General features: G+C 32.5%; 4 protein-coding genes across 9 annotated transcripts; 1 reads left to right on the top strand and 3 right to left on the bottom strand.

The window, feature by feature from the left end:
* The first annotated feature begins 32,403 nt into the window (after nt 1-32,403).
* LOC120073328 (MLO-like protein 10) lies at nt 32,404-37,884 on the top strand. Its single transcript, XM_039026106.2, has 15 exons — nt 32,404-33,251; nt 33,559-33,616; nt 33,738-33,970; nt 34,084-34,200; nt 34,552-34,612; nt 34,760-34,848; nt 35,228-35,302; nt 35,380-35,468; nt 35,593-35,642; nt 35,735-35,775; nt 35,858-36,031; nt 36,359-36,394; nt 36,793-36,860; nt 37,094-37,154; nt 37,299-37,884. Exons 1-15 carry the CDS (start codon nt 33,069-33,071, stop codon nt 37,686-37,688), a joined length of 1,725 nt encoding a protein of 574 aa, XP_038882034.1. The 5' UTR covers nt 32,404-33,068; the 3' UTR covers nt 37,689-37,884.
* Nucleotides 37,831-41,195, bottom strand: LOC120073326 (monosaccharide-sensing protein 2-like). 2 transcript variants are annotated; one of them, XM_039026098.2, is made up of 6 exons: nt 40,959-41,195; nt 40,739-40,849; nt 39,679-40,596; nt 38,781-39,334; nt 38,489-38,676; nt 37,831-38,396 (listed from the first exon to the last, which is right to left on the bottom strand). In XM_039026098.2, exons 2-6 carry the CDS (start codon nt 40,815-40,817, stop codon nt 37,955-37,957), a joined length of 2,181 nt encoding a protein of 726 aa, XP_038882026.1. In that variant the 5' UTR covers nt 40,818-40,849; nt 40,959-41,195; the 3' UTR covers nt 37,831-37,954. The 2 variants fall into 2 exon arrangements, with proteins under 2 accessions (XP_038882026.1, XP_038882027.1); XM_039026099.2 differs by having other exon boundaries at nt 40,739-40,846; nt 40,959-41,180.
* Nucleotides 41,196-43,820: 2,625 nt separating this feature from the next.
* On the bottom strand, nt 43,821-47,074 carry LOC120073327 (plant intracellular Ras-group-related LRR protein 4-like). Of its 5 annotated transcripts, none has more exons than XM_039026104.2 (5): nt 46,930-47,074; nt 45,653-46,340; nt 44,648-45,558; nt 44,346-44,547; nt 43,821-44,177 (listed from the first exon to the last, which is right to left on the bottom strand). In XM_039026104.2, the coding sequence occupies exons 2-4, from the start codon at nt 46,314-46,316 to the stop codon at nt 44,392-44,394; spliced, it is 1,731 nt and encodes a 576-aa protein (XP_038882032.1). In that variant the 5' UTR covers nt 46,317-46,340; nt 46,930-47,074; the 3' UTR covers nt 43,821-44,177; nt 44,346-44,391. The 5 variants fall into 5 exon arrangements, with proteins under 5 accessions (XP_038882032.1, XP_038882031.1, XP_038882033.1 ...); XM_039026103.2 differs by having other exon boundaries at nt 45,653-46,434; nt 46,930-47,061; XM_039026105.2 differs by having other exon boundaries at nt 46,657-46,962.
* Nucleotides 47,075-57,299: 10,225 nt separating this feature from the next.
* On the bottom strand, nt 57,300-71,710 carry LOC120073116 (trafficking protein particle complex subunit-like protein). Its single transcript, XM_039025740.2, has 9 exons — nt 71,161-71,710; nt 71,019-71,080; nt 70,777-70,891; nt 70,575-70,698; nt 70,009-70,089; nt 62,549-62,890; nt 60,946-61,112; nt 60,025-60,863; nt 57,300-59,439 (listed from the first exon to the last, which is right to left on the bottom strand). Exons 1-9 carry the CDS (start codon nt 71,508-71,510, stop codon nt 57,941-57,943), a joined length of 3,579 nt encoding a protein of 1,192 aa, XP_038881668.1. The 5' UTR covers nt 71,511-71,710; the 3' UTR covers nt 57,300-57,940.
* Between the last annotated feature and the right edge of the window lie 379 nt (nt 71,711-72,089).

Below are 72,089 nucleotides of genomic sequence, written 5' to 3'. Positions count from 1 at the left end.
GAGAACTAGAAATTATATGCTCATGTATGGGGCTAAGGATTCAATCCTTATAGGATACACTAACTCTAATTTTCAAACTGATAAGGATTTGAGGAAATCCACATCAGGATCAGTTTTCACTCTGAATGGAAGGGCTATAGTATGGCGCAGCTAAGGATTCAATCCTTATAGGATACACTAACTCTAATTTTCAAACTGATGAGGATTCAAGGAAATCCACACCAAGATCAGTTTTCACTCTGAATGGAAGGGCTATAGTATGGCGCAACATTAAGCAAGATTGTATTTTGGATTCCACCATAGAGGCTGAGTATGTAGTTTTCTGCATAGCTGCTAAAGAAGCCGTCTAGCTCAGAAAATTTCTCAATTTGGAAGTTGTTTCAAATATGTCCTTGCCCATCACACTTTATTGTGATAATAATGGTGTTGTGGCAAACTCTAAAAAGCCTCATAGCCACAAACGTGGAAAGCATATAAAGCAAAAGTATCATCTAATTAGAGAGATTGTGCAATGGGGAGATGTGATCGTCACAAAGATTGCCTCGGAGAACAAGCTGATCCATTTACAAAGGCTCTCACATCTAAAATATTTTAGGGACAGCTTGAGAGTCTGGGTCTATGAGATATGAGTCACCTAAGTTAAGGCAAGTGGAAAATTTTATTAGGTATATTGTATGTCCTAGTTTATTGTATTGTATATTGATATTTTACTTTATATTGTATATTGATACTTTAGTTTCCCACTCGTCCTTTATTGTTTGATATATTCCACTAGCTTTGAGCAAGTGGAAGATTGTTGGAATTGATTTTCTAAATCTAGTGTATCTCATGGTTTGCAGTTTTGTTAATACGAATTATTTATCTAACAACATCAGAGGTATTTCATTTGACATTTAGACAACGTTAATTCAATCCAATAAACCAAGATCCAAGGCTATATGATGTCACTTGAACAGTATGTAATTGACATACAGGTAGTTCATGTTCAAGTAATAACCTAAAAGGTCTACAGTAAATGGATGAAGGTTGAGTGCCTTATCATAGTAACACTGCGTATACAACCCACTTTGTAATTCTTACATGAGATGTAAGTGTTACAAATAATATGAACCATATTGTTCATATAGGGACATATGAGGGGGGTATCCTGTATAAAGGAGTTTATACATAGATCGGACCGCCAAATAATTAGTTTCTCTTTATAACACTATTACTTGAAAAAACTAATATTTCACTAGGAGACCATAGGAGACTTGACCTTAATCTTGAATGAGTTATGAATTCCTATTTATGACGGCAATCTTTTGATCTGTATGGGTGAGAGTGGCCATGATAGCCAACTCAAAAGGCCTACCATTTTTTTAGATTTGTTTGATTAGGGAGCTGGGAACACAGCTACACAAGATAGAATTCACTCCTTCCCATTCCTTGAAAAGGTAGATAAATTGCTCCCTTAACAGCTAATTCTGGGTCTTGAACAATGAGGCCTCAACCTCTTACTGGCCCTTAGAGGTGTTAGTTTATAGTTTGACTATAAACTATTTGTTCATTAAGGAATCGGTGGTACTTGAGGAGTTAGATATAACTACAGGGGTAAAACGGTAATTTGACCCAGCTGTAGTTATGAGCGATTTGTGAAGATTCGGCTCACTGTTGATTAGTTATATCCATGGACACATAAATATATCTACAATGTGAAGAGTGCAGCTATTGGTCTATAGCGGAGTGATCAGTAGTTAATGAAGATTGATTAATTAGATTAAGGGAGTTTAATCAATTAATCTCATATCATTGGAGCTTCTAATATGTAGGTCCATAAGGTCCCCTTGTTAGCTCACTTAAGGATAGTAATAAAGAATGATTTAAATTATTCAAATTGAATGACGGAATCTTATATTAATGAGATTAATATATAATAGTTAATTATAGATGTGATCTATAATCCAAATTATGTAAGAAAGATATATACGAATATGATTTAAATATTAGATACATATGAATTAGATTCACGAAGAGATGTACACATATAAATATATTTATATGTTGATTAACTCCATGTTAAATATGATTTAATATAATTAATTAATGGTTAATTAATTTATTAAGAAATAATGGAGATTGAAGGTTAACATAAATATATGATGTTTTTATGATTAATTAAATGTATATTAAATAGGATTTAATATATGGTTATTTAATTAACGTGCCAATTAATTAGATAATGGTTATTTAATTAATTAGCACTAAGGGCATAAAAGAAAATTCTTGGAGAAGACACCCTTCTCCATATAAATACATCCTTATAGCCATTTTAGGTAAGTTTTTTTATATCACACAAAAACCTAACCTCTACCTTCTCTCTAGAATTCTCTACCATTTTCCTCCTCAAAGTTCTTGGAGACCACACTTCTAAATTCTTTGAATCTTAGAGAATAGTAAGGTAATCTCGTGGTGGTGTCCTTCTACGTTGGAGAAGTTCAAGATTATTGACAACGGTGAAAGAAAAAAACTAGAGGAATCAACAAAGGTAAGTTGTGATTTCTCCTATTCCTTAAGTATGCCTATGTTTTCTTTGAATGTCTATCTGACAAATGCATGATTTATTTTCTGTTTTTTATTTCTTTATAAAACAATTATCTAAATGCAAGGCGTTCACATGCTTCCGCTTGGGATTCAATCCCTTCAAACAAGATGCTTGTCAGATATTTGATGAATTTTAAGAAGGGCTTATTTGTTAGAGTAAGAAAACATGCAGTGAAAGTATCAATGATCCATAAGCATTCAAATTCACTAATTTTGGCAGGAACTAAAGCATGTTCATCTAAATAAGAGGGTTTTAGATCATACCTTTGAAGAACTCTTGAAGAACTTGATCAATCAGCAACAATCTTCACCAAATATCACCCTGAACTACCTCAAGATCTTTCCCACTATTCTCTTGGAGCTTTAGACCAAGTTGTGGGACTCAAGAACAGCTTGAAGCGATGAAGAACAGAGAAATACTCACAACAGCTCACTTCGAAGAACCCTTTCTTCCCACTGAAATTTTCTCTCAAAATTTTTGTGTTATACATCCTTTCAATTCATTCAAAACTTCTTTATTTATTGCAGATGAACATGCAAAGAAGAGATATGCATGGCTTGCAGCTCATGCTTGGAGTATTAATGAAGAAGAAGAAGTAGACTTTGAGTGAGCATGAAGAAGATGATATTGGAAAATCAAAATTTTCCATTTTAGTGCATGCAAACTAATTTTCCAATTTTTCTTTAAAACCAAAATTTGATTTCAAAAACCATTTTGATTTTTAAAACTGAAAAATAATTTTCTAATTTTTGCACAATAATTATCTTCATATATATAAATCATATTTAAATATATATTCTCATATTTCATTTAATTTAAACGTTTCAAATTAATTTCTCCAGCTACTCTAAAGCTCAACCATTTACGAGCTAGTAGGGGACCTCGTGAACCTACAGATCATGGGCTCCAACGATTCAAGATTAATCAGCTAAACTCATTAGTTCGATCTAACCCCCATTCATTAACTAATAGAACACTCCACTACATAGTTGAACTCCCCTCACTGTAGATATATTATGACCACATTATAACCATAATCAGTAAGTCGATCCTTCACAGGTTGTTCGTAATCACAAGTAGGTCAAAATTATCGTTTTACCCATGTGAATACATCTTGTTCCTTAAGTTCCTACTGACCCTCTAATGAACAATTCTAATTCATAATCTCTATAAATCAAATCCTTTCTCTATCATGAGAATGTGGGACCCTAATTGTTCAAGACCTGAAATCAGTACTTAAGAGAACAACCTATTTGCTAACCCTAAATAGGGTAGAAGGGAATTCTATCTTACATGGCTATGTCCCCAGCTATTCATCTGGTCTTATCCCCAAAATGGGAAGCTTATTGAGCAGTGTTGTTGGACCACTCTCACCATTTGCAGATCAAAGGATAATCCCGAACAAACAGGAGTTCATAGCTAGCTCAAGATTAAGATCGAGTTAACCTAGGTTATTTGATAAATGAAATAGTCAGTTTTAATAGTAAACGGTCGTTATAAAGAAAAGTGACTATTTTCGTGGTCCTGTCTATATGCAAACTCATTGCATAGAATGCCCTCACTCACATGTCTCAACATGAACAATTTGTGGATCACATCATTTGTAACACTTTACAACTTCTTGTAACAACTACAAAGTGGGCCGCATCCAATAGTGTTACCAGGATGAGATACCCAATTTCATCCATATACTTATTAGACCATTTAGGCTATATACTGTCAACTTGATCCTGTTTATGTCACTACATAAAGTTACAGTATTCAGACTATAGCCAAAGATATGTTTATTGGATCTTCATAATAAGATGCAAAATCAACAAGTCATTATTATTGATAAATAAAATATTTAACATGAACTATGAGTTTAGAACATTCTCAACAATCTCCTACTTGGACTAAAACTCTAGTGAGAACAAATATATACAATATAATATTGAAAAACATAATGGAAAAAATACAATAAATTAGGGCATCTCTAATACCATAGACATTCTCCCACTTGCCCTAGATTACACTACTCGGAGTCCTAGTCTAACTAGGTGGCCCTCGAATACTTTAGCCGAGAAGGCCTTTGTGAATAGATCAGCAAGGTTGTCTTCAGAGGCAATATTTGTGACAATCACATCTCTTCTGTGTACTATCTCCCTGATGAGATGGTACTTTCTTTCAATGTGTTTTCCACATTTGTAACTCCCGAGTTCTTTTGAGTTGGCAACTGCACCATTATTGTCACAATATAGTGTGATTGGCAGGTATATATCTGCAATGACTTCCAAATCAGCCAAGAATTTGCATAGTCATACTGCTTCTTTAGAAGCTTCGCATGTAGTTACATATTTTGTTTCCATTGTGGAGTCAGCGATACAACTTTGATTGATGCTTCTTCAAACTATAGCTCCCCTGTTAAGAGTGAAAACTGATCCTGAAGTAGATTTCCTAGAATCTACGTCAGTCTGAAAATCAGAATCAGCGTATCCTGTAAGGATCAAATCCTTAGGTCCATACACAAGCATATAGTCCCTCGTTCTCCCTAGATACTTGAGGATATTTTTTACAGCGGTCCAATAACCGTGTCCTAGATTGGATTGGAAACTGCTGACGATTCTGACTGCAAAACATATGTCATGGTGTGTACACAACATAGCGTACATCAAACTCCCAACTGCAGATGCATATGAAATTTTGTTTATCTCCTCAACTTCTTGAGGTGTCTTAGGACATTGTTCCTTTGACAAAGGAATTCCATGCCTGAAAGGTAATAAACCTTTCTTGGAATTTTGCATACTATACCTTGACAACATCTTGTCAATATAAGATACCTGAGATAGTGTCAATGTTCTATTCTTTCGGTTCCAAAATATCTATATTCCTAAAACATACTAAGCATCACCCAAATATTTCATTTGGGACTATGTTGCTAACCATCTCTTTACATCAGCAAGAAAACTTGTCTCATTCCCAATGAGCAAGATATCATCATGTAGAACTAAGAATGCTACAGTTTTGTTGACTATCTTCTCATATATTAAGGTTCATCAACGTTCTGTTCAAAGCCATAATATTTGATCGTAGTGTTAAATCTTATATTTCAGGATCTGGACGCTTGTTTCAACCCATAAATGGATCGATTAATCTTACAGACTTTTTGTTCCTGTCCTTTTTCAATGAACCTTTCTGGTTGAGACATAACATTACTTTCATCAAGATAGCCATTCAGAAAAGTTGTCTTGACATCCATTTGCCATATCTCATTGTCACAATATGTGGCAATGGAAAGAAGTATTCTTATTGATTTGATCATGGCAACAGGAGAAAAAGTTTCTTCATAATCAACTCATTCTCTTTGGGTAAAACCCTTTGCCACGAGTCTGGCTTTATAGATCTATACCTTGTCAATTTGGTCTCGTTTTCTCTTGTAGATCCATTTACAACCTATTGGTATTACCCCATGTGGTTGATCTACAAGTTCTCAAACAAAGTTGAAGTACATAGACTCCATTTCATCGTCCATGGCTTTTATGCATTGTTCCCTGTCGACATCTTCCACTGCCTTTTTTAAAGGTTAATGGATCCTTTAAACCATCATCTTTTATGATGTTTTGATTTTTGTTAAACCCATGTAGTGTTCAAGTTGTTGAATAACTCTCCCACTACAACGAGGCATCCCCAACTCTTGGGATGGACGTGACGGGACAACAACCGTTGTTGATGGACCAGCTTGATCAACAACTCTTGTTGATCTTTCTATAGTATCTTTAGTCAGTTCTTGCAATATTATTTCACTGTGAGGTAGATGATTTTTAATATGATCCCTTCCAAGAATGTGGCATTTGTCGATACAAATACTCAATCTTCTTGGGGATCATAAAATAATCCTCCTTTTGTTTGTTTAGGGTATCCTACAAATAGGCATAATTTTGAACGTGTTTTCAATTTCTTAAGATTCTATACCAACACGTGTGATGGACAACCCCAGATACGGAAATGACGTAAACTCGTTTTGCGTCCTTTCCATAATTCATATGGTGTTTCTGAAACACTTTTGGATGGAATAATGTTTAGAATAAATACTACAGTCTGTACTGCATACCCCCAAAAGGATTAAGGTAACTGAGCATAACTCATCATAGACCGAACCATGTCTAACAGGTTCGATTTCTCCTTTCTGCAACACCGTTTTGTTGTGGTGTTCCAGGTGCTGTGAGTTGGGATTGGATTTCATGATCTACTAGATGGTTCTGGAATTGCAAATCCATATACTCACCACCTCGATCAGATCGAAGTGTTTTAATTATTTTACTTAAAAAAATTTCAGTCTCAGCCTTAAATTCTTTGAACTTTTCAAGAGTTTTAGACTTGTGGCTGATTAAGTAAATGTAGCCATATCGAGAGTAATCATCAATAAAACTGACGAAGTATTGATATCCTCCTCGAGCTTTAACATTCATCGGACCACATAGGTCTGAATGTATAAGTTTGAGAGGTTCTTTGGCACGAATACCTTTGTCAGAAAAAGATCTTTTTGTCATTTTTCCCTCAAGACATGATTCACATAGAGGTAGGGAACTGTCTTCTAACTGATTTAGATGACCGTTTTTTATCAATCTCTCAATCCTGTTGAGATTAATGTGACCAAGTCTGAGGTGCCAAAGATAGGTATTAGGAGAAATTTTTCGCTTTTTGTTATGAGTCTCAACCATTTTAAACATCTCTATATTTAAAATAGCTTTTTCTTCGGTTCGTTTTAATATGTATAAGTTTCTATCAAGTCTTGTAGAATAAATATGTACACCGTTTGAATAAACAAACACTTCATTACATTCAAAAGATATATTGTACATATTTTCTAACAGGCAGGAAATGGAGATTATCTTTCTTTTCATCTTTGGTACATAGAACACATTCTTAAGCAAGATAAAAGAATCTCCAAAAAAAAACAACTTCACATCTCTCACTACTTCAGCTGAAATGACTTCACCTATTCCCACCTTGAAAGTCATCTTATATTCAGAAAGTCTTCTCCAAGAACTAGTATCCTGTAGAAAAGTACAAACATGATTAGTGGCGCTTGAATCCAATATCCAGGTTAGGTGAGAATTTTCCACTATACATGTTTCAACAACTAGTAAATCAGATTTACTTTGTTTACCTTTTCTGCTTTCTTTTCAACCAGATATTTTAGGCAATTTCATTTCCAATGCCCAACTTCTCCACAATGGAAACAATTTCCTTTGAGAGTTTTGATTTTGTTTTTCCCTTTTCCTTTCTTCTTCATTTGTACGATTTTATTCTTAGAAGAAGAAGGACCAACTTTCTTATCATCAATGGGTTTCGTACCTGACGTGGACCCCTTATAAAAAAATTTCGGTTTTGAAATAATATTTATTTCTTTTTCCTTCAGTTTCATCATTAATTGATAAGTTTGCAACTCATTCAACAGTGTCGTTAAGTTATAAGTGATTTTGTTCATGACAACGTTTGTCCTGAACGGCAGATAACTCTCAAGAAGAGATTCCAGTACCATGCTTACTTGACTTCTCTCGTCTATCATTGCCCCATGAGCCTCCACAATATTTAAATGGACCATCATGTCGAGAACGTGTTCTCTTACATTGGTTCAATCTTTCATGCAAGTCACATAAACATATTTTATGGTTTCAGGTATAACAGAAGATGATGGTTGCCTGAACATCTCCTGTAATGATGCCATAATCTCACAGGTCGTGGACATGACCTCGTACTTCTTGTTGAGTACATCAAATATACTCGCCAAGATATAGGCCCAGGCTTTCTCGTTCGCCTTCACTCACCTATCACAGACGTCCTGAACATTTCGGGTGGATGTTGAATTGGGAACTGGAGGACGACTCCGTCAACATAAACCTCAGATCGTCTACAACTAATATCGGATTGATGTTTGACTTCCAGTTCGAATAACCCTCTCCATTAAATTTATCAGAAGCAAGCAATTATATGATTGAGTTCGACATTGCTGAAACATTTTAAACAAACTCTATTAAATATGCATCTAAATCCATTTTTAGCAAAACTTTCATAAAGTATCCAATAAATATTTATTTATTTTCAACGATACTTAAGTGATTTAGAACAATTGCTACCGAGGGACAGTCAAGAATTCCTTCACAGAAGCAAGACAGTTCTTGACCAAATATTATTATCCAGAATAACTCATATTCCAATAGTTCTTTTGGTTATCGTTTTTTATCAAGATCTTTACTAACAATTAGTAATTCTTGTAAGTGTGACCCGCCATTTTCAGATCTTATAGGACAGTATGAATATGCCTCTGAGATAGAAGACAATATCCAAGACGGAACTATAAGACCCTATTCCTTTTACTGAAGCCTGGGTTGTTCCGAATCCTATGTTACAACCCTCCGAAGGGATCACCGCGGTTAATGACTAGCTAGTGCCACCTAAAAATGACAGCAAACGCAACATAGGAATCTCACGGTTCAAACTAATGGAAGATACCATAGGACAATGTTGACACATTTTCTTCACCCACTTACTATGAACTACCTTCCTCATTCACCTTGTTATTGACTCATGCAAACACTTTTCGAATGGAGCAATCGAGGTAAAATCGACACGAAGCCAAGCATGGATCTCACAGTGTGAACTCTTGAGGACGTGAGAGCTAATAACTATATATCAAATATATTGTTAATCTCCCACTAAAGTGTTCTAAATGTTTGGGTATTTTACTTAGGCATGACGGCTAAATTCATACAACCTAAGTCTAAGTGATTTATCTAAGTATAACTCTTATAATTGGATTTAACCTACAATGTTTAGGTGATAAACCATTTTCTTACCTCACATTGCTCACGTAAGCTCATAAAATCAATTAACAACTCTCAATCGTTTGGTCATAATCCCCAGGTAGGAGATGTTCCGTAAACCGTCAACTTAAGAACCCCCAGCCTTAGATAGGTTTATGAACCGATATGAGTTTATAACCGTATTTTATAAGGTAACAATCTATTTTAACGTTTAAAATCAGTTGTTAACCTAAGTGTGCATGCAGTTGCTCTTCATTATGGATTTTAAATGTCTAACCAATTTTATAATAACTTACAAAATTTTAGACATGCTTAACATCCACAACATTCAGCAAAGACATATAATATAACCATTATATTAAACATAACCCTAACATGCATACTATATACTATAAAAATTATAACATACTTTCAATGCATGTAACATGCTTCCTATGGTGGGGTTTTAAATCTACATGGAATAATGTATGCATATACATGGATTATTTAGTTATTACATACATCTCATGCATAAACAATTAAATACTAACTGATATGGTTTTCGTTTTGTTATAAACAAGCAAACAGGTGCCTAACTATTACAAACAGCTTCAAAACCATCTTTGAACCGCTCGAACCGCTCCAAACCGAACACAAGCATCTTGAACTGGACTGTATGAGTCTGAACAAGACCAACAAAGTCTGAACCAGACCAGCCAAAAACCCTTTAGGGCTGAACCGGATTGAACCTTAAGAAAATCGGTCGAACCGGCTACTCTCGATCCAACCTCAAAGTCTTGCTAAGGCCGATCGTGTAGCACTGAAGGCAATCATCTAACACCATCGCCTTGTGCTGAGAAGAAGTACACGATCGTTTAGTGTCTGTCGCAGCTAAACGATCGTTTAGCTCTATTGTATAAACTTACACGATCGCTTAACACTATCGCCTAGCTCTATCGTATAGAACTACACGATCGCTTAACACCATCACCTAGCACTTCATGTCATCGTTTAATATTTGTCGCAGCTAAACGATCGCTTAGCTCTATCATATAGAACTTCATCACATCACTTAGTACTTCGTCTACATGATCGCTTAGCACCGCATCTAAACGATCGCTCAGCACTATCGCGTAGCATTTCCTCGCATCGTTTAGCGTGCGTCGCAGCTACACGATCATGTAGTGGCATCATTTAGCAAATCCAACGTATCATTTAGTTCCCACGCCAAAAGCTAAATGATCGCTTAGTGCTATCATATCGCATTTGAACGCATCGGTTAGCTCCTACAGGTACACAATCGCTTAGCATTCAACATCACAACGACCAGCACCCATTGCTATACGATCATCTAGCTTTTCTTCACATCATGTAACGCCTGGGACTAGACGATCACTTAGCAATTGAACCTCAACAACGATTTTCAGCAGAAGCTGAAAAAACTGGAACAGTAGCTCGGCCTCCTTCTCTTGTTTCTTCAATTACATCTTAATTTCAACTCTAATGGCTCCAAATAAATTACAAACTCTTGCTAACACATAAAAGCTCATCAAGCAAGAGCCAATTACAAATTTAAATTATAAATTAAAGAGAATTAAAATGACAAATCTCATAAAACCATATCAGTGCATCAGTTTCATATATCTCATGAAAAATACCCACCACACCAAAATTAAACCAAATTGAATGCTTATATGATGCTCTGATACCAATTGTTAGAGTAAGAAAACATGAAGCGGAAGTATCAAGGATCCATAAGCATTCAAATTCACTAATTTTGGCAGGAAATAAAGCATGCTCATCGAAATAAGAGGGTTTTAGATCATACCTTTGAAGAACTCTTCAAGAATTTGATCAATCAGCAGCAGTCTTCACCAAAGATCACTGTGAACTACCTCAAGATCTCCCCTATTATCCTTTTGGAGCTTTAGACCGAGTTGTGTTACTCAAGAACAGCTTGAAGCGATGAAGAACAGAGAAATACTCACAACAGCTCACTTCGAAAAACCATTTCTTCCCACTGAAATTTTTTCTCAAAATTTCTGTGTTATACATCCCTTCAATTCACTCTAAATTTCTTTATCTATTGCAGATGTAATGCAAAGAAGAGATATGCATGGCTTGCATCTCATGCTTGGAGTATTAATGAAGATGAAGAAGTGGACTTTGTGTGAGCATGAAGAAGATGATATTGGAAAATCAAAATTTTCCATTTTAGTGCATGCAAACTAATTTTCCACTTTTTCTTTCAAACCAAAATTTGATTTCAAAAACCATTTTGATTTTTAAAACTGAAAAATAATTTTCTAAAATTAATTTAATATCAAATATCAAATATTAAATTAATTTTTGCACAATAATCATCTTCATATATTAAAATCATATTTAAATATATATATTCTCCTATTTTGTTTAATTTAAATGTTTCAAATTAATTTCTCAAGCTACTCTAAAGCTCAACCATTTATGAGCTAGTAGGGGGACCTCGCGGACCTACAGATCATAGGCTCCAACGATTCGAGATTAATCGGCTAAACTCATTAGTTCGATCTAACCCCCATTCGTTAACTAATGGGACACGCCACTATAGCTCATAGTTGAACTCCCCTTACTGTAGATATATTATGACCACATTATAACCATAATCAGTAAGTCGATCCTTCACAGGTTATTCGTAATCACAAGTAGGTCAAAATTATCGTTTTACCCCTGTGAATACATCTTGTTCCTTAAGCTCCTACTAACTCTCTAATGAACAATTCTAATTCATAATCTCTATGTATCAAATCCTTTCTCTATCATGAGAAGGCGGGACCCTGATTGTTCAAGACCTGGAATCAATACTTAAGAGAACAACCTATCTGCTAACCCTAAATAGGGTAGAAGTGAATTCCATCTTGCATGGCTATGTCCCTAGCTATTCATCCCCAAAATGGGAAGCTTATTGAGCAGTGTTGTTGGACCACTCTCACAGTTTGCAGATTAAAGGATAATCCCAAACAAACAGGAGTTCATAGCTAGCTCAAGATTAAGATCGAGTTAACCTAGGTTATTTGATAAATGAAATAGTCAGTTTTAACGGTAAACGGTTGTTATAAAGAAAAGTGACTATTTTCGTGGTCCTGTCTATATGCAAACTCATTGCAAAAGATGAAGATGCCCTCACTCACATGTCTCAACATGAATAATTGGATCACATCGTTTGTAGCACTTTACAACTTCTTGTAACAACTATAGAGCGGGTCGCATCCAATAGTGTTATCAGAATGAGATACTCAATTTCATCCACATACTTATTAGACCATTTAGGCTATATACTGTCAACTTGATCCTGTTTATGTCACTACATAAAGTTACAGTATTCAGACTGTAGCCAAAGATATGTTTATTGGGTTTTTATAATAAGATGCAAAATCAACAAGTAATTATTATTGATAAATAGAATGTTTAACACGAACTGCGAGTTCTAGGACATTCCCAACATTATTATCTTTTAGGGATGAAATTGTTTTGTCCAAGGAACAGTATCCTAAGACTCCTCAAGAGGTTGAGGAAATGAGACAAGTTCTCATGCATCGGCTGTTGGTAGCCTTATGTATGCAATGTCATGTACCAGACCTAACATTTGTTATGCAATAGGAATTGTCAGTAGATATCAATCCAATCTAAGATTAGCTCATTGGACAATGGCCAAAACAATCCTTAAGTATCTTCAAAGAACAAAAGACCATATGCTTGTGCATGGACCTAAGGATTTGATCCTTACAAGATACACAGACTCTAATTTTCATACTGATCAGGACTTTAGAAAATCCACATCAAGATCAGTATTTACTTTGAACGGAGGAGCTATAGTCTGGCGAAGCAATCAAGCAAGAATGCATCACAGACTCCACTATGAAAGTTGAATAAGTAGTTGCTTGTGAAGCTGCTAAAGAGGTTGTTTGGCTAAAAAAACTTCTTACTAATTTGGTAGTTGTTCTAAATATATCTTTGCCCATCACACTTTATTGCGATAAAGTGGTGTTGTGACAAATTTTAAGGAACCTAGAAGTCATAAAAAAGACAAAAACATTGAGCGAAAATATCACTTGATTCAAGAGATTGTGCAACGAGGTGACATAATAGTCATGAAGATTACTTTGGAGCACAACGTTGCTGATCCGTTTACAAAAGGCTCTCACGGCTAAAGTGTTCGAGGGTCATCTAGAAATTCTAGGTCGACAGAATGTGTGGCATATTGTCTAAGGCAAGTGGAAGATATAATCAGAGTATAGTGTGCGCCCTAGTTTATTGTATTTTTGCACTTTATATGTATTGAACATTTAACTCCCTTATCTTTAGGACAAGTAGGAGATTGTTGAGAGTGGTGTCCTAAATCTCTCTTGTATTCTCGTAGTTTGTAATTCTACAAATAAATTGTTATCAATAAAATAATTGTTATTTTATGTGCATGTACTCAATCCAATAAACTAAGATCCTAAGTTATTTTATATAATTTAAACATGTATGTAGAGACATACAGGTAGATCATGTATAAATGATAACCTAAACGGTCTGTAGTAGATGGATAATGTTGAGTACCTTATCCTGGTGACATTACGGATACGACCTGTTTTGTAGTTGTTACAAGTGTTGTAAAGTGCTACAAATGATTTGATCCTGATCATTCATGTAGCGACATGTGAGTAGAATATCCTATACAAAGAGTTTGTATAAGATCATACCACAAAATGAATAGTCTCTCTTTATAACACCGTTGCTAAAAGAGACTTATACTCCATCAGGATGACCATAGTTGACTTGACCTGAATCTTGAGTGAGTTGTGAACTCGTGTCTATGAAGACGGTCCTTTGATTTGCATGGGTGAGAGTGGCCCGTTTCGCCGACTAAATATGTCTACCATTTTGGGGATTCGTCTGATCAGGGAGTTGGGAACACAACTACACAATAACAAATTCACTTCTTCCCTATTATTAGAGTAAGTAGAGAAATTGCTTCCTTTAAGGGATGACTTCGGAGCTTGAACAATGAAGTACCTCACCCTCTCCTAATCAAAGAGGGATGCAGTTATAGTTGGACTATAACTTATTGTTCATTAGGGGGATCAGTGGTACTTAAGGAGTTAGATATAATTATAGAGAAAAAATGGTAATTTTAACCTAGTTGTACTTACGAGCAATTTATGAAGAGTCAACATACTGTTGATTGGCTATATCCAATGGACACAAAAATATATCTATTGTGCGAAGAGTGCAGTTGTCAATCTTTAGTGGAGTGACCAGTAGTAATAGAGGTTGATTAATTTAATTATATTGTCTAATTAATTAATCAAGTACCATTGGAGTTTCAATCTATAGATCCATAAGGTCCCCTCATTAGCTTAACTATGATTAATGAGAATCAAATTAATTCTGGATTAATTTGAATTGTTCAAATTAATTAAAGTGAATTAATTATATGAGATATAATTAACATAATGATATGATACATTATATGATAAAGTTTTAATGAGAGAAATAAATATTTGAATATGATTCAAATATTAATTATATGAATATGATTCATATAAAACTATGGCTTAAAATTAATGTGATTTGATTCATATTAATTCTATAGGTTATGTGAGAGATTTATAAACTATAGGCTATATTATATATGATATGATATAAGTTATAAGTTATATGTTAAATATGATATAACATATAGTTTTGTTAATAAAATTGGTTTTTATTAACATACAATTATTTTTTTTTATTTAATTTAGGTATTAAATAAAAAAAAATGTATTAGATAAAAATGTATAAGGTGTTAATAACTTTCTCTCCCTCTCTCCATCTCTCGTCATCTTCTCATTTTACGAGATGGAAAGTTCACGTTTGACAGAGTGAGGGAGAAAAGATCGTCTTCTTTCTATGTTTCTCTATAGAACAACAACCCTCCCTGTGAACATTGATGTGCGAATTCTCTAAAAAAATCTTCCCTTCCCTTCTCCCAAAATTAATCTTTGTGAGCCCACAACTCCGCATCGATTCTCATCCTTGAGAATAACGGGGAAGCCTTGTGGTGGTGCCCAAAAACCATTGTTGTGTTTTCTTGGTGAGACCAGGAAAAAACGTTTGTTCATGATCTTGTGGATCGGGAGAGGATTCATGAAGATTGGGTATTCTTCAAGAGGTAGTCCCAATTCCTTTTTTTTTTCCTCTCAAGACATGCTGTGAATTTTATTGTTTATGTTTATCCTATGAATTTTGTCCATGTATATCTCTGTATTTTTTGTATTAATCAACTGAAAATTAAAACGTACGATGTTTACACGCTTTCTGTTGGAATTCATTTCTTCACTTACAATACCGCAAAACAAACGTGATAATCTAAGTGTCCATCCCATGAAAATCTAGGATGCCCACAAAAGAAACGGCCTGTTAATGAAAATGGATAGCATGACATGATATGACAAAACGTTCACAAAGAATTTTGAGCCTAATGTGAAATCTAAAAAAACAATTCTTAAATGCATTTTTTTAAAGACAAAAATGCTTAGTCAATGAGAAATAACAAGGGGCCTTTTTGAATATAAAAGAATATCTAAAAATATTTATAACTTATAGTAAAAAGTTCCATTTTTTAGATTTTTCTATTTCTAAGAATATCCTAAATAATAACCAAGGAGCAACTAAAAAAAAAGTTGGGTAATAAAGTTGGTGATTGACAAATCCTACATGAGTCGAGGCTTGGGCCCGCAACCGCAAAATTCAACATTGGGCCGGCTTATTAATGAATCATCCACCCCATAATTCTCGAAAAAATGGACCTCGAGGAAAAAGTTGGCCTCGACTGTTTGAGAGTAAATCTAAAATCGTTAAAATTAATTTTGTTGTTTTTAAAATTGCTCTTAAACATATTTTTAGTAATTCAAAATCAATTTTAATGATGCAAACATTCATTTAAAAGGGTTAAATAAAATATTAAATTAATTTTGAGTAATTAAAAATATGTTTCAGATTTCGAACTTAATAAAAGTAATTTTAATATCTTTAAAACGACATTCAAACATGCACTTAATATTCACTTGTTCATGTGAGACTTAAACTATTGTTAGTTTATTCTTTGTTAATTTTTTACAAATTACAAAGTATTTATGAACTTTAGAATATCTATTGATTATGTCTCTATATTTTGAAAAACTTCATTTTTACCTTTTAACTTTGAAATATGCTAAACAAAAATACATTTTTCTTAATGGCCCAAAATATCTTTAAACTTTTTCTTTAAAAAAACTGTGTTGAAATAAATGATAATAATTGATGTGGTTACGCCAAGTTAAAAACATATCTATCTAATTTGAATTATTAATCATTAAATTAAAAATTAAAAAATTTGAAAAATTCTTATATATAGAAATTTTTTTAAAAAAAATAAATTTTCTAGCAAAAAAAAAAAAAATCAAAAGTACTTTATACTTTTGAAATTTTTTACTGTAAATTGTAAATATTTTAAAATATTTTTTTATATTTAAAAAGACCCCTTAAATTCTAAGTTAAAAACATATCTATCTAATTATGACTAGTAATTATTTATCTATTTTAGAATCAATTGTTTTGAAAGCTATTTTAGAATCAATAATTAAAAATAAAAAACATTCCAAAAAAGAAAAAGACAAAAAAAAAAAAAAAAAAAAAAAAAGATTAAGACGTCAAGTAGCCTACGTCACTGTTTGAGTTATGTATGTATGTATATATATAGATTAAAAAATAAATAAAAATTACCCTACTTAAAGACACTATACAAGAGGAAAAAGTCATTTTCATTAGAATAAACTAAATTAAAAGTCATTGTCAATATTTTCTAAAATTAAATTTTCTATACCCTATAATCCGTTCTTAACATAAATAAATATTTTTATTTTTTAATGAGCAACAATAAAATTGCTATTCCAATCCCCTCAATTGATTTTTCTTTCTTTTTTTTTTTTTTTTTGGTTGTTGATGAGCTTAATTGCTTTTATTGTCAAATAAACAATGTTAAAGTAAAGTTTTGAAGGGAATAAAATGTTAGGTAAAGGTGAAATGTGACAATATGCTTTTTTTTATTTATGATAGTATAAGACAAAAATCAAGGTTTTTTTTTTTCATTAATATTATTTTCTTTTTTGAAAAGGAGACCAAGTTGGTTTTTTTAAAAAAAAAAATTAGTTTATTTATTCAATTTGTACACAATAATTCATTCATGCTTGGCTGTGCCACTCCTATCCATATCCATATGTTTAAGTAATATTATTTTATTTTTTGAAAAGCTAATATTATTTTTTTGCTCTCTTTCTGGGAAAATCCAATTGGTTGATAAATTAACTTTTGACGCACTCGCAACCTGCAGCCGGCGGCGCAATCTTACCTTTATAATTCTCTCTCTTTTTTCACGACGGAATAATTTGAATCACAATCCAAATAAATTTTAGGTCTATACCAAATTCGGGATATTATTTTATTTTAGTCTTTGAATTTTTAGAAGTTTGTTTGCTTTAATTTTTGTTATTGAGATCATATTAATTTTTAAATATGATGATGAGATGATTTGTATTTTTAGATAATTAGACTAGCAAATAAGTTCATCATGATAAAAAATTCGGGATTTCAATTTTGAATTAGGTGGTAAATCGATTTTCTATAAGAAATTTTAAAAGTTATTTTGCATCCAAGATTTTGGTCATATTTTGTCACGTTTGTTGATTTTTTACTTCACTGTCATTTTGCTCTAACTATAGTAGATGCAATTTCATCCTTAAATAAATTTCATCTTTGGATAGTTAACATAATCTTAACGGTAGGAACTAAAATAAACACTTTTTTAAAATTGATGGACTAAAATAGACGTTTTTTAGAATTTAAGGACCAAAAGAGAATAATACTCAAAGTTTACAGAGTAAAATAAGATTTAAACCTAATTTTTGTCATTTATATTTTTCGTTGATTTATTTAATAAACTTTTTGGTTAAATTTTCATTTAGTCAAATTTTCTATTTTAATCTATGTACATTTATCGTTAGTTTCGAGTTGTCCATTCTAATCAAACTTTATAAAAATAAAAATAAAAATGATTAAGCATAAGGTAGATGACGTGAATATGTTTTAAATTTTATAAAACGAAGACTAACACATTTTTTCCCCGAAATTTTCAAACTTTACAAAAACTAAACTAACAATATGAACTCATCTTTATATTGGCTTGAAGTGTTGGGATTAAATTTCGACATTACTTTAAGATATATTAACTAAATTAAAACAATATCCAAATATATGAATTAAAATGATAATTTTAACTTTTAATTTCTATATTAAATAATATTGAGGTTTCTACATAGAAAGTCTAAAGAAAACTTTATATTTCATAAATATCTTAAAATTTGAATTTTTTCAAATATGGCTTTTAGAGTTAATTTTGACAATTATATTATTTTTCAGTTATTTATATCTAATTTTCATATATTTTTTCTATTTTCGAAGCTACTCTAATGATGGACAGAAAAAATACATTTATTGTATAGAGAGAAAATACATTTAACATATTTTTTTCCTGTTTATCAATTAGAGAGAGAAAATACATTTATTGTATTTTTTCCATTTTTCAATTTGGAAAAAAATACATTAAATGAAATTGTATTTTCTATTTACGTTAGTTTTCACGTATCAACTTATTGGCTTTTTTGATAGATTAATGATTATTTTAAATATACCTTAAAATATTTTGACGAATTCAAGATTATTTTAAATATACCTTCGAACATTTTGTTAGGTATTTGAAAATATTTTAACTAATTATGAAATATACTACAATTTATAAATTAGATACCAACTCAATGTTTGACATAAATCATAACATAATATGAAATATATAACAGTATATAAATCTTCATAATTTCATTTACACCACAGTATATATATAGATCATAATACATGAAATTTAAATAAATAAATAAATAAACACTCTCATTTATATCAAATAAACGAATACATATATCGCGGTATATATCAGATTGCCTACAAAAGCTAAAAAAAATATACACATATATCACAATATATATAAAAAATAGGAAAAAATAAAACTAAAAGTTGAATCGGGTTCGTCGTTCGTTTGCTTTAAGCCCACCTCGTCATTCATTTACTCTGAGTATGCCATCGTCGTTCATTTGCTCCGAATCCGTCATTGTTGTTCATCCGCTTCGAGCTTGCCATCGTCGTTCTTGTCATTCCGTACTCGCCTCATCATCGGATAACCCCACGCCATCCATCTCTCGCCTGTAACTCAGGCTACCGAAAGGAGAAAAGAGAGGGAGGGAGAAGGAGAAAAGAAAGGAAAGAGGAAGAAATAATCTGAAGCATGGGCTAAATTGTAAATAGCCATTGATATTAATAAAAATAGAGAGATCAATAGGTCTTTTTTTATAAAAAAAAAAATTGAAATGTTCAAGATATTAATATAATATAGGCCTATTTTTAAGACTTTAGTGGGTGCAATTTAATTTAGCCAATATAATTTAAGCTTAGTTCCAATTTGGTCTTTATAATATTGTTCAAACTTATAAATTATCTTTGGACTATTTTTTATCCAAAAAGGTATATATAATTTCTTTCATTCGTTCGTTTAACACTAGTTTTTAATACAATAAAACATTTAAAAAAGATATAACACAATAAAACTAATAATATAGGTAGTCAAAATAAAGATTAAATCAAAACTAAACTCAAATAATGATCTTTTTTCATGTTATTAGTTAGTTTTTCTTCTTTTTGTTTGCATCATGTTTGCTTTAGAAAAACAACAATCAATAAAGAAAAATAAATATTTAAAAATAAGAGAAATATTATAATTATTAGAATTGGTAAAAATTCTTATGGGATCAGGTTCTTGTGAGTACCCACCTCGATTGAAGAGAGAATTCCAGATTTTGATCGGAGATGCGATAAAATCGGGGACACAAAAGGTCGGGGATGGAGAGGGTATCTCCGTCCCTTTTTTCTTTTTTTTATTTATTTTTTTAAATTTCTTTTCATAATATAAGTAAATTTAACTTTATATTAAATTTAATATATATAATATTTTTAATTATTAATTTAAATACATAAAATAATAATAATACTAATTTATTGTCTAAAATATTTAAAATTTGAATATAAATATCTATTTTAATAAATTTTAAATGAATAAATATAAAAATATAAACAGAAATTTTTTTTTCTCACGGAACTTGATCTTCGAATGGAGATTCTCCAACCTCGATCTCGATTTCGAGATCAACTTCCCAAAATAGAGAATAGGATAAGGATAGAAATTACAAATTTCTACGATAACGAAAATGGGAATACATCCCAACTTTAATAAGTATAAGTTTATAAATAAAATGAAAATATTTCTAATTTAGTCGATGGTAGATTTTTCCAATGGGAAAAAAGATGTCAGAAACCTTGTGCCGTTGTGCGCTTGCCCAACCTTGGACTTTATTATTCCGACACGTGTCCGTTGCCAATTTCTTCTCCATCGAAATATCAGCAGGGGCTAATTAAATTCCTTTCTTATAAATAAATTTCCCACGTGTGTAAAATAACAATATAATGGAATAAAAAATGTAAGCTATAATTATATCCATTTATTCCCTAATCCTTTAGCTAACTTTCATTTTTAATTTTTAATTTATTAAAATTATAAAATTTATCCTTCTTGTATAAAAAGTCTCATTTATAGCCATTTTGTTAACTGATTGATATTTCTAAGAAGAAAAATACATTACGATATAGTTTCAATATATTACTTAACTTTTTTGAATTAATAGATTTTGTTAATAGAAGTGTCATTTTGATATGTTTATTTGTCTTAATATGTTAATAAAATAATGTAAAAATTATATTTTATCAACAAAATTGAACTATTTTTCAATTCAAACATAGTTAAGTGAATGAGTTATCTATTATATCTCATATGAACTAAAAATATACTCCTCCATATCCGTAATTATTGAATTAAAAAAACAAAATTAAGTAGTTTTGATGAAAGAATCTATCTGATCATTTTTATACATGAGAAAAATACTGTGGAGAATTTTAAAAGATTAATATAAATTTGATAATCACTAACTTAAAAAAGTATGGATCATTTGCCATATTTAGAAAAAAAAAATAAAAAGAAAATGACCAAAAGGCTCCGCAGTCAATATAAGGATTTTAAATGATCCGATAACTCGAATAATTCGGACTACTCAACTCAAATTGTAAAGATTTGGTTGGGTTAGTTTCAATTTTGTGTTGGGTTGGATTGATTTATATATATATTTGGTTGGACTGGATTCTGGTCAAACTTTTAAAAAATCAGGTTGAGCCAACATAATCCTAATTTTTAATATTATTAATATATATTATAACTTATAAATATTATAATTCATATATATTCTTATGATGTTTTGTATGAAGTTTGTAATAGATATTTTGGATTTCGATATTTAACATTTGAGTTTTATAAAATTGTAATTATAAGTATGTGTTGTACACAAATTTAAGTATTTTAAATTAGTAAAAAAGTATAATAAAAAAGAAAAAAATAACCCGACAAACCAATTCAACCCAATTCGAATTTTTAAAAGATTGTGTTGGAGACCTTATTTGGGTATCCAACTTGACTAACCCGAATTTTGGGTTGGTCCAAAAAATCCCCCAACCTAGCCCATATACACGTCTACAATATATCACTAATTTTCAAAAACAATTTAGTAGTAATTATTGACTATGATGTGTATGTGGATTAGTGTATGTATATATATTTGTGTGTAAATATATAAAATAAGAAAACACCACAGTGAGACTTCACTATTTGTAGGACTCTTTTTTTAAAATAAAAAATAAAAAATAATAATGCAATTTTTTTCTTAGAATATGTGTTTTAAAGAAGTTTGCAAGTTCAACTTGTGAACTTTTTTAAAACTACAATATCTTTTAAATAATTGGAAAACTATATATTTTTCTAAATATATTTAAAACTATAATAATTTTTTTAAAAAGAGTCCCTATTTGTAATATTAATATTTTTTTTTGAGAGAGGAATGATAAAACATTAGAGTTAAAAGAATATATAAGAATTAAAAATTTAATAACTTTTTATCTCTTACATATACGTATATATAACAATGACATGTGGATTTATTATTATTATTATTATTATTATTATTTGTTGAGTTGAACGTGTGGACTTGTGGAGTGGTTGTAGATTAATATATAATTATGCCTTTTTACTGCAAGTTGTAATTGTAAAATAAAAAAGAAAAAACAAATGAGTAGCGCCATACACATTGACTTTTTTGCGATCCAAATTTCTGTCCCTTTGAAAAAGTCGTCGTCTTCAAAACTTCTTGGAATTTCAACGCCACGTAGATTATTCATTCAAATTTACATGCATTTTGACATATGATTTATCGGCTGTATAAGCAACTATTTAATTATAAAAACTGTAAAAAAAATTGTAAAAAGAAATATTCATAATTCAATAGATTAACTAATTTAGTACATATAACAATTGTCTTCTACGAGTTTTTGTGTTTTAAAATTGATCCAAATTTTTAAATGAAAAAAATATGATTATGAGACTGACAAAGACCTGGTTGTACGTATGTTTTACGAATTTGATTTTATATAATCATTATATTTAAAAAAATTTAATTCTTAGACCAAAATCTGCACGTAATTCTCATAAATTGGTTTCTATATAAGATCTATCATAATCATAGGTACCTTTTCTTTTTTAATATGATGACTCTACGGTCTTTATTGTTACTTTTCATTTAAAATATCACTCCGCATTGATATAGACTTAACTCTAAAGTATTATGATTTATTACATAGATTTAAGTATGAAAATTAAAAAGATGAAGAAAATTTTGAAACATACTTGTGAATGGTATGATACGTATATCCTTATGAGGAACGAGAACTTGTAGCTTTAATTCTGAAATTATATATATATATATATACTTGTAATAAAATTTGAAATTAGGTAAAAAAAAAATTAAGGATACATTTTCAATAGAATACTACTAAGACTTGAATGTGAAAATTCAAGTTGAAAAAAATATCTATAATTAGACTTCTTTTTTTTTTACTTAAAATTTTTTAGTTGGTACTTCAATGAAACCGACTAGAAAATTTAAGTTGGATTTTCTTTAAAAAAAAAAAAAAAGACAATTTAGAGTTTTTTTAAATCCTAAATTCTTTTTTAGGGCTGCAAGATTCAATTTTAAACAAATTAAATGCTACAATATCAAAACATGCCCCTTTTACCGCTAAACCACTTTCTGATTCTGGGAAGAAAGTTGGTTTTTGTGTATATATATGGTTAAATATAACTTAAATTTTATATTAAAAAAACAAAATATGATAAGTTGACAGAGCACGTGCCTCTTTCTCTCTTTTTTCAATGGTTAAATACCAATTATCTCTATTAAGGTTTTTTAATTGAAAAAGAAATAAAGAAAGAAAGAAAATGTCCAATTACGATTTTATTTTCTAGACACAGCAGGGCAAGTAGGCAAGTAGGCAAGTAGGCAAGTTGTGGGATATTTGGTTTACAGAAGACTTTGGATTATCGAGGTCAACTCTTACGACTTATAACTTTGATTCTCTTTTTTCCTTTTTCTTTTAGGTATTACGATAGTATTATAGTGTGTCATCATTCATTTTTTTATACCAAAAAGAAGTAACGAGAAAAAAAAAACTTTGATAGTCAACCACTAAGATGAAGAGTTTGAACTAACAACTTTTGAAATGATAAGTAGTGCATCGTATTTTTCTTTTTCTTTTTTGAAGAAAACGAGACTTTAATAAAAATAAGTAAGAACGGAGAGATTATTAGTGGAATAAATATCCTACTTCTATATGTAACATGATTTGTGCCTCTATAAGTCACCGTAAAAAGTCAATTAAGAAAACTAGAAACAATATATGAGTAGAGTAGTTCCCTCTAAACATGCAAATCTAGTCAACTCACACCGTCGACAATAATATTTGAGTCTATTTTGCATTCGCTACAATAATAGATAATTTAGAATTGTTGTGAGCTTCATTATCAACTAGAATTGGCATCAATGTAACACCGGGTCTTGCTTGAAGTTGTTCACGAATTGCTAATTAGGCATGAGAATCCAATGGCAACTTCTCAAATGACTTGTCCCCTACAATCTCTTAATGGCTAACCTGTAACAACCCAATTTTTCAATATTTACTAACAGGATGTTATTACATGCTTGTAAGCCTTAGATAAAAATTTAAATAATTTGCTCTAATAAAAATAAAATGATTTCACATCTCAAGTAAAAATCAACGAAATTTCACTAAAACAACTCAAAACATTTGTTTGGGTTCCCATAAAAACATAAATTTAAAACTGGAAAACGTTGAAGAACTTGGAAGTTTAACATAAAAAGTTCTAGAATTTTAAATACCAAGACTCGTTTCAAATATGAAAAACATGAAAACATGAGCGAAAACTTCTGTTTGGTCCAATTGGCACGGTCACAGATTCCTTCTGTCATTCGCCGGTGTGTTCTTATCCTGCATGAAAACATAACATAATGAAGAATGAGCATAACGTACTCAGGAAGTAACCCCACTACCGAGGTCAGACTATACATTTATGTCTGATAAATGCAAAAACCTCTACGGATCTTGGATGGCCATCTAGTGGATAATTGAACCTGTCTTACCGTAGGTGAGATGTACCCACAAATCTCTAGTGAAATCTCGAAAGAGATCATTAACCTCTAGTGAAGTCCCAAAGGAAATCAAAACCTATAGTGAATCCTGAATGAGTCATAAACCACTGGTGAATCCCGAAGGAAACACAAACCTCTGATGATTTCTGAAGAAAACACAAACCTCTTGTGAAATCTCGAAGGAAATCACTAACATCTGGTAAAATCCTGAATGAGACCACTAACTTATGGTGAAATCCTGAATGGGACCACTAACCTCTGGGAAGGAAACATAAATTCCTAGTAAAATCTTGAAGGAGTCCCGAAGGAAATCACAACTACTGGTGGGTACATCACAATGGGTAGGAGACAACTATCACTAATATAAATATCATGCAATAAAATTAGAGTTCCATAATCATGGAAATATATCATCATGCTCATAATCCCTATAACATATCATATAAAACTTAGTTCATGCTTATTCATCCCCATAAAATATTTCAAATTCTAGATCATGCACATTCATATAACATGCCTCAAGTAGAATTATCATTATGCTCATATATCCTCTCTAAAATTATCCTAATAGCATCACCCAGGACAAAGAGATTCCAGCAGTAAGATTACTTACCTTGGAATTAAGTTAAAATAGCTAACAATTAAATTTCGCAAAACCTTGAATCCTGAATAAATCCAAAAACATAAACCAAAATTAAATCCAACGTTTAGGGCACAATTCAAATCACAACTTAACCCAAATATCCCAAAAAACTTATCCAACACGTGGTTTGATCCAAAACCACTTCGAAACTTCAAAATCAACACGATCCAACAACTATAATCAACCTTTAACTCTAACAGATAGTAATTAAATTAGACCTTCTAATCCAACCTCCAAAAAGCACAATTAAAACAAAAGTTAAGCCGAGACTTAGTAGGTATCCAAAAATTCTCAACAAAGCCCCCAAACTTTACAAGAGAAAAAATGACATCGAACAATTTTAATCTTGTCGGAAAGTATGCTGAGAGTTTGTAAAACTCAATTTCAACATCAAAACAATATGGGTAAGCCAAATCTTAAACCAAAATTTGATGGGTATTCAAGATCTTTTAAGAAAATCCATAAAACACTAAATAACTTACCCAAATATCGATTATGACGACAATGGCACTAGCGGCAGTTACAGCAGCAACAACCATAGACGGCCAACGGGCGTTGCTATTGGATGACACAAATTGTTTAGTCTAGCGACTGGTAGTGAGGGTCTTGCATGAGGAGGGTTTGGGAGAGTGAGAGAGAACGAGAGTTTCCAGTTTTACATATTCTATTTAGCAACAATTACAAACAAATCAGAGCTCTAAACAACGATCCAACCGTTCAAAATGAGACCTTATATGTCCCGAACAAATTGACCAAATTTTAGCACGATCCAACTGTTCAAACTCCATAAATTCATGATTTTGTGAAAATTGTGGTTGAAAATCCGAACAACTGTCTTTCTCTCCGATTTTCTGCCTCTTTTTAGTCTCCTTTAATTTCAAATATCACAATTCTTTCATTATTTTTTTTTTAAAATTTTAAAAAGATAAATAAAATATTTTATCACAATATCTCTAAAATCTCCAACGAATCTATCAAATTAATAAACCAAATAACTTATTTAATTACCTTAATTTAGACTCCAAAAACTAAAACTAACCATATGAAATCCATCAATTTGATACAAATTAAATTATTTCAAATATTTAAATCAATTTAAAACCATATAAAATTAATTATCTTCTCAATTGTTTTAAGTTGGCTATAAAATCTAAAAACTAAAGAAAATTAAAGTCCAACAATTTAAGATAATTAATCCTAATTTACCCGAAACTCGGGATATTATATAACCCATCTCTTCCTGGTGCGAATTTTCATGAGCAATGATTTAGCAGTGTCCACAGAGTTGTTATGTGATGAAAATTAGCAACTATGAGCAACTTGTTATGGGTTAGTACTTTAGTTGCACAAAAGGGTTTGATTGAAATTGTGATCACATAGAGGTCGTTTAGTTTTAGGTTTTCTAGATGTCCAGAAATTAAGGATGACTGAGAAATATAAACTTAGAAATAAGATTGATTGGAATAAAAGATGATTGTGTTTGGTTGTGCAGTTACTAGAATAATGAGCAATTATAAAGTATTAAATTAAACCAAATTTACCTTTCAATAATTAATTTATACCATAATAATTTTAAACAAAATAATTTAATTTAATCTTCATTCAAAGAACGAAAAAGTAGGAGAATAAAATGATAAGAATGAAAGGAAATAAAATAAGAAAATTAAAAAGAAAAGTTAAAATAGAAAAAGATGAATAATAATTAGAATGAAGAAGAAAAAAATAAATAAAATAAACATGTTAAAGAAAAATATAAAAGGAAAAAAAATGTAAAAATATCACATAAAGCATAAAAAATGATTAAAAGAATTGAAATAGTAAATATAAAAATAAAAGAAAATAATGAATAAAAAAAGAGGAAAAAAACAGATGGAAAAAGAAATAAACAGAGGAAAAAAAACGAAGAAGCAAAAATGGGAGTTTATTAAAAACTCACCAATTACGATGAAAATAAAAAGCATACAAAGAGAGATATTATTGATGTCTCGGAGAAATGTTTTCCCAAGTAAATATCTCAAATTATCCAAACAAGAATTTTATATATTCATGTCCATTCTCACCCTCTATTTCCTCAAACCAAACAACCCAATAAAGCAATAAATCAATGCTTGCAGCATTATCGCCTTTAATTTGGTCATCCCCTCTCGTGTACCAAGTGAGTACATATACCCTGGAATGCACTAGAGGATAACAAGATTTTGCTCAAACACTTCGAGTCATTGTTGGGAATGCGACCAAAGTCCCACATTAGTTAGATAAGAAGAGGATCATGAGTATATATGTGAGAATGACTATCTCCATTAGTATTGTCCCTATCAGTCATCGACATCAAACCACACAACTTGTCTCAACTACATCTATCTACTTTAAGTTCACTATTTTTTTTTAATCCATAATACATTTTTATTTAATTTTTATCAATAATAATCCGTGTCTAACTACATCACTATTTGGTTATTATTCTATCTAATGCATCTCTTATTATATTTTTAAGTTCACATCTCGTATTACTTTTAATTAGTAGCCATATGATTTCTTCGCGGGAAATGCTTATATACTTTATTGGAATGTATTGAAAACAAATCAACCAACATAAAACAAAATGTTATAAACAAAATTGTTTAAAAAGGCTTATATAGTTTTTCTCTAATATATATATTTTAAAACAAACAAAATGGTTTATTGAATTAGTGAGAAAATAATTTAAAATTTTAAGCTCATATCTATGGAGATAGTTGTTCTTCCTTATATACCCACGATTCTTCCTTTATCTAACTAATGTGGGACTTTGGTCGCATTCCCAACATGATTGAAAATAAATTAATTATAATTTTTAATAAATTAATATAATAGTAACGCGAATGACTGAAAGTGAGCTTGAGCGAAAACTTAGGGTGTAAGAGTGTACAATATTAACATCAAATACAAAATAAAAACTACACTCAAAACTTCATGATAAAATTATAACATTTTGAAATTTAGTGACGAAACGAAAACTATATTCAAAAGTTAAAATTCCAAGGTGTAAATGTAACATTTACTTAAAATCTAGGGACAAAACACACATATATATATATATATATATATATAATTAATTAATTAATTAAAATAGTAATAATTGGGTGGAAAGAAAACTAAAGAGGTATAGTTGACCTTGACATTGTCGTTAGTATTTAGAAAATAATGTGTAAAGGGTTACGGAAAAAGAGGAAAAGAAAAATGTAATGAAAAATAATAGAATTTGATTGAATGAATTCTAACAATTACTTACAAAAAAATAAAAAAATAAAAAAAATCATAAAATAAAAATAAATAGTTATCCATTTCCGTTGGCATCTATTAATATCGACATGTTCGACCCATTTCAACAATAAGCCAACTTGCCAAATATATCTGTTTTTTTCTTTTTCCACTTTTTTTTTAATGAAAAAATAAAATAAAAATTTAATATATACATATAAGATCAAGTTATCACGTAAATGTGAGAGAAATTATTTTAATTGATAAAATTATTGAAAATATTTTTAAATATAATAAAATGTCATGGTCTATCAGTAATAAACATCTATCAGTATTTTATTTATAATAAACGATAATAATCTATTAGTGTCTATATCTTATAGACAATAACATTTTGTATTTTTAATTTTGAGTGTGGAATGGGAGAAGTTAACACCTTTCTTGTTCATTTTGGATTAAAAAGATTATATATATATATATATAAAAGAACAACGATGATTTTTTTCTCTAATTTCTCTTGAATTATGTAGACAATTAAAATGTAAATTCTTACCTTTATGTAATTTCTCTTGGTGAGCTTAACAATTATCCCGATTTAACTTCAAAATACTATTTAGAATAACCTAGGTCATCTACTTCGATTCTATAAATATTTCATTCTTCGCCCACAAAATTTTGAACTTATTATACTTATTCATTAACTGACTTAGGTATCGGTAAGATTGGCAATGAGGTCGAGACGGGGATCCCCGTTCCCGTGGGGATATTTTCCCATCCCCATTGTTCTTTTTTTAAAATATATATATATATATATATATATATATATATATATATTAAAAAAGATGATTGGGGTTGAGGTCGGGGACAAGAAAAGGGCGGGGATACCCTCTTCGTCCCCAACCGGGGACTCGATTAGAATCCCCGATTTAACCACCATCTCCAGTCAAACCGGAGATTCCCTATTCCGATCGAAGACCCAACCCCATAGGGTTGCTAACCCTAGATATTAGAGTGTGTGAGATAATCAACACATTGCTATGTATATTTTTTTATCTTACAGATCATTCTCTCTTTCTTTCAAGTAAAATTACGGTTGTTGTCACGAAAAGGTCTATTTTTTTTTTTTTGTTGTTGTAAGTCTCGATTTTGACACGACAAAGTGATTATTAAGTCTACGTAATTAGAGAAAATATACATACAACCAAATATAGGCTTCGCAATCATAACTTACATGCGGTTGCTGGCTAAGTTTTAATTCCACAAATATACCAATGAAAGTGATTGATCTTTATGGTAATAAATTTGCTTTCATATTTAAAGCCTTAACATCATCACATGTGGAGACAGACGATGATTGAAACGTTTAAATGGAAACCATATTACAAACAAGTCAAACTAAAGTATCCCATGCGATAAAATGGTTAAATTGAAGTTTTTGTTTATAAACTTTCAATGCTGCAATTTTTTACTTTGCATCTAATTCTTCATCACTTATCCACTATTTTTTTTCTTATAAATTAAGAATGAATCTAATTTTAAATTGAATTAACTCTCATATAGATAGAACGTTTTAAAGTTTAAGATTGCATTAAACATAAATTTGAATCTACAACCCAACTTGCAATTGAAGAAGAAGAATCCAAGTATATTTTAAATTCAGGTCAAATTACAAGTTTGTTCCATTAATTTAATTAGAATCTAATAAGTCCAATTTTCAATCATGGAAAAATAGTTTCATAAAATTTAAAAACGTTTAATAAGTTTCTAAGCTTTAAGTTAAGGGAAAACGGTTTCATAAAATTTTAAAAAATATCTTTTTGGTCATTAGGTTTTGGGTTTATTTTCTATTTGGTTATTAAATTTTCAAATATTACACATTTATTTTTGAGTTTTGTTTCATTTTAGTTCATAATTTTACACTTGAGATTTAAGTTTTGTTTCAATTTTGTCTCTATGTTTCAAAATTTTACATTCTTAACCTTACTTTTTCATTAAATATTCACTCAATCATTCACGTCAATTTCTATCAATTAATTAAAAATAGATACGAAGTTAAATTTTAAATTTATTTTTAAAAGTGATAAAAATTAGTGAAACTTAATTAACACTCAACTTTTTTTTTTTTATTATTATTATTATGATTTTTAGTTTATTAACATAAATCAACACTAGAGATGGAAAATTAGTTGAATAATCGAAGTTAAAAGTATAAATCTTGAAACATAGCTACCAAATTGAAATAAAACTCAAATTTCAAGAATAAAATCGTAATATTTTGAAACTTAGGGATTAAATAAAAACTCAATAAAAAACCTCGGACAAAAAGATATTTTTTTCAACAATATATTTTAAAATGAGCAAATCTATTCTTTGTAAAATTGAATTATGGGTCTAACAAACCATACAATTTTCAATTTTAATTTGTAAATTAAAAAAAAGAAGTCAAAATGGTTAAAGATCTATTATAGTTTTTGAATAATATGAAATTTAAAAGTTCAACAACATAGGGATCTACCGAGATCAAAGGTTCCCAACATGTTAAAAAAAAATTAATAATAATAACAATAAAATAAAATAAAAAATAAAAGTCAAAATTCCTTAAAAAAAGTTTAAATACTATTTTGATCCATAAATTTTGAATCTTATTCTATTTTAATCCCTACGCTTTTAAAAACGTCCATTATAGTCTTTAAACCTTGAAAGAGTGTTTACTTTAGTTATTGCTATTAAGACTTTGTTAACTCTTAAACATATATTTTTTTTTTATGATTGGTCAAATAAGTTGGTCATGCTAAAAAAAACCTAGAGTTTCAATTTTGGATTAGGCAGTAAAACTATTTTTTTTTTTTTTTTTTATAGATCTCAAAATAAATTTTACGTCTAAGATTTTGGTCGTTCACTATTTTGTTATGTTCGCTGTCGATATTTTATTCACCTTCATCGTACTCAATACATACTAGATTGAGTTTCATCTTTAAAGAATTAACATACATAAGAACTAAAATAAACACTTTTGGTCGTTCACTAGCCACGTTCGTTGTCGATATTTTACCTCACCTTCATCGTATCCAATCTATATTAGATTGAATTTCATCTTTAAAGAATTAACATAATATTAACCCTAAGAACTAAAATAAATACTTTTTATTTTAAAAAATTTAAAGATAAAAAAAATAAAACTCAAAATTGAGGAAAAAAATAGGATTTATATATTTAAAAAAACTCATAATTTAAGATGAACTTAAAATTGAAGTTTTGGATTTTTACTGATGATCTTGTCCCTACTTCACCAATTGTCACGGTAATCTAGGCGTTGTCCTTATTTGACAGCTGAAACGTGTGGACTGTGTTGTTACTGTAATCAAAGCATTCATCCAAAATTGAAAAACATTTTGCATTGTTATAAACGGAATTAAATTTCTAAAAGTGAAAAAAAAAAAGAAAAAAAAAAGCAAAAGTGTAGTGGTTTCTAATCGACAATTCTTCACCAGAAAAGGTCAGAAATGGCTGATTCTGCAGATATAATTTAACCACACGCAGCCGCCCAATCCCAATTACTCTTCCTTCACCATTGACTGACTTCTCCAAATTTCTCAAATCTCCATAAGAAATTTAATACAGCTTATAAAACCCCAGGTTTTGCAGTTATGGAAAATCGAAAGAAGTTGACTCTCTGGACCCATCGTCTTCTTCTTCTACAACTTGTCGCCTTGCTCTAACAGTTCCATAATGAACGCGTTTCGCTTCATTCAAACAAGGGTTTTGTTGGGTCTCTGTTAATTTAGTCAATTTTTGATTTGTTTAATCGCTAAATCGAATGTGCTCCCACTAACCTGTCTACGACTACTACCCCACCAAAAGGGTCGACTTCTTCTTGCCTTCTTTCACCAGCTTTCTTTCTTTGCTTTGTTTTGCCCCTTTTTCTACTCTTATATATATTTGGCTCCATTCTTTGAGATGCAACTTCATTTTATTGCTGTTTGAGGCCGACCCATTTGACCTATCTTCTTTATTTCTTCATTCGTTTGTGTTTTCTTGCATTTGGGTTTGTGTTTTGAAGCTGAAAAATGTTGTTGGTTTATTATTTGTGTTTGAGTTTGTTGTTGGGGAAATCGTGGGCGGCTCCGGCCGGCGGTGATGGCACCACGAGGGAGCTTGATCAGACTCCAACGTGGGCTGTTGCTGGTGTTTGTGCTATTATCATCGTTATTTCGATCGCCTTGGAGAAACTTCTTCATAAAGCTGGAACGGTGGGTTTGTTTTTTCCTTTATTATCTTGATTGTGAAATTCAAAGCTTCTTGGTTAGTTCGAATTGTGTATGGTTCATCGTGTTATTGTTATTCACTAGACATTACCCAGTTGAGTTTGTCTTGTATTTGCTAGTTTTAGACTTCTTTTATGTGTTGATTTCTGGGTACTATGAGTTTTTCTGTTTGATTTTTACGTCTCATTTTGTCTGTAATGGGGATGCTTGACATTTAAAATGTTCATCTCATCAGTTTAATCTGAATTATGGATTTTTTATATCACTGTGTTCCTCTGTTTTGTTCATTTAGTGGCTAACGGAAAAGCACAAGAGAGCTCTCTTTGAAGCTCTGGAGAAAGTTAAAGCTGGTACGTTCTACAACATCTCTGAAAGTCAATTCAATTTCTGTTCTTCTGTCTTTTCAATTGTGCATTTAAATTTTGGTAGATAAGTAAACTCGAATTACGATTGATTTGTTTTTGGTTGCAGAGCTGATGATTCTGGGTTTCATTTCACTGCTCCTCACCTTTGGACAGAACTATATCATTAAAATCTGCATTCCCACAAAGGTTGCAAATACTATGTTGCCATGTGCAGCGGCCAAAGGGGACAAATCGGAGAAGGACTTGGGAGGAGCCGATGAAGGCGAACATCATCGACGACTTCTATGGTTAGAACGCAGGTTCCTTGCTGCTGCTGGTGGCGCTGTTAGTTGCAAGGAAGTAAGACCTTTATTTGGATACAACATTCTTTGACTATCTTAACTTAATTCTCTAAACTCTCAAGCATATTTTGGAAAAATTCTCAAACCAATTGTTTATTGTTTTGCAAACAGGATCATGTGCCACTTATATCTATCTCGGGATTGCATCAGTTGCACTTATTTATCTTCTTCTTAGCTGTATTTCATGTAGTATACAGTGCTATCACAATGATGCTTGGGAGGCTAAAGGTATGTAAATTATTTGTATGCTCAATGTTATGCTGTAAGGAGTGTTTTATGGTTTCAAAAGTTCTTGGTTCAAATATTAATTGTAAGGCACCTCAACTATAGTTTCTCATTAATCCAAGTTTTGGCTGTTAACCACAATGGGTAATTAAAGAGAAAATTGGTCATCTCTTTCACTATAAGTTTATTATGCTATAAAATTGGCACTCAATCTTTCTCTTTAAGAAAAACTTTGAAAATGAGATTGAGAAGAGAGTTTTTGTAATGGATTTGGGTTTTTTTTTTTTTGCCTCTGTTAGTTGTTAAAGCTACTCATGTCAATGTTTTATACATTGCTTTCATTTCTATGCACAGATTCGAGGTTGGAAGGCATGGGAGGAGGAGACCTCAACTCACAATTATGAGTTCTCAAATGGTATGTCAGTATCATTTTCTTTGAAAAAGCATTTTTTTGAATAGCCTAACTTTTGCATGTCCTGTCCCAACTTAAGTTTAATGATTTTTCTCATGGACGGATCAGCTTTTCCTCTTTGGAACTAAACTAGATGATCTTGTATCGCAGATAATGCACGATTCAGGCTTACTCACGAAACATCATTTGTGAAAGCTCACACGAGTTTTTGGACAAAACTTCCCGTCTTCTTTTATATTGTAAGTAAAGTTTCTCCCAAGCTATGCAACTGTTATTTCCTTTATTGCGAAATTTTTAATGTGGATTCACTTGGACGTGATCTGGAAACAATAATACTGAGAAATCACATTAGAACAGTAATGTGCATAGGCGATTTAATCACTAATGGTCAACAAAGTGATGCTCGTTTTTTTATGTATTTGTGGATATGGAGTGTTGGAGTGGAAGGAATCATAATCTTTCATTTAAGATATTGCATAGGAAAATAGGCAATGCACAACCACACATCCTTCCTCTATCACAAGGACGAATATGAGATTCTTTAGCCTTGATTACAAATATGGATATTTCATTACCTGTAGAGGTTTGAAACACCTAAAATATGTCAATTTGTTGCAGGGATGCTTCTTCCGACAATTTTTCAGGTCTGTTGGTAAGGCCGACTACTTGGCGTTACGTAATGGATTCATCGCTGTGAGTTTCCATTTCCCATCTACCTGCTGATCATAAACGACTTTTTTGTTCCTTTTATGATAGTGCTCAATCTGTAGGTTCATCTTGCTCCAGGAAGTAAATTTGACTTCCAAAAGTATATTAAAAGGTCTCTAGAAGATGACTTCAAAATAATTGTGGGAGTGAGGTAAAAAATGGATAAACTATTTTCTCCCCATCCAAAAGAGTACAATGTTATCATGGGTGGATCTTTTCTTCCAAATGACTGAACCTGTAGACGTCCTGATTTATTTATTTAATGTTGTTTGCAGTCCTCTGCTTTGGGCATCGTTTGTCGTCTTCTTGCTCATAAATGTTTATGGTGAGCTAATTTATCTGATTTACGCTCTTTTAAAGTCCATAATTCTGAAAGTTATTCAAATGTGGTTTATTAATGTACTATCTTCATTACAGGATGGGAAGCATTGTTTTGGACATCCTTAGTCCCTGTGATTGTAAGGAATCTTTTCTGATAGGAACACCAGTCTATGTCTAGGCTTGACTGATTATTAAGTTTTTAACTTCTATCAATGACAGATAATCCTGGCTGTTGGAACAAAGCTTCAAGGAATTATGACAAAAATGGCTCTTGAGATTACAGAAAGACATGCTGTTGTCCAAGGAATTCCTCTTGTTCAGGCATCTGATAAATATTTTTGGTTTGGCAAGCCTCAGCTGGTTCTTTACCTCATCCACTTTGCTTTATTTTCGGTAATAATGAACAAGATTCTTGGCATCTTTTTGAATCTTCTGGGAATTGGGATGATGATAAATCTCTTGTTTTGTTGGTCTTAGCTCATTCCTAGGATTTAATTAATGTTCTTGCTCTCTCCTTTTCTTTTCAAAATCTTGTTTTTGTATGTGGTATTGATGTTCAGATGTGTCTAGTCTAATTTCATCAAGCATGTTAACATTACAGTAATATAATTTTTGGAAAGTAACTTGATCCATTTTCAGAAGTATTTTTTTTAGTAGAGCTAGATTTTAACTTAGCCCTACATTCTTGGTACTAACTGATCAATTGTTGTGTTTTTGCAGAATGCATTTCAAATAACATACTTCTTCTGGATTTGGGTAATTTCTTTTCCTTTTCTTATTCAAATATTGAAGGGCTTATTTATGAACATTCTATTCTAATATTTTCTTGGGGAAAAAAAACATATCCTTATTCCCACCCCAAATTTATATATTAAAACATTCTAAAAATCTTAGAAAAATAATAAAATCTTAAAATAGTCATTCCCCTAACATCATATTGTTTTTGAAGTCTAGCTATGAATCCAAAGTGTTAAAGAAGGGAAAAAAATTGTGAGAAAACCAGTTTAGTTCTGGAAAATAAAAAATTTGAAACAAAGTCATTATCAAACAAGATATAATATTTACATGAGTTATATTAGATCATTCTTGTTGCTCAAAACGAGTTCTTTTGCTGAGCTGTAACTCGAGAAATGTCAAATGTTTGTCATGTGCAGTATTCCTTTGGGTTAAAATCCTGCTTCCATACTGATTTCAAGCTTGCAATTATAAAAGTTGGTCTTGGGTAAGCCTAACTCCTTTATATGCCACTTTATCACTTGAAGTGAACTTTTTTTCTTTTTTCTTTTTCTTTTTCTCTTTGTCTTTTTTGGGTTGAAAAGGTCTGTTTTGGATGTTTTTCCATGTTTTTCCATGTAGATATATTCTTTTCTTGCACATACTTAATTTATCATAGCGCAAGAAGAACATCGAACGGTTTAAGTTAATCGAGCTTGTATTTTGATGGTGGATTTGTAGGGTCGGTGTTCTCTGTCTTTGCAGTTATATAACTCTTCCACTCTATGCTCTTGTAACTCAGGTACAATTTCCATATTAATTTCATGCATGTGTGACAAATGAGTTTGTTGTACTTGTGATGGAGTTCTTTGGTATTAAAACTGTTTGATTAGTATAATTTTGCTGGCTTTGTGGGATATGGCTGACTCGATTGGTGGCTTTGCAGATGGGTACGCGTATGAAGAAGTCGATCTTTGACGAACAAACATCGAAGGCCCTCAAGAAGTGGCACATGGCTGTTAAGAAGCGACATGGAAAGTCCCCGACTCGAAGGTTGGGGAGTCCAAATGCATCGCCAATGCATGCATCATCTGGATACACATTGCATCGTTTCAAGACCACAGGTCACTCAAATAGATCATCCATGTATGACGAGAATGATGTATCTGATTATGAAGGTGATCCATTGTCGCCTAAAGTCGATGTTCCAAATTTTACGGTAAGAATAGATGGCACCAATGAACATCAAGCTGAAATAATTGAATCCCAGCATACAGAAAAAAGGAATGAAGACGATTTCTCATTTGCCAAGCCTGGACCTACGAAAGGACCATGAAAATTCTCTGCTTGTGATTAACCTTTGACTTGTGTATCTTTTTGAGCTGGAATATTTTTTCCAGTCTTTTCACACTTAGGAAACAGAATGTAGCTCGTGATTTGTATATTCTTGCGGTTGTTTATAAATTGTTGGATGATCATTGTTCAAAATTTTACTGGAAATTTCAATAAGCAAACTGAACATACGTTCAATATGATGAATGTTCAATGTCATAAATTCCCACCAAAACATGGATTCTAATACAACAAAAATCTGATGCCAAGTCAGTACTCTGCATTGTCGGCCTGTTTTGCGCCAACTGCGAAGAAGTCGGAGATCACCTCCAGGGGCATGCCCTTGGTCTCAGGAACTTTGAGAAAGACGAATATCCAGGAAATTATGCATATAATGGCATAGGCACCGAACACTCCGCCGAGTCCAATGGAATTGAGCATAACTGGAAGTGAATAGGTGACGATGATGTCTCCGATCCAGAATGTGAGGGAGCATATAGCAATGCAGAGACCTCGAACTCGAGTCGGAAAGATCTCGGAGCAGAGGATGTTGGGGATTGGACCAAATCCCATGACAAAGCAACAGAAGTAAGCTACAACGCTGATGGTTGAGATCGATGCATTGGCAACAGAACCCATGTCCACCATGCTACCAATGACGAGTACGATCAGTGATATTATCAGTACAGGAATGGTAGATAGCAGAAGAGACCTGCAAGAAGAAGAAAGCCCCATGGTCATATTTGAGTCACGCAGGCAACTCAAAAGCATTTTGAAGAACAATGGACTGATATTTTTGTTTACCTTCTACCAGCTACGTCCATAAGCCTCATGGCAATGCCTATGGAAGGAAGCATCAGTAATGTAGTGAGGGCACTTATAAGCAGAGATGCAGAGGTTGAACCAAGTCCCAGTTTGGACAAAAGCACAGCAACTCCTGCCTGTTCTAGAATCTGAGGTGTATAATAAAGTACACCATTTATACCCGAAAACTGCATTAACAAAAGAAAATTTTCCATGATTGGGAATGCAAAAATAATATCCAAAAAGGTTTCATTAAAAGTGAAATGGTTGTGTAGGGGATTTAAAAAACCACCTGCTGAAGAATCTGAATTCCTATCCCAACGAACAATGCTCGTTTAACTCCTGGCTCTAAGATCTCTTTCCATGATGGCCGTTTAGTGGCTTTATCAGTTGGACGCATGACTTCTGGTCCAATAGGATGACTGCCGATCCGGAGTGCAGATTGGCTGACCAGACCAGCTGCTTGAATATATTCTCCCTCTCCTTGCATTTCACCTCCAGCAACAGAAAGAGCAGATCCATGCTGATGCCCATCTGTGCCTTCTTGATGCAAGTATATTCTCTGATAACCCTCTTCTTTTTTCCCAGTTCCATCAACTCGGTCGGTTCTTTTCCACATCAGTTGCCAGCCACCACCAATTCCTGTAGCATTAACGGCCTCACCAGCAGCATTTGGTCGCATCATGATGCTGCTGCCTCTCCTTGAGACGACATCCTTGTCTATTGTGGTTGATGTCTGCCGTGAGAGCAATGGGCTCTTCAAATTCTCCTCAGATTCAGCTTCAGGATCAGATGCATCGCCATCACAATCCTTCTGGCTTTCCATATCCCAGTGCTCATCTTTCCCTTGTAGAATACAAGAGCTACTGTCAAATATCAATGCACCTTAACCAGGCACTTAAAATAGAATTTTGAGACCACTCATAGATATAATAAAAATCACATTTTTATGTGTGTGCGCTCATAAAGATCATGATGATTGATGATTATCTAACTCATCATTTCTTGCCTATTATTAATATTATACATATATCCATGGACGAACTTTATAGGTCAATTTATATGGTGAAAAGTTAGGGATTCCTAATTCGAAAACAGATCGACATTCGTATCTAGGTTATATAAAATATCTAATTCAATCATAAATATTAAAGAGAGACTTCAAGAAGGGTGAAACTTGATCCTCGTACCTTGCTGATCACCCGTCATATTATTGAACATGCTTCCAATATTTGGAAGAAGCATACTGCGCAAACTTCCTGCCTCACCAGGAACCTTCTCATGGACACTGCCAAAGAGAGTTACCACAGGATCTATCAATGGCACACTCTGGTTAATAATGCTACCATGGCGGGATGCTATGCCAATTGTACTCTGTCCAGCGACAGGTTTGGCAATATAAGACTGGCCTCCCTCAGTTCCATACAACCTGATCTGACCCTTTTCGGTACTCGATTCTCCCGTTGCTGGGCCAATTATGTACTCTTCTACTGATGTGTCTCCACTTGAACCTAGACCCTCAACCAGCAGGGCCAGCTCCCCTGCAACATCCTCCCTCCCACGAAGTCTCTGCAGAACTTTCTTGGCCTCATTCATCCGGCCTTTGCTAACAAGCCAACGTGGAGATTCAGGGAGAAACAGAATAGTCAAAGCAAGATAAATAAGAGATGGCATAAAGAGGACACCAAGCATCATTCTCCAGCTAGGTGATTTGGTTAAGGACATTCCAAAAACCATGCAATATGACACAAACATTCCAATGGAACCAGTGAACTGCGGTAGGGTATTTAACAACCCCCTAATCTCAGCTGGGGCAGTCTCAGAAATATAAACAGGAACCAAAGTAACAGCAAGTCCAACTCCAAATCCATCCAATAGCCTAGCTAATAACAGGGTATGAACATCAGGTGCCCACAACATAACAAGACCACTAGTAAAATAAAGAATCGAGGATGTTATCATCATAGGACGCCGACCCACTGAATCGGATAAAGGTCCTGAGAATGTCGTAATAACTGTAGCTCCAATGAGTGACATGGCCACAATTAGCCCTTCAGTTGTAGGATCACCTTCCAATTTGAATTCCTTCTTGATGTACATAACAGCTCCTGAAATGGCATTAGCAGATACAAAAAAAAAAAAGAAAAAAAAAAGAAAAAAAAAAAAAGAAAAAGAAAATTCCTCTCACACCTAAACCTAATAAAAGAATTCAAGAGATTACACGGATTACTTATATTCTATTAATCATACCTGCAATGGTTGCATTATCCCAACCCTGCAACAGATTCCCGATTGCTGCAGCGATTGCAATGAGCACAGCTCCCCTCATCCTTACCAATGCGGTGAATTAAAATAACCCTCCTAGCCAACAAAAGCAATTGAATCAAAATTAATGGAAACACCAGGAACTAAAACAGTGGGCATGGTGACAGATTGTTAGAGAAAAAGAAAGTATGAAAAACAGAAGTACCTAAAATGAAAACGGAGACGACACGACAGAGTTGGGAGTAGAGACTAAATCGTAAAGGAGAAACCAGATGGCATTCCATGGCCATGGCCGAGGAAGGTGGTGTTGTGAGCGATTTTCCGCCATTTTTGTGAGCTCCAAATTCGCTGCAGATTCGAATTTGAAGGAGATCAAATCCCTTACAACAACAACAAGTGTACGGAAGACACAAATTCGTTTCATATTAATGGGAAAAATCTCTTCAAATATATATATATATACATATAAATACAGAAATTAAATTGCATTTAACAAAAGTACTTAAAACAATTAAACTAATTAATAAGCTAATTAGTACCTAATAGATAATAAAATCTCTCTGAGTAACATATAATTTATTTTTTCTTTTTGGATAATTGTAAACATGAAATTCCAAAATGTGAAAACTGTGATGAATTTTCTGATTTTATTTTAACCATATTTTAAAAATATTCCATTGTAAAATATATAAAAAAGTTTCAAATATTTTTAATCAATTGTACTATGTGCGAATCTATACAATATTTTCCAAGGATAGAAACTTGATCCTTACCTTGAACTAAATAATTTGATTGAGAATGTCATTTTATTTTAGTTTCTATAAATTTAGTCCGTATATTTTTTAATATATCTTAAATTTAGTCATTTGAAGTCGTTTTTCTTAATTAAAATTTGTTAAATAATAATAATTATTATCATGATTGAAAAGATATCGTGCAGATGTAATTTTAAAATTTATAGAGGAAATGTTAATCAGACTAATATGTTTTTGGAAAAGTCAACAATAAATTAATAATATAAACTATTTTTAAGCTTTATTGAAATTTTAAGGACTAAATTTAAATGTTTAAAAATATAAGGAATAAAATGAATAAAATTTCAAATATAAGAGTAAAATAATATTTAAACCAAAGTATATTATCAATGGAGATGTCCATAGGATGAGGAAGGCTTTCCCGTCTCCGTCCCCACTCCCTTATTCAATGCCCATCCTTACAAACTTCTTTGCGAAGATTAGATGGGGATTCCTAGGAAAATTTGCGAGGATCGAGTTCCATGTGGGAAAAATTTTTTCATTCACATTTTTAAAATCTATTCATTTTATAAAATTTTATATATTAAATGAGTCATTTTAGATATTATAAATCTAAACTTTTTACTTAAATATTACAACATTTAAGTCTTAAATGTTATAAAATTTGAAATATTGAAATATATATATATGTGGAAATATATAAACAAAACATTCGGATGAAAATTAGAAATAAGTATTTTAAAATAACTAATTAAAAAATTTAATAAAAATAAGTTCACTATAAATTTTTAATAAACTACCGTGAGTTTAAATTCCCAATATGTAAGTTCAAATATATATATATAGTTACGAGAAAATAATACATATATAAGAAAACAATATGTATGTATATTATATAAGAAAAAATATATATATGCAAAGACGGGGATAGGAACAAAGTTAGCGAATGTAGTCTTCGTTTCTATTCCCATTTAGTCAACGGAGAGAAATATCTCTCCGCTCCCTTCTCTATTCAATCAGAGATTTTGTACCTTTTTTGGGACAGATCCTCACAAATCTCGATTATATAGAATGAGTATACATCTCTAATTATCGATACAAATGTTATAATGTAGAAGTTAAATTGTATCTCATCTATTGGAAATAAAATAATTATTAAATAACAAGCGATAAGAATGAGTTTATTACCAAGAAAAAAACAAAAAGAAAGTAAATTTGTGTAAGGAATGGGAGAGGTGAAGTGGAGCGAGGACAAATCATTTTACAAAACAATTTCATAATCGTTGTGATTTTTTATAATTATGTTTATTTTCTTGTAATTTAATTTTTTTTTTATCATGATTTCATCTTTCATAACTAAATATTTAAAATTTTTAGCAAAAAATTTTAAAGCATTTTTTTTTTCAAAACTATGTTTTTTTTGTCATGTTTGACAACCATTTGGTTTTATTTTATTTTTAAAAATTAAGCCAATAGACGCCACTTCTACTTCCAAATTTCTTCATTTGTTATTAATTTTTTTTATTAATGGCTTAAAAAGCCAAACCAAAATTTGAAAACTAAAAAAAAGTAAGTTTTAAAAACTTAATTTTATTTTTGGAATTTGGGTAAGAATTCAAACATTATATTTAGTAAAGATGCGAACTATTGGAAGAAGTAGAGAGAAAACATGCTTAATTTTTAAGAACAAAAAGCGAAGGTCTTTTTAGTAACAAATTTTTTTAATTAAACTTATGGACACTACTTTCACCTCTAAATTTCTTGATCTTTCAAAAAGTTTTTGTTTTTAGAATTTGGTTGAGAATTTGACCATGGTACTTAAAAAAGATACAAATCTTTATAAAAAAAATGTTGATAAAACAAGCTTAATTTAAAAAAATAAAAGTAAAAACAAAAAACTAAATGATTATTAAACGTGACTGAAATGATTATGAAATAGGACCTAAATACTTATCAAACAAGATCTAAAACTTCCTGCTCATTTATTTAATTCCTATAGTACTCATGTCATATATATATATATATAAATAAGTACTCTATGTCATATCTTAATTTTATTATGGTTAATCAACTTTCATAGTCACATTTACTTATATCATTGATGGATTCCACCTCTGAATATTTGATTCCAAATCTTTGTAAATATTCTTTGCTAATTGGAACTCATTTCTAAATTTGATACCAAACTCAACCCATTAAAATTAAAACACAAGTTGACATAACCTTAAAAAAAATGATATATTTTAAATGGAGAATAAATAATAATCATAAATAAATAAATAATTTTTTTTTAGAGGAAAAAAAAACTTGAATTGTTGGGGAAGGCCATATTCCATCCTTTTTATTGCTATTTTGTGTAAATCAAATTAATGTTCATTCATTCTGCTCTATTTGAAGTTGTAAACTTTGCTCACTAAAACCCAAGTGGAAAGTATATATCAGTATCTTCCTTTCCCCAACCATTTACAACCTGAATTATATATTCATCACAATAAAATTCCTAAAAATACAAAATTCACAAAGAATGCTAAAATTACAGAGAGAAAGAAAGGGAAGGAATCCTCTATGGTGTGATGCAGAATAAGTTACATTTTGACAACCAATCCCCAATTTGATGCACAGTTGACTCATTACATGAAGACCGGCTTGGCATGTGATTCCTCATAATCCTGTAAACACCATTAACAGATCTCTTTAAGCTTCCTTGACATTTCCTTTTAAGTTTATTTTCAATTCAAATTCATGGGATTTCCTCAAAATTTCTTCTTTTTGTTCTAATTCAGAATAAAGAAACATCAGAATCATACATAACAATGCCTTTTCAAGTTTCAACTTACTTGTATGGAACCTATGGCTTCTTCTTGTCCACAATGGTGAAAATGATTAAGCCCTCAGATTGTTTATTGGATCATCCTGCCTTTGGTTTGAACTTGAACTGCATGAGTTAAACATATGCCACCACCTCCTCTTTCTCTGCCTAACTGGTTCTGATCTGACATTTTTATTCTCATGTAGATCAATCATGTATTGAACAACAGCCTGAGATATTGGTGACAGTAAAAGCAATGAATTAGTTGGACAATTTGGGGGGATCATGTAAACAGTTTGTTAGAAGAGAACGGCGTGTAGAGTTCGTTACCTGTGCGCCGTTTTCAAATATCTGTCTTGGGGGTACTTCAAAAGGATTCTCTTCTGCTCGGAGGACTCGAAGGCGAGTCAGCATTCTGAAGGAATCAGGAAGAAACCGTATCTGGTTATTGCTAATATTCAGTTCTTCAAGCATTTCTAGGTTCCCGATCGACTTTGGCAAATATTGCAGATCAGCAAAGTTGTTTCCGATGTTCATCTTGACAAGGTTGGTGGCAAAACACAAGCTCTCTGGCACAGATTCAAGCTCATTGAAACTTACATCAAGCTCCCTCAGATTGGTAAGAGAAGCCATGGTTGTTGGCAATTGTTTGATGTTATTGTAACGCACAGACAAAATCTCTAGAGTCTCAATCTTTCCCACAGCTTCAGGCAGCGCTTTAAGCCGGTTATAATCAGCAGTCAGCTCGCGAAGAGACGAACAACGACCAATCGTATGAGGGATCTCCTCAATATTATTAGTCTCCAAATTCAATTTTCTCAACTTCACAAGATTACCAATGGATTCAGGAAGTGAAGTGAGCATATTTGAACTGAGATCAATCTCCTCAAGATGAATCAGCTTCCCAAAAGAAACAGGCAGAGATACTAATTGGTTTCCCCTGAGGTCCAAATAGACCAAACTGGTGAGATCTGTGAAAGAGCTTGGAAGTTCACTGATCTTGTTGGCATGCAAATCCAATTTCTCCAATTGGGAAAGAGCTCCAATGGCTTCTGGCAGAGTTGCAAGACGATTCTCAGATAAATCTAAAGAAACCAAACTAGTCAACTTCCCTATAGACTCGGGCAGCCATTCTACTTGGTTCATCAGCTTGTTTCTTAGATCAAGAACTCTACTTCCTTTCTTTGCTTTCTCAATAACACTAACGAGTGCCATCAAATTATACTTTTCACCATTTTCACCTATGCATACAAAAGACTTCTTGTTAAAATAAAATTTTGGAAGAATGGAAAAATGGAGCTTCATTCAATCAAACCAGAAAATGAGACTACCCACCTGAGGAAGTTGCAAGTTTTAAGGATGGATCTTTTATAAGGGGTGAAGAAGAAACGCCTGGCCTAGCTCCAAATCCATCCATATAAGACGCTGACTTGCCTTTTGGGATATAACTGTCATCTCTAGAGAATAATTGAGTGGTGGATTTTGTAGGTCCTTTCTCAGAATTGTACAATAAACTTGAAGGGGCTGTGGTTGAAGTACTGACACTCCCAGACACTGAAGGAACGGCTGAGCTTCTATTCAAACTAGTGGTAGAAGCTGAATAGGAAGAAGAAGAGACGGCATTGGGAGTTTGTACAGAGGTTGAAGAAGAAGTAGAAACACACTTTGAAGCTCTTTGAAGCAATTCGTCGAACAGGTAATGGACATCTTCAATCTCCAGCAATTTCAATGCTTCCCACTTATCTTCTTTGCTTTTGAAGGCGATGAAATTTCTCTGCATCTCGAGCAAGATCTGGAAAAGCTCTTCTGGGACTTCTTGATTCTTCGTTTGTCTTTCAATGGCTTCGAGTTTCATTTGGACTTCTTTATCTACATTGCTAATTAGAACCTTAGCCCCTTCAACTTCTTCAATTCCAGGTCTGAGAGGCAAAGATCTGTGGAGTTTCATAATCTCATCCACCACTTCTTGTGTTGTTTTAGGAGAAATCGACACCTCCATTTTCTCTCTAATTCAATCCAATCTCTAAAACACCGACAAACACCCAAAATTAAACACCCATTCAAGAGTTGAAAAAAACTATTCAGATTTTTTTCTCTCTCGTTCTTCTTTCTTTTGACTGAACCAACGAAAAAAAAAAGGCTTAGATCCACAAACAAGAAACACAAATTGACCTACTGAACAAAAAAAAAGAAGTTATTTCAGTTTCCAAAGAAATTAAATGAAGCCACCCGTTCCTCACTACAGCAAAAACTGCAATTACACACTAGTAACAAAAAGCAGCATCAGGAACAAGAACAACAGAACAAGAACAGCAACACAAAAAAGAACAAAAACCCACCAAGATTAAGAAAAAAGAAAGAACCCCAGTACTTAAAGCTTCAAAATTAGGGGAAGAACTTCGGAAAATGGGGGAAAACAAACAACCCCACTTGAAATTCAACAGAAAAAAGAGCAAATAAATGGAAATGGGTAATGGGGGAAAGAGAAAAGGCGAAGAATACAGCGAAATTGAGATGGGTTTTGGAAGAGAAAAACGAGCGCCAACAGAAAATACATATGGATTGTGATTGAGAAATGAGAATGGTTCGATTGAATATATATTCATAGATACCTTTCAAATTGGATTCAGTTTGAGGGTGGGCTTACAATGTTTTACATTACAAATACAGCTATTTCCATGCTGCCCTCTGCCCCCCGTTGTTTAACCGTTTGTTCTTCTGGCATTCTTTTATTTATCCTCTATATATTTAGTATGTACATAAATATATCTATTTGATGGTGATTTTTGTACAATTGATGAGATTGGCCATGGAGTATATAGGATACGGTAATGTTTAACTTGAAAGTGATGGGAAAGGACAAAGTTAATAAGATTATAAAATTGCAATTATTTTTTTTTCTTTTCTTTAGGCTAAGATTTTGAATAGAAGTTTATTTATCTTTTGATGATGGTGTGAAGAGAAGTAAAGATAGAGTTGACTAAAGTGTTGGACATTGATGATTTGGTTCAAACTTTAATGTTATGATTAAATAAATATTTAGTTAGTTTTCATAGTGAAGTTTGTTAGGGGTGTTTGACTCAATAATATGAGTTGAGTTGAGTTAAGTTGATAAAATATATCAACTCAATGTTTGGTCCATCGACTTTGTTGGTGAGGTTGAGTTAGTATATTTTACCAACTCAGTTCAACTTACTCCAACTCTCCCTTCTTCCAATGTTTTTCAATGGCTCCACCTATCAGTCACTGTCAGCGACTATCACAGTCACATTTCGGGAACCAACTCTGGCCTCCGACAACTACCCCCAATGACAACTCTGAGGACCAATTTCGAGCTTCGACAATCACCTTTGATGACAACTTCGACGACAAACTCCGATGACCACCTTCGTGCGACCAATTTCGAGCTCCGACAACCACCTCTAATGACAACTCTGGTGACCCAACTCTGATGACCACCTTCATGCAACCAACTTTAACGACCAATTTTAGACTCCGGAAACCACCTCTGACAAAGAAGTCTGATGACCAGCTTCGACAAACCACCTTCATAGGTTCTGACAATCACCTCTGACTACAAACTCCGATAAAATAACCTCCGATGACCACTTTCGAGTGAGCAACTCCGATGACCAACACCGAGCTTCGACAACTATCTCTAATGAGAAACTCTAGCAACCAACTCCTATACCACCTTTATGCGACCAACTTCAAGCTTCGACAACCACTTCTGAGTATAAGCTCCAGCAAAAATCATCTTCGATAACCACTTCTAACTATTATAAGACCGATGATCGTTAGAGTATATTATGAGATTGTTGATTAAATAGTATTTTGTCAACATTAAGTGTAATAATTATACGTAGAAATTTGTAAAATATATTTTTATTTAATTGAATTCACATATCAAATGATAGTTAAGAATATTTGGAGAAATATGTATGCAGTTGAAAGTATGTAACATATAACAAAAAGCCAGTGGAGATTTTTTTTTTTTTTTTGGGAACATTTTCTAGCAAGAATTAGTAAAAAAGTGGAGATTTGTTCTATGATGATCCTCCAAATTTGGAGGAATTGAAAGTAAAATTGTTGAATAAATGTGGTGGCATTCTATTGGCGGTTAAGATGATGGAGGAGATTCAATTAAAAAGAATTTCATGACAGAGTAAAAATACAGAGCAACTATAGAAAGAAGAAGAAAAAAAGATGATAAAATTCATAGAGAAAAATTAGGAATCAAAACTTTCGATTTCTCTTTGGTTTCTTATTTTATTTAATCATATTTCTGCAAGAAATGTACTAGGTTAATTGTTATTCACTACCAAAGAAAAAATGAAAGAAAGAAAGAAAGAAAGAAAATAAAAAAAGTTTCAAAACAAAATAGCAATCATAAAAGCAAATTATTATCTACATTTACCAATGGTTTAAAAAGCTAAGCCAAAATTTGAAAACTAAAAAATGTAGACTCTGTTTGATAACCATTTTATTTTTGAAAATTAAGTTTATGGACACTACTTCTACCTTCAAATTTCTTCCTTTATTATCGATTTTTTACCAATAGTTTAAAAAACCTAGCCAAATTTTGAGAACTAAAAAGAGTAACTTTCAAAAAGTTGTTTTTGTTTTTTTAAATTTGGCAAAGAATTCAACCATTGTAGTTAAGAAAAATGTAAATTATTGTAAGAAATGTAGATGAAATAGGCTTAATTTTCAAAAACAAAAACAATAAATGAAATGATTACCAAACGGGGTCTTAAAATTAAAAAAACTGCACTAGAGACTCCAAACATATGAACTCAACTTTGCACCCCAAACACAGACATATAAACTCCACGGATATATGAACTTTAAACATCATATCTCAACTCAATGCCTCAAACAATCCCTTAGGAACTATGACAATAATGTTGAAATCGTTGGATCAAGTATTTTCTATCTTGATTCTTGAGCTCTATTCCTAGATATGTTGTTAGAGTAGGCTTATGATACATACTCCCATACGTACGTACACTCTTTGTGATGTTTACAAATTAGGTAAACTTATTAATTAAGACCTTTTGGTAACTATTTTGTTTTTGAAAATTAAGCTTATTTCATCCACATTTCTTACAATAATTTACATATTTCTTAAATATAATGATTAAATTCTTAGCCAAGTTCCAAACGTAAAAACAACTTTTTGAAAGCTATTTTTTTTTTTGTTCTCAAAATTTTACTTGATTTTTTAAACCATTAGTAAAAAGTAGAAAACACATAAAAAAATATAGAGGCAGAAATAGTGTTCATAGACTTAATTGAAAAAAAAAAAAATTATCAAATGGGGCCTAAATTGGTAGTTTTGGATAATCCACCACTAGAGTAGAAAGACCCATTTGATCCTAACTCAACAGATAAGACATTAGTTATTATCCAATTGTTAATGATTCAATCCTAAAAAAACAAACTAAAGTAATAAGGAGAAAGATTTAAATTCTAAATACTAATTAAGAATAATCCTAAATTCAGATAGATGAAACCGTGGATAATTCATAACAACGGGGGGCGGAGAATAATTTTGCTAAATTCAAAATAAGAATATATAAATTTAGACACATTTTATTAGCTGAGTCTATCATTAGTGGATCACGGCGAATCTTACATACTTCATAATCTTAATATATTTTTTAACTTTGTGTTTAATAGATTCTAATCCTTTAATATTGTGATTTACTTACTTCATTTTTTTAAAAAAAATATCAATCTACCATATATAAAATTAAAAGTTCGAAATCTTATTAAATCGTAGGTATGTGAATTTTAAAAAAGACATCAACTAGGTCAAAAATCTACTAAACACAAAATTGAAATTTAAGTAACTAAATACTATTAAATTTGATGAATCTATTAACTACAAAATTGAAAGTTTAGAGATCTATTACATTTTTAAGCTTAAAAAATATAGTTGATGCAAAATAAAAAATCTAGGGACGTATTAGACTTTTTAAAATATAGGGACCTAATACAAAATTGAAAGTTAAAAAATTTATTAGATAACGCTGCTTTAAAAGTTTATGAACTTATAATTAATCTTAGACCAAATAGACTTTTTGAATTAATTATCATTAATAAGTCACGATCAACGTCATATATTTTACTATCTAAATTGTTTCTCCTACTAATCACATGAATAGGTAAAAGAAAATTACTTTTGGTTTTAATGAATAGGGATGAGATGTGATGGGGAGCTTGGTGAGCAATGAAGGAAAAGAGGTCCATTGATGAAGAGTTTAAGCTTTTCCTCTTCAAAGTTGTGTATTGAGTTAGGAAAATTATTTAATGTGGCCATCACATTACACTTAATATCTTATATATAGGTAGTTGGATGCATAGTAAAGTAATATATTTTAAAGATATTTTGAGAAAAACTTTATTTTATAAGTGTATCAATTTATACTCTTCTTCAAATTAGATTGAAAAATATCGTGCAAGACATTTATTTTTTTTCCTTTTGAACTAAACTTTTAAATTGTTACGAACTTCCATTAAAAGTATATTTCAAAACCATCAATACATCATTTCTTACGTGTGTATATTTTTTTCCAATTTGGATTTAACAAAATTAATTATTAGAATTATCCACGGATAATTTTTGAAGAAATCTTAATTAAGAGTCTAATGATTTGTTTATAAAAGTTTAGAGATATAATTGATAAAATTACCATTCATGTTTATCAAAATAGGGCCTAATGAAAATTTTGAATTGACGCTGGAGGTTAAATTAATACGGATAATTTCGGTATAATACTGAAGTGTAATTGTTATGTTTACAAAAAGGAATATAAGTGTGCATACATTAAAAAAAGAGAAATTCTTTTGAATAAAAAAATCCAAAAAATATTTACATTTTTTTTTTAAAAAAAACAAAAGTGATGTAGTATAAATATTTGTAAATATTTTGTTATATTTAAAAAGGTCTCTATTAAGAAAATTTTTAAAAATAGAAAGAAAGAAAAAATATTTACATAAAATAGTAAAATTTTAATTTTTTTATAAAAGAAAATTGAAATCTATCAATATCTATCGATGTTTTTTTTTTTTTTTTTTTTTCGCTATTTTTATAAATAGTTTGAAAATTTATTTTATCATTGAAATTTTTTTCAAATTACTACACAAATATATGGTAAGAAATAGAGGTCTGAAAATTGAGGGTGTAAATTAATTATCACTAGGATTAATTTGGAATAATAACATTTATTGTTGAGTTGGGATGAGACCGTGAGGGTGATGTAACAGTGTCACAGGCGTTGCTAATTGGTTTGTCACGGATGAAGTCTGAAAGCTCTATTCTTTTCTTCTTCCTTCCTTTACCAACACTCACACATCGCTGTTCTCAAATAACAACAAAAGCTGTCTTCATGTGCCAATGTTTATTAGACTAATTACCATTTCAATTTAAAGACTCATCTAGTTTAACCTTTATTTATTTATTTATTTATTTCACTTTTATTGTTTTGTAGAGTTTTTTTTTTTTTTTTTTTTTTTTTTTTTTTTTTTTTTTTTTTTTTTTTTTTTTTAATACGAAACTATCTTCCTTGTTTATTTATTAATTATTATTGTTTATTTTAAAAAACCTCGACCGATATAAAAACTAAAAGTAATAATCGTTTTTAATAGAAATACTGTTTAAAATATTTTTAAATATAATAAAATATCAGTCTATCTGTGATAAATATTGATACACTGATAGATCAACATCTATTAGTGATCGATAATAGATGTCTATCAGTATCTATCATTCTCTGTCATTGATAAACAGTGATATTTTGTTATTTTTGTAAATATTTTGGTTCATTTTTTTATATTTAAAAATAATCTTTCCAAATATATGTATGGATTGTTTTCAAAATTTAGTTTTGATTTTGGATGAATTTTCAAAAAGTCAAAAAAAAAAAAAAAAATCTAAAGAAAAAAAGGCCAAAAAACCAAGCACCTAGTTATTGATTTTCTTCCGGTGATAATCAGTTCAAAAAATGGTCTTTGAACAAATTTTCTACATTTAAGCCACGTTTATCACTAAAGTAATAAATAAATGGTAATGTAAAAAGTGGGTCTCATTTGATAATTTTTATTATTATTTACTTGTGTTATGCATCTATATTGACACGTGGGACACACTTCCAAATATATAATAAAAAATTGATAAGTCGAGTATACTCAATCTAATTGCGTTTGAAAATTACAGAACAATCTTATTACATTTGCGATTTAGGCTCATGACAATTGACCCTCAATAAAGTTCTATTACGATTATACCAATTTTCTTTATGGTTTGGTAAACATAACCTTAACGTACAACAATTTAGTTCTTAAACATTTAATATTGAAGTCATCTAAACTTTATTAAAAAAATTTTTTTGACAATATATGGGGTGGAGGATTGAACCTCTAACTTCGAGGTTGATGATACAAACATTATATCAATTTAGCTAGACTTATTTTGGTATCTAAGGTTGAAGTTGATTACATAATAATGAAGTAAAAATTTGTAATATTTAATGCTTGCTTTTTTTTTTTTTTTTTTTTTTATATTTTTTAGTACAATAGAATGAGAGATTCAAACAACACACTTTTGATCGCTAGCACATACGATAAGTAAGTTGCTATATTCATTCGGCTACAATGATTCTTTTTATGCAATAACATTTTGTTACAAATTATTTTAAAGTGGAAGAACAACATTGTTACATACAAAGTTCATAGATTAAATTTTGAGCCAAAGTAAACAGAGTTCAACTAATATACGAGTGCGTTAATAACCACAAGATATGTAATTCGAGTCTCCCTACCTCAATTTATATTTTAAAAAAAATCATGATTTTTTAACTACACACATCAAGAAAAATAATTAATATTTTTATTGTGACTAATTATAAACTGGGCTAAAGTCATGGACTCATTAGTAAGTTATTGGGCAATGGTGTCTTAATGTCCCAAACTTTTCAAAATGTTACATATTAAAAAATAAATAAATAAAAACATAAAATTCTAAATTTTCCTTTTGAAAATATAGTTTTTAGGGACAAAAAAGTCCTAAAGTAAATAATCTTTTTTTGTTTGTTTGTTTGTTTTTATATAACAAAAGAAAGCTTTTATTTATCGAATCTTTTCCCTAAACAGCCATCTCATGCATGGTCAAAAATTGAAGATCCTTTGTTGAATCCATTGGAAGGATGTTCTAATTAATAATAGAATTATTCCTAAATTAATACTTTTAAATAGGCCCCTTCATGTTCATTTTTGTCCCTTAACCCATGTTAATTTAAATATGATTGAAATATAATCTCAAATTTAATATCAATCTTTAAATTATTATTTTAATCATTACATATTTCTTTCAATCTAGTCAATTCCTTAAAAAAGCCAACATCAACATATCTGATAATTTAATTCGCACAAACTATATATCTTGAGATTTGAGATTCGATCTTTTACTTTATATATTGTAAAAAAAAATCCTACAATTATATTGATCTAAATAAAATATATTACCGAGGAAAAAACCTCTATTAAAGAAAAAATATGAAAACAATTGCTCTTAAAATTTTTTTAATGATGATTATTAATAATTAATATGCACTACTTTATCAAACACTTTGACCCATGAGTACTAAGCAACTATCTCAGATTAGAAAAATTATATATAAAACAAATTTCAAAAACCTTTTTCGTAATTAATTTATTTTGCTAAATTTTCATAATTGAAAAACTTAGTACAAAAAAATTTAAGCGTAAAACTTTTCTCCTCCCACTAAAAGTCTCGAATTTCTGTCAGATATTTCAGAAAGTTATAAAATTCAGATTTAAAAATAAAAATATAGTATTTATTTTAAATGATAAAACAATTAAAAAATATTTTCAAATATAACAAAATATCATTGTTTATAAGTAACTATCAATAACATTTTACTATATAGTATTTATTTCTATCAGATATCTCAAATTTCTGTCAGATATTTCATAAAGTTATAAAATTCATAGTATTTATTTTAAATGGTGAAACTATTAAAAATATAGCAAAATATAGCAAAATATCATTGCTTATAAAGTAATTATCAATAACATTTTACTAGACTTGTTTTTCTTATTTGAAAATAACCTAAAAGATTACAATGGTTGTTTTTTAAACATTAATTTAAGCTAATAACATATAGATATTTTTTTAAAAAATAAACTAAATTAGTAAATACATTTTTTACACGTTTTAAATATGTATGTTTATAATTTATATTAATAACATTTTATTACTCGTATTTCAAATATTTTTTTACAATATAATTGAGCTATTAAGTTTTGAAGAGTAGTTGTCCTATATTTATTTAAGGAAGTGGTGACTTCCCAATACTATGTTTCTAATAATCCTAATGTTTCACTTTTAAGTTTGGTATACATTTTTAAGCTTGATTTACTTAGTTATGTAAGTAGTATAATGTTTTGAAAGAATGTTTTCTTTGTAATTGGAGTTGGGAAGAGATTTTCTATATGATTTAAATAAAATTTTTACATAGTAAAAATTACCTGGTCTGTGGTTTTTTTTTTTGTTTGTTTGATTTGAGTTTTTCTACACTAATTCTTATATTTTTTTCAATAACAAAATTTCATTATTTTCCTTCTTAATCATATAGTAATAGTGAGATATTTTTCAACAGTAACTATTAATTCATCGCTTATGTCTATGTCAAATGGATGAAAATGTGAGAATATCGACTGAAGGCCATGTTTACTCTAGGAGAAACATAATAAATTCAATGGTAATGTGAAAAGTGTGTCTCATTTGATTATGATTTGGTGTTGTTTACTTGTGTTCCATACCAATACTGACGTTTGGGGCCCACTTCCAAATATGTAATAAAAAGCTCAAATTAATTGACGAACAAAGGTGCTCAATCCAATTGTATTTGAAAATTATGTTGATATCGTTATTGTTATTGTTACTATTATAACATGAGAATTATGAATTTATCGCATTTATTGTTACTATTTGATCATGAACGGTAATAATAACCATAAATGTGACAGAGTCATAAATCTAAATAAACACGATTACAAACAATCTAATTGTGATTACAATTATGGCTTATTATGATTAATCTATCAATAAAATGATATTATGATTATACCAATTTTTATTAACACAAGTCTAATGTAATTTAATAATAAGGGTATCACATGTGTAGAGATGGAAATGGAGGTTGGGGAGTGGCAAAAAGGGCAACAAAAAAAGAGAGAGATGTCGTCATTGTCTGAAAACCAGTTGCTAAAGACAGCGAGTCAGTGATGGATGGATAGTGGAGGAGGAGTGCGACTTGCGAGTGCCTTGGTGATGGTCATACGCTGACAGACCAATCACATATCACCATTATTAAATTAAAGATGAATTAAATAAAACTTTTTCGACTTTTATTTTTATTTTTTAAAATCAAGTTTATAGAAATTACTTTCACTTTTATATATATTTATTTATTATCTACAAATTCAAATCAAAATTTAAAATTAAAAGAAATTGTTTTCATTTTTAAAATTTAACTAAGAATTCAATCATTATAATTAGAAAATATAATAAAAAAGAGTCAATATAATAAAAAAGAGTCGGGAATAAATTTAAATTTGTAAAAAATAAAAAAATAAAATAATTACAAATGGGATCTAAGATATCCACGTGTTCATATTCTGATACATGACACGTGTTGGTTGTTGCTCTGCCATCCCTGCCAACCGCAACCAGCTGTCACCCCTCTTCACGCTATAACCGTTTCTTATATACCCTTTTTCATGACACATCGGCCTCCAACTCATTTCTTTTCAAGATTTTTAACTAAAAATAAATTAAAATTTTTCTTTTCTTTTTCCGCAGAGGAAAAAAAATTAAATTACACGTCACTGTCTAATATCTACTTAATTTTTTAGGTTTAGATCCAATAAACCTTTCAATTTTAAAAACAATTTATAATATATTATTGACGTATGCAAAAAAAAAAATTTAGATTAAAAAATTGGTTACATATAAAATTGAACTTTGACTTACTTCTATTTTCAATTTCGTATTTAATAAATTAATTTCTTTAAAAAAAAAAGTCAATACAACATTAAAAAATCATAAAATTTTTAAGGTTATTTTACGAGTATAGTCTTTGAACTTTCAAACTCAAACTTGTTGGATCTACGAATTTTTAAAACTTTCAATCTAAGAAATTTGATAAACTCACAATATTTAAAATATAATTTATTCGTTAGATATAAATTTAATTTTATATCTAACAAAACCTAAGGCCAAAATGAATATAACCTCGTATCATCAACCTCAAAGTTTGAGATTTGATGCCCCATCTATTGTCAAAAATAAAACTCTATACTTTCACAAGTATCTAGACAATTTGTAAATTTGAAGATTTTGAAAGTTTAGAGACAATTTGTAATTTTAAAAGTTTAAGACCAAATAGATGAATAATTTGGAGGCTAAGTTTATAATTTAGACCATTTATTAAATACATAATTAAAAATTTGGAAAACAAATTATACGTCTCTTGAAGTTTAGTAATCTGTTTAGCATAATATATATATATATATATATATCAGAACAAAAAAAAAAAAAAAAGAAAAGAAAAGAAAAAGGAGGATATTAATTGTGAAGGAGGGGCTCACGTGGCCTGTTATCTGGTCTGTCGCTGCTACACGCTACACTGCACAAACAAAAACAACCTTCAGATTACACTTTCACATGGTATGGAGGTTGGCTTAATGCTCCTAAACCAAATCCCCTAATGGACCTTGTCCCCTTCCCAACCCCACATTCCCATCTTCGTTTCTTCTTTCACCATTTTTCCCTTCCCTCACAAATCATAATCTTCAATCAAATCTCTCCACTATATTAACTGTTCCTGTCTTCTACTTTCACAGATCAAAGTATTTTCTGCTGCTGCTGCTGCTGCTGCTAAGCAAATGAATCTAATCAGAATTCTACTGTTAGTATTAAAAAAAAATGAAGATACTCGTCCAAATAATACAATAAATCTATAATCATCGTCCTCTTTATAAACACAGCTAGTTTAAGTAACCAAAAGGGGTAAGAGTCTCCAACTCATAATAGTTGTGATTGGTGGAGTGGAAATGCCTGTAATGTTTCTTTATCCAATATTGGGTTGCTTTATCTTCTTCATGACAAAATTAATACATCCAAAGAGACCTTGGCTTCCTTTTATATCGTGATTCGCATTCGGACGCATTTGGTTTTGCAGGCATGGTTGTCAATGGACTAATCAGCTAGACGGTTGAGCCCACCATTAGTGAAGGCTGAAGTGCGATGGTGGTGATGATGATATGAAATGGACTTCCATTTTGTTTTTTTGGAAGGAAATACTTCCTCATGACAACGCCTCTTTTAACATATGACAAAGTCTCGTGTACCCAACTGCTGGCCTCGACAAAATCCGAGTCCCTATCGTCCCTCGTCTAGTTAGTCAGATATATGATTATCAGGACTTGAAATGCTAAAAAAAGCATCCCCCACATCAGTCCAGCTAATCAATCAGAAATATCAGAAGTTGGAATACTAAAAACATCCCCACGTCAGTCCAGAAGTCACTTCCTTCAAGAAAGGCTGGTAGATATTGGACCACAAGTCTCTGATCCTGTGTCTCCTTTGTCAGCCAACTCGCAGGGGGGTTTTGAAGGAAACACGAACACTGTAGATTCCGCCAATGAAGGCTGAAAGCTAGCAGAATATCTTGCTGAAGTTAAAGTAAATCTGGGCAACTGTAGCATACCTGAGGCCAAAGGAACCAGCTTGTAGCTAAGGACGTGCTCGGATTTAGGGAGTATTGAAATTGTATCATCATGAGAACCAGATATCACAAAACTCTGTACATCTGCTAAAGAAAACTTGATTTCCTGTAATAACTTTGATTGATTTTTAATCTTTATAAAGTAGGTGAATGGTTCTCCGAGGATGGCATAAGGAGGACTCTCCATGCACACAATTAAAGGCGAAAACTCTATATCGACATCTGGAAGCCTCTGCGTGGTTAAGACTGAAGGAATGTTAGAATCATAGTGGTCTTTAGTCCTTGAGTATCTTTTCCACCTAAGTAACACATTTCCTAACCTAAGCTTTGATGGATTTATCTCGGAAGTGACGGTGAAAACCTTCTTAAATTCTTCCCCAGCCATGAGAAGAGCTGGGTCTACAAGGTTACTGCTAGCACTTCTTATGGAACATGACTTTTCTTCAATCCCGTCATTATCTGCTTCAATTGACATGGATATTAGTTCCAAGGGGACCTCGGTGCAATTCCGGGCACTGGTCACCAGTATGCAAGTCTCGTTTAGGGGCAGAGATAATGACTGGTCAGCATGAGGGATTGCTTTAGTCCTTGAAAGCAACAACGGGTCCCGCCGGAAAGGCAGCAAAAAGTGATGACCAATTGTTACAGCAGGCTTGCCGTCAATCTGCAAGCTCCTGTGGACATTGATTTTTTGAGCATTTGGTTCATTGCCAAGTGGAGAATAGCCCAGGGATACATAAAGCATAATGGGCTTAGCTCGATGCCACTTAATTTGCAGTTTGCAGGACCAGGACTCTCCACTTTTTAGAAATGGAACAGAAATCAATCCAAAGGACTGCTTAATCTTCATTTCTTCATCGGAGATCAAATGTGATTCCGTATCATCTCCTGTATAAGAAATGCCAAGAAGCTCAACATGATGGCTATCAGAAACGTGTTCTGCTTCCCTTGGGCTAAACAAACCACCTCCTCGCACATCAACCAGGTTGATCTTCAACTCGCCAGCGTGGATATCAGGACCCTTGGAGATCACAGTTACAGGTACGATGAAAGTCTCTCCAACTAATGCAGGGGTAGAAGCACTTAAAGTAAGATCTACTTCTGGGTCAAGCTCTTCAACCTGGATTGCCTTCAGGCCAGAAAAGGCTAGAGCAGGATCCTTGGTTGGGAGCGTCTCCACATGATCTTCAAACTTCCAAAGAGGTAAATCATCCATTGAAACAGGGCTTTCAGCTCTGCAACATATTGTAAAGTTTGGCCGTATCTTTGCAATAACAGAGGTGCATTCAAGTTTCCCACTTCGATCTGAAGAAAATAAAAACATTAGTATGAACCTCAAAATTTTATAACCATAATACCATCAATACATATACATGCATAGCTAGCTGCCTGCTGACAAATATACATATGTATATCTCTCTCTCTATATGTATATATCAAAAACAGCAATCTACTAACAAAACCATCCTCTTGGACATCGACATTCAGAGGGAAAAAGACTGAAATGATTTGTATATTCAGAATCTAGTAAGATGAGAATATGATAACAATATCACATCTCTAATCATGCCAGGAGAAGCCTATAACACATGTCCAAGATTTCATCCCCGTCCAAATATATGCAGTATTTTGAAACAATTTTGACCCAAATTTATTTTTTTAAAAAATGGAAAAAAAAAAAAATGAAAATCATAAACACTTTCCGGAGCCATTATGAACATGATATAGAATCAAAATTCCCCTAGGCTTCATGGGCATACCAGAATCTCACCTCTGTTTTTTGGTATCAAATCAGATACTCTTTGATGTCTGTTTACTATTAAAAAGAAGGGAAAAAAGGCTAATATACTATTGAAATTCCAAGAACTTTTGAGAAAGAAACTAAATTACCAGATTTGATTTGATATGTCATTCGTAGCCATTTATTTGACGAAAGTGCAAGAGAAGAAGCCTGCTCAACTCTGTTATCATGTTGATCACCGTCTATCATAGCAGAAGGAAGTCTTTCAGCATTCATTATGATAAAGTTACACTCTGGTTGGTTAAAGTGAACTTCTAATTGATCAAGTTCAATAGTAAGGGGCAAGTGAGAAAGAAGTGACACAGTAATCAAAGTAGTCATGCCGGGCTTGATTACTTGATCATGAAAAGCAACTGAAGCAAGAAGTACCAATCTAAGAGGGCTCACTAGATCAATTTCAAGATGTACAGGATTGTCTCCCGTTACTTTGAGCTCTTTGCCATGTTCAACTGAGCCCAATACTGATTTTTCATGAACAAGATCAAATATTTCGTTGTGGATTTTTTCCCTCTGTTCTAGAGTTGCAGGGCCCACTGGGCAGCAATCTTGGGATCTGAGAGACAGCATATTAACATCAGATGATATGGGAAGTGCAGCCATTTCAAGAGAATACTCCAAATAATCTTTCACAATACCACGTTTCCTAGACAACTCTCGCAGGTAACCAAGGACTTCCCACAACAAAGTGGCCCATCCCTCTCTCCTATATAAACTTGCAACATTGTCAAAATGTTTTTTTGCATCTTCTAAATCATCCATCGCATAATGCTCTTTAGCTATCTGGAATGCAAAAAAGGAGCTCGTTCTCTGGGCTTTGGCATGACTGTACGACTCATAAGCTTTTTGGAGAAGAGTAATCATCTTCAAGGGATCTTGATGTTTTTTTTCTTCGGCAATGATATTATTCAAAAACTCTTTATCGGTAACACTGCATGTACGAGACATGTTAAAGTTTGGATATAACAATTATATATAAAAGAGGAATTGAGAATTTAGTTTTCAATACTCACGCTTGTATAACCATCACATCAACTTGTTCAAGTAACCTAGAATACTGGCCCACATATATTGATGGCACCAAAGGCTCGGTAGTTTTTTCCAATTCATCCGCATTAATATACATTGACGACATCAACTCAAAAGACGATCTCTTCTTCTTCAGGTAATTAGCAGCTAACTGTTTCAAGTGTAAATTTCTAGATCAAATACATTACCTTCCCAACTTGATTAAAGTTCACACAAATATTTATAGCTTACTTAGATTGCATGTTATAAAAAAAAAAAAAAAGATTAGATATGTTTTGGTATTAACCAATGCTATTCTAAATAAGTCACCTAGAAATGTGGTATTTTCAAGGCATCAAAAAGACAATACCCTGAATGCTCTAGGCTATCAAGAATACTGATGGGTATACGATTATTTATCTATTGAGACAAGCAATGCTCTAATAGCATAACTAAGTAAAAGAGGCATCACTTTTACAGAATGACAACAATCGGAAAGAAAGAAGGTGTAAGAGGTGGGGAGTCTTATGCATTTCAATGCTTTTCTTCCTTCTTTTTTTTTAAAAAAAAATTTATATATACACTTTTTCATGGGATCTTTTAAACAATCCTTAATAGTAATGGAAGACCCAGTATCGCAAATCTAATAAAACCCCAAGACAAATCTGATAGACCCCCAATAATTAGAAGATATGAAAAGAAGACAAAAAAGAAGAATGAAGATAAGGGCCTAAATGTAATTGAGAAAAAAGAATCAAAGTAGTTACAAGGACCAACAAATCTGTAAAATGGTTAGTGGTGGAAAGTTGTTAGAGGAGAGAGAGTGAGGTAACAAATAGTATATGAGTAGAGAATTTGAGGGGAAAGGGGTATCGAAAATCTATTTTGTAGCTGAGGGCTGTATCGAGGGGGAGGAAATTTCAACCTTCCTAGGCTATGAGAGCCTAAATAGTTGATAAATAATATAGAACGTATCAAAATCATATTGGAACCTTATATTGTTGAGTTAAGAACATTTGCTGACAGATATAGTCTGACATGCCTACATTGGTGTGTGTGTGTGGGGGGGGGGGGGGGGGGGGGGGAGGAGGGGGGTGTAAGAACTTTGGTGCTTGTCTAATGTAATTCCAATAATCACAGGAATGAATTGTTTGATTTTTCATAAACTTTAAGCTGACCAATATAGTCTGACATGTCTACATTCAGGCAAAGATTACATAAAGAAAACAAATTGGAAGAACTACAAGTAGCAACTTTCTTGAGTCTCCAAGAAGCAACCTACAGATACTTATTCTGAATCTCAAAAAATATTCTCATTTCAGATTGGCTCTTAAAGATTCAGTGATGACTTTTTGAAACTGAATTGACAGCAGTGCGAACGGACAGGAAAGTGATTAGCTTTAAATGGCTTTAACGGGCATAAGAGGCAGAACTTCTTGGGCACCATGTTTATTGTTATAAAATTATTTTAGAAGTGCTTCTCAAAATCAAAAAGAAAAATATTGAACAAAATTATGAGGCAAGAAACGAGGTAACAATCATTCCATTAAGATAACAACTTAATGCATAAAGGTTACTGGAAGTAGAAATATAAAGGAGGGATTATACCTGATAGTAATAAGCGGGATAAAACTCCCATTCCGTTAAAGGCTTGTTTCCAGTGCCTAGACCCATTGATGGGATGGTAAGACTCATTGCTGAGCTTGTCTCTAGCAACTCTGCGAATACCAAGTATTGTCTACTCATCCATTCCCAGTGAAGAAACTCTGTATCTGGCTCTCCAACTAGCCTACTGTACAAGGTAATGTGTTGGCGGAACCATGTCACTGCTTCAGTGACCTTTCCACTATGCAATAACAAGGTTGATATCTTAAAGTGTAACTGCTCTGCAATGGTTTTAACCTCAACCAACCGCTGAATTGATAGTGACCTTGATGGTATCCCTGAAATCTGCACAGAATAAGCAATGTTTAATGGTGGAAATAGACAATGAGTAACCCCTCCATCCCTCTCAAAATACAGATACTATGCGTACGGCAACAAGAGTCATTCAAAGAAGTTGAGTTGCATCCGATTAACATATCTATAGCAATAACTGAGGTGTAATCTACTCAAAATTAGAATCTTAACCTCCCATGAATTTTCCAATTACAAATCTTGTCAATTCAGTAATAGTCTTTGTGGAATTACCCAAGGTACCAATAAAGTAGTCAAATTCCACAGTTTTTTTTTTCTCCAATGACAAATCAAGCTTACATTGAGCAAAATTATACAAGGGAATACTAAAAACAAAACAGCCCTACAAGAGGATAATGATGTATCTTATATTTGGTTTATAGTTTGGTCTTTTGAGTTTTTACCTTAGTTTTATGTCTTTTATGTCATTTAAATAATCTGTAAACCAGTTACCTTAATAACCAGTTAAATTAGTTAATCGTTTAGGTTGTAATCCATGCCTATAAATAGGGGCTGGATCCTTCATTTGAAAGTGAATAATATACTTGTTTCTTTAAATTCCCTTTGGTTTTTACACCAAATTGGTATCAGAGACAGAAGATCTGAATCTGATGGCGGGCAAGAAGCCTACGAATGGCAGCAACCCCAAAACTTCAGAAAAAGAAGCAGCTCCATCTGCTGCCCTATCACCAAGGGCTTTGACAAGACACGTGCAGTCCGTTGAAGAATCCATTGATGGTATTCACCGGCTTTTGGAGAGAATGTCAGTTTGTATGGAAGAAATTGCTACTAGTGTGGCATCGATTCAGCAGCCTAGATTGCAAGAAAATCAACCAAGAAACATGGACCGACCTCAAGATCACCAGAATATTGACATTCAACGACAGGTTGATCCCAGAAATGTTCAAGAACTACCAGTAGTTATCCAAGAAAGACCAAGAACACAAGCATACCACCAGAGATATACTACCAAAACAGTGATTCATCGGGCGAAGAAGAAGAAAACATGGAAACGCAGACGGGATGTTGGAGAGCCGGGGCTCATCATCATCAACAACATCATCCTCCAGGGGAAATAAGTGAATACAGAGTCAAATTGGACATCCCAACCTTCGATGGTAAACAAAATATAGAAGTGTTTTCGGAGTGGTTGAAAAACGTGGAAGGATTTTTCAAGTATGCGAATACCCAAAATCATAAGAAGGTTCAATTAGTGGCCCTCAAATTTCGTGGGGGAGCATCGGCCTAGTGGGAACAAGTTGAAGTAAACCGATTTAGGAGTGTTAAAAACCCCATCACAAGCTGGGAAAGGCTGAAGCGTATGATGAAAGAGAGATTTCTGCCAAACAACGATGAACAAATTCTCTCTAATCAGTACTAAAACCTCAAACAAGGAAGAAGGACAGTGGCTGAATACACTGAAGAATTCCACCGATTGGGTGCGAACTAACCTAATAGAGAGTGAACATCACTTGATCGCTAAATTCGTAGGTGGCCTACACACGGAGATTCGAGACAAGGTAAAGCTCCAACCCTTGGGATTTCTCACTGATGTGATTTCTTTGGCAGAAACCATCGAAGAGATGAATGAAAATCAATCCAAAAGATTTGGTAGAAGAAATCAGTGGGAGACCTCATCAAGCACTTCAAGAAAAGTGGTCACGATTGCATCCAAGAACCAGGATCCAAATATTCAAGAACACATAATCAAGAATCAAGAAACTCTCAAAGAAAAGCACAAAGAGTCAGCTACTGAGAATACAACAAAAAAAAGACAGCCAATCCATGCGGCAGATCCACTCTTGGTAAGTGTTTTCTATGTGGGTAAGACAGGACATCTATCTCATAATTGCCCAGAAAGAAGGACGGTGGCCATGGTAGATGAAGAGAATGATCAAGAACAAGAACCTAAGGAAGAAACAGAGAAAAGAATTGATCTTTTGGAACCAGACAGTGGCAATCCACTCACTTGCGTTGTTCAACGGATTTTACTCACCCCAAAGACTGATCAAAGCACACAACGTCACTCATTATTTAAAACTAGATGCACGGTAAAAGGAAAAATCTGCAACATGATCATAGATAGTAGCAGCTCTGAAAATATAGTCTCCAAGAAGCTTGTACAAGCCCTCAACCTCAAAGTAGAGCCTCATCCAACCCCATACAAGGTCAGTTGGATCAAAAAAGGAGGAGAAGCTCAAGTAACCGAGACTTGTACAGTTCATTTTTCCATTGGCAACAACTATAAAGACCAAATCGTGTGTGATGTTATTGAGATGGACGCTTGTCATATCCTTTTTGGGACGTCCTTGGCAATAGGATATGCAAGCTACTCACAAAGGACGCGACAACACTTATGAGTTCTCTTGGCATAGGAGAAAAATAGTCCTCTTACCAATTACCAAGACTCAAGAATCTTCGAAAGATACAAAGGGCAGCTTTTCAGCATCCTAAATGGCAACCAATTCCTTAGGCAACGTGAGGAGATGATGTGGGGATTAGTTGTGAAAGGAGAATCACAATCCCACTAGAACAAACAATTGCCGGAGCCAATTCAAGAACTATTCCAACAGTTTCCAAACATCATACAAGCTCCCACGGGACTTCCCCCACTTCGTGATATCCATCATCAAATCGACTTTGTTCCAAGAGCTCCACTTCCAAACCTTCCACATTACAAAATGAGCCCCCATGATTACAAAATTTTACATGATCATATCCAAGATCTGTTAGCAAAAGGATGCATTCAGCCAAGCATCAGTCCTTGTGCTGTTCCAGCACTCCTAACACCAAAAAAAGATGGCAGTTGGCATATGTGTGTAGATAGCAGAGCCATCAATCGAATCATCATAAAATACGGGTTCCCCATTCCTCGGATTGGTGATCTTTTGGACCAACTAGGAGGAGCACACATTTTTTCTAAACTTGACCTTCACAGTGGCTACACCAAATTTGGATCAAACCAGGGGACGAATGGAAAACTAGCTTCAAGACGAATGAAGGCCTATTTGAATGGCTTGTCATGCCCTTTGGCCTCTCAACCGCACCCAGCATGTTTATGCGGCTTATGAATAAGGTTTTTCTTCCACTTCTTAACAAGTTTGTGGTAATTTATTTTGATGATATTCCTGTATTTAGTACTACCAATGAGGAACATATCAAACACTCACATACTGTTCTATTTATTTGTCCAAAAATCAGCTCCACATAAACACAAAAAAGTATGCTTTTTTAACCACTGAAATTTCTTTTCTTGGGTTCATAATCTGGCACAATGAGATCAAAGTAGATCCTAGAAAGGTAGAAGCAATATCAAATTGGCCAACTCCAACAAACATAAAGCAAATACAATCATTCTTAGGCCTAGCTTCTTTTTATAGAAAGTCTATTAGAAATTTTAGTACCATAACCTCCCCTCTTATCGATTGCCTCTGAAAGAATAACTTCCAGTGGACTCAAGAACAAGACAATAGTTTCCACACCATCAAGGATAAACTATGTAATAGTCCTGCTTTAAAATTACCTGATTTTACCTTACCTTTTCAAGTGGCAGTCGATGCTTGTGGGGTGGGTATTGGAGCAGTGTTACCTCAAAACAATCACCCAATTGAATTTTTTAGCGAGAAACTCACCCCAGCCAAACAAAATTGGAGCACTTATGTGCAGGAATTTTATGCATTAGTTAGAGCACTTAAGCAGTGGGAACACTACCTACTGTATAAAGAATTTATCCTCCTTACTGACCACTTCTCTTTGAAGTATTTACACTCTCAAAATCAAGTTAACAGGATGCATGCTCGATGGCTAGCATTTCTACAAAGATTTGATTTCGTGATTAAGCACCAAGCGGGTAAAGACAACAAAGTTGCTGATGCCCTCAGTAGAAAAGGAGAACTATTAACGGTTTTGGCTGGACAGGTCACTACTTTTCATCACTTTCGAGACCTCTACCCAACCGACAGTGATTTTGGTACAATCTGGTATAATTGCTCTAACAATATTAACACTAGTTATTTCCATATCTTTGATAACTTCTTATTCAAAGGTGATTGTTTATGTATTCCTCACACATCGGAGAAGCACTCATTAAAGGCCTACACTGTGGCGGTCTAGCAGGCCACTTTGAATTACCAAAACCTTTGAACTACTTTCTTCTCAATTTTATTAGCCCCAACTTAGAAAAGACGTTCATAATTTTGTTAAACGATGTTTTATCTACCAAAGCCAAAAGGACTTCCACCAATGCAGGCTTATATACTCCACTCCCAACCCCAACTTCTACATGGGAGGACCTTTCAATGGATTTCGTCCTTGGTCTTCCAAAAACCCAGAATGGATATGAATCTGTAATGGTTGTTGTGGACAGGTTTAGTAAGATGGTCCATTTCCTTGTAAAAAATCACATGATGTTGTTTATATTGCTAATCTTTTCTTCAGGGAAGTAGTCTCTCCATGACATTCCAAAAACAATATTTTCCGACAAAGACGTCAAATTTCTCGGCCACTTCTGGAAAACTAGGAAGTTCCATACCTCACTCAAATATAGTACAACAAGTCATCCACAAATGAACGGACAAACGGAAGTTACAAATCAATCTTTGGAAAATTTAATACGGTGTTTGAGCGGCGAACATCCAAAACAATGGAACCTAGTACTTGCCCAATTTGAATTCGCATTTAACTTCATGAAGAACATATCAATAAGGAAGTGTCCCTTTGAAATTGTTTATACTAAACTCTCCTCTTTAACAGTAGATCTTGCTCAACTTCCTTCTTCTTTTGAAGCTAACGGCAATGCTGAGGAGATGGCAGAAAAGATTGTTTGCCTGCACCAAGATGTCCAAGCTAACATTGAACATGCCAATTCATCTTACAAAAAAGCTACTGATCAACACAGAAGATTACAACAATTCAGTGAAGGTGACTTAGTGATGATCCATCTTCGCAAAAGCAGATTTCCAACAGGGACATACAATAAACCGAAGAACACGAAGCTTGGACCCTTCAAAATTCTTCGAGCATATGGAGCCTGTGCCTATCACTTGGACCTTCCTTCAGATCTTCACATCAATCTTATTTTTAACGTAGTAGACCTTCACCCCTACAATGCTCCTGATAGTTTTCAGCTGTCCACATAATGTCGAGGGCGAAATTTGTTCTTCGGGGGATGGAATATGACACATCTTATATTTGGTTGTTGTTTAGCCTTTAAGTTTTTACCTTAGTTTTGTCTTTTATGTCTTTTAAATAATCTATAAACCGGTTATCTTAATAACCGGTTAAATTAGTTAGTTAATAGTTTAGGTTGTAATCCATGTCTATAAATAGGGGTTGAATTCTTCATTTGAAAGTGAACAATATACTTGTTTCTTTAAACTCCCTTTGGTTTTCACACCAGATAAGACCTAACTAATAATTTAAAAAGAGAGAGAGAGAGAGAGAGAGAAAAGTATAAAATTGTAACCAGAGAGACCAAGGCCCACGAAAAAGAAGCCCAACTTTTATGTCCTTCGCATATCTTTTAACCCTCTAAAAATTCTATTATTCCTCTCAAGCTAGATACCCCGTTAAAATAAATAAATAAATGAACATTCATGTCTCCCAAAGGAGTTTACCCTTATCTCGAAAAAAGGATTCGAAATAGCTTCCTCTATCATGGAACAATAGACTTTATAATGAACCAATCAGACCCCAAAAGAAGCCCAACTCTAGTCCCAATTGCCCAACAAACTGACTGCCTCAAAAAATATAATCAAGATACTCTCATGCTTGCCTACATGACGCATACTACAAACCCAACAATAAGGTAGAATGTTTCCAGATACAATACAGACTAAGGTGTTAACTTTCCCATAAGAACTTGCCACAAAGAAATTGGCATTTTTGGTGCGAGAGAGGAGAAATTAAAGACACTGAGAAAGGGAGAAGAAGGGTCACATAACAAGTGGAAAAAGAACGGGATAAAAAACCCTTGAAGGATTAAGGTTCTAAAGACACATGTCCCTCCTCCCAAGACTCAAATGAATATTGCCTACAGGCCAAGGAAGAGTAATTGCCTTTGTTGTGTCTCTTTATCTAACAGAAGTTATAGAGGCTCAAAGTGATATAGAAATAGAAGAGAGTCCATCAGATATGAACAAGAACAAAAGAAATGTCGTCTCTGCTCACAAATGTGGTACGATTAAGGGAACACAGCACAAAGGGATTTATATTCCACCCAACAATCCTCTCAAAAGTAGACATCCATTATGTTCCTTACTAACTCATCTGTCCAATAGGTGCTACCACAAGTTTCCAAGATTGCATGTTAAGTTCTTTATCTAACAGGTTATCCACGATTAGGTTAAGATTAGATCGACTCTCAAGAAAGTGTCTTGTGGTAATAGGCCCATTTTGTTACATCCTCTGTCGGCAGGCAAAGGAAGACCTGGATCATATCCTTTGGAGTTATCCTGTGTGCACTTTGTGTGGAGTTATTTTTTGGATGTGTTTGGTTTAAAGTTAGCCAATCATAGAGATTTGTTTGGGATGATTGAAGAGTTCTTTCTGTATCCACCATTGGAGGAGGAGGGTTGTTTCTTGTGGTTTGTTAGGATGTGTGCTTTACTATCAGATATGTGGAAGGAGAGGAACAATAGAGTAGTTAGAGGGTTGGAAAGGGATCCAAGTGATGCCTGATCTCCTATTAGATTCTATGTTTTTCTTTGGGGTTTAGTGACAAAGGCTTTTTGTAATTACTCGATAGGTCTTATTTTATAGAATTGGAGTCTTTTCTTTAGTTCCTTTCCTTTTTCTAGGCTTATGTTTTTGCATGCTCGTGGGTTCTTTCATTTTTTTCTTCTCAAAAGTAGTTTTTTTTCCTTTAAAAAAAAAAAAAAGTTTCCAAGATTGCTAATTGTAGTTGAAGTTCTATTGCAGCCAAGGAAAAGCAAGAACAAGGAAATACTAGATCTGATGTACTACTTAACTAAGATTTAAGAAAATAAAGCATAAAAAATGAAAAGAAAAAGAAAAAAGAAAAAAGTATATGACAATAATAACCCGAAAGAAAGCATCTCTCAACGAGCATCAGTGAAAGAAAAGGGAAGTTAACGACGTAAATGATCGTATACCTCCCACAACTTGTTGTAAGCATCCTCATAAAACCGTAGAGCTTCAATCCAGTCACTTAGGAACTCTGCATAAACGGCAGCCTAGCACAGGATGGCATTAAAAAAAATCAAGTCCAATCCAACAACTCAAAGAACATTATATGCAATCATAGAATTTCTGTATACGGTGCAATAGGGAAAAGAAATGAGGTGCTGTTGCCAACTTGTGGGTAAAAAATTGCCAAACTCGCACCTTCCTGATGTTAGAGTACATTGTACTAAATAGAGTCTTATTCTTTTATCACAATTCTTTTTTTAACACGTGAAACACTTGAGAAAGCCTAAAATGGTAAATCTTTGAAGAAAGTCTATTTTCTAAGAATTTTTAGGGTGCATTGTTTATCATCAAGACCCTCTTCAGATATGTCTCGTCCTTAATATTGGCAGAGGTGACTGAATAATGTTGTCATGGATCAGAGCCAGTCAAATTGCCATTCTCAAGTAAAAATCCGTCTAATAGAAATAAATTGTTAAATATACTTTATGAATCATCTAAAAGGTTTGCTTACTGAGAGAGGAGAACTTACTTTAAAGCAATACCGAATATTCAACTCAGTGTAATTGTAAGTCCTCTTTTCAATACGTGTTTTCACCTTCCTTCCTTCATCTTTATAGTATGTAGTTGCTAGTTCTGAGAAGAAGTTCCGTAACCTGCGCAGGGGTGTTACAGATAATAATAATAATGACGAAGTTGCTACTTTTCAAGGAAAGAAAAGGTAAATGAAATACCTGTGAAGGGATTGCATGAGTTCCGAAGCATCGTTAGGTTTAACAAAGACGACATATTTTGAGTCCACTTCAGCACGTTTGCGTAAAGCAATCATTCGATCCTCGTTGATATCATCTGCAGTGGAAACCTTAAATGTATACATAATACAAATGGAAAGAAGTAACAAACGCTTCCATCAGGGGTTCCTACCAAAATTAACAAAGGAGAAGAAAAAAGGAACAGCCGTGGAGATTGAGTATACCTTTGGAATCGGAATGGACAATAATGACAACTAGTTTGATGTTCCTGGTACGAGTCACAGCTCTGCAAATCAAATGCAATTTATTTCAGATAAATTTACTATAACAATTAACAGAGAACAGCGAGAGGTGATAAGGAAGTACTTAAGGTGATCGAGATCGGAGCAGAGCTGAAGCCACTGGGCAGGATCGCCGGAAACATGATGAGAGGGGAAAAGAGCAGCAACAACAGCAGGAACCTTGGTCCGATGCTTAAGAAGCCAATCCCTCTTGAAGATACCGGGAGGGGGAGTGGAAAGAGGAGGTTCAGAGGGGTCTTTGGGGGAAGGAGGGAGAAGAAAGGAGATCTTGGAGAGGTCGGGGAAGGCGAGGGTGTGGATCGGAGGCTGGTCGGAGAGGAGGTGAGTGGAGATGGTGGGGTGAAGGTCGGGGCATCCGACGAGGGAAATCAGCCTCACGGGTGGAGTCTGAAGCTCTTCCGGATAATTCTGCATTCTTCTTCTTCTTCAAAGGAGTTCTTTGGGAGTTCTGGTATGGAGAGAGATGGCGGATCTAGCACTGTTGCGCCATTGTTGTGGAATTGACGAACTCACGAGTGAACGCTCAAATTGGAGACCGTCAGATGTTAATTAAGTGCCGTCGTGCCGATTCGCCTTTAAAAAAATTAATAATAGTAAATCATTAATTATAATATATATGGTTATTTTCGAATTGACTTATTTATAAATATAATAAATATTTAGGAGCCAAGGAAAACATTTATTTATGTTTTTTAAAAACATTTTTACTCTTAAATTTAGGAGCTAAACCTCATATTTAATGCTAGTTTTTTAGAAAAAAATAGGAGGATTCGACCTAGGGACCTCATAGTATATATATGTGTGTGTTGAGTTATGTTTGCTATAGATATTTAATGTTGGTTTGGACTTTGGAGTAACACAAATAAGTTCAATAATTACAGCTAATGTTAGTTGGTGTCTGGTCTAAAAGATGTTTGTATTAGCATTTTCTCTTATATCTATTGGTAAAATTTATATAGGGACATTATATGTACAAATCTAATAAAAAGTATC

Source organism: Benincasa hispida, chromosome 3 (genome assembly GCF_027475165.1).
Source record: "Benincasa hispida cultivar pf3 chromosome 3, pf3_genome.v1.1, whole genome shotgun sequence".
NCBI lineage: Eukaryota > Viridiplantae > Streptophyta > Magnoliopsida > Cucurbitales > Cucurbitaceae > Benincasa > Benincasa hispida.
Note: the sequence above shows the minus strand (reverse complement) of the source record. Positions and strands in the feature narration are given on the sequence as shown.

What these genes read in the sequence shown, in the direction of transcription:
- LOC120073116 (XM_039025740.2), bottom strand. Translation starts at nt 71,510, where the DNA reads ATGCAGAATTATCCGGAAGAGCTTCAGACTCCACCCGTGAGGCTGATT. An exon ending in TCCGATCTCGATCACCTTAA is followed by an intron (nt 71,081 to 71,160) that starts GTACTTCCTTAT and finishes TTTGATTTGCAG; the next exon opens with AGCTGTGACTCGTACCAGGA. An exon ending in GATGTGATGGTTATACAAGC is followed by an intron (nt 60,864 to 60,945) that starts GTGAGTATTGAA and finishes TCGTACATGCAG; the next exon opens with TGTTACCGATAAAGAGTTTT.
- LOC120073327 (XM_039026104.2), bottom strand. Translation starts at nt 46,316, where the DNA reads ATGGAGGTGTCGATTTCTCCTAAAACAACACAAGAAGTGGTGGATGAG. An exon ending in AAAACTTGCAACTTCCTCAG is followed by an intron (nt 45,559 to 45,652) that starts GTGGGTAGTCTC and finishes TTGTATGCATAG; the next exon opens with GTGAAAATGGTGAAAAGTAT. An exon ending in TATTTGAAAACGGCGCACAG is followed by an intron (nt 44,548 to 44,647) that starts GTAACGAACTCT and finishes CCAATATCTCAG; the next exon opens with GCTGTTGTTCAATACATGAT.
- LOC120073328 (XM_039026106.2), top strand. Translation starts at nt 33,069, where the DNA reads ATGTTGTTGGTTTATTATTTGTGTTTGAGTTTGTTGTTGGGGAAATCG. An exon ending in GCGCTGTTAGTTGCAAGGAA is followed by an intron (nt 33,971 to 34,083) that starts GTAAGACCTTTA and finishes TTTTGCAAACAG; the next exon opens with GATCATGTGCCACTTATATC. An exon ending in TTCCCGTCTTCTTTTATATT is followed by an intron (nt 34,849 to 35,227) that starts GTAAGTAAAGTT and finishes AATTTGTTGCAG; the next exon opens with GGATGCTTCTTCCGACAATT.
- LOC120073326 (XM_039026098.2), bottom strand. Translation starts at nt 40,817, where the DNA reads ATGAGGGGAGCTGTGCTCATTGCAATCGCTGCAGCAATCGGGAATCTG. An exon ending in TATGACGGGTGATCAGCAAG is followed by an intron (nt 39,335 to 39,678) that starts GTACGAGGATCA and finishes GTATTCTACAAG; the next exon opens with GGAAAGATGAGCACTGGGAT. An exon ending in GAATTCAGATTCTTCAGCAG is followed by an intron (nt 38,677 to 38,780) that starts GTGGTTTTTTAA and finishes TTGTTAATGCAG; the next exon opens with TTTTCGGGTATAAATGGTGT.